Source organism: Tupaia chinensis, unplaced genomic scaffold (assembly GCF_000334495.1).
Source record: "Tupaia chinensis unplaced genomic scaffold, TupChi_1.0 Scaffold000318_1, whole genome shotgun sequence".
In the NCBI taxonomy this organism is placed as follows: Eukaryota; Metazoa; Chordata; class Mammalia; order Scandentia; family Tupaiidae; genus Tupaia; species Tupaia belangeri.
The window spans coordinates 4,299,089-4,364,631 of NW_006159811.1; the positions used below are offsets into that span (position 1 = coordinate 4,299,089).

Sequence of the window (65,543 nt, forward strand, 5' to 3'; positions counted from 1 at the left end):
AAAATTGAAGAGAAGAAAAAAAAAGGGGAGCTATTTTTTTTTTTTTTTTTTTTTTTACAGTGGTTACCTCTGAAAAAGCTGTGTGCACAGTCTATTGAGCTCTGTGGCCAGAACTCCCGGCTTCAAGGTCTCCATGTCACAGATGGTTTATCAGGAGAAAAATGATAACGGCTGAAAACTGCATGGGTTTTTATTGTTAATGGGGACAAGAAAAGGATCAGACTGATATACCAAGAATAATGAAAACGTTATTCTCATTGTTATACAGCACATACCGCCGATGAAACAAACTGCTAACTTTAGGTATAATGTTTGTTGAAACAAGTTTTACAATGTTAAGGACAAAGGAAGAAGGAGACCTGCCTCTTAGCATCACAACTCTGCATCTTTGATTTCTAAGGCTACTTGATTAATATCAGGAGTCATTATTCAGGGAAATAAAAGGGAAGAACAGTTTAGACATTTCCCTTAATGCCTCATGATACCCACACTCAGCCACCTTTCATCCTTATTTGCTGCTAGTAGAAAAATATCAGCTGAGGACATTCTGCAAGTGGACACATAAGTTCTTTGATGCCAAAAAGTACTTACAATGACCATGCTAAAATAAAAATTTAAGCATGGATATTTTGATATGGGATATTCAGGGTTCATTTTTTATTCAAAGCTGACCAGTCAATAATTCTAGAGGCACGATTTGTATCTAGAACAAAGTGGCAAAGTTTTCCAAGAGACTATGAGGACAATGTGACTTCTTAGACAACTGGAAAATGATTTGTCAGGGATTATGCACTTTGAGAAGAAAGCATGTTCCCTTTCAAGAAGGATCTATTTATATTATTTAATAGAAATAGAATAAATACATTTGTCTAAGTATTTCCTACATACTCAAGGAAAAAAAGACACTAAATCATTCCTTTTATACTTGATTTGCATTGAAGTAAAAGGTCCATTTCAGCTCTTTGGTCTGTCTGATTTCCTGGATACCTTCTGCCTTTATGTAAATGATCATACACATTATTTGCATGGTGATAATGTGATTTTCCCTTATTTAGAATTCACAGATGTTTTATACCATATTTGTTAATGTACTTCTTGATTTATGTCATACTTGATGTCTCAGAACTAAGGAAGCAACTGCTAAATGAGCTGATGCATCCAGTTGTAACTCACGGTAATTTCGCTCCTAAAGCAGCCTCTGGTTTTTACAGACAAACATTTTCATCGTGACTCTTATTTCTATGTAGCAATAGCCAGTAAATTGTAAGAAAAGGGAACCACAGCATCGAACCACCTTCATACGCCCTGCCTAAGACTTTAAATAATACTGTCCTCAGTGAGCCATGACACAGAGGTCTTCACATGGATTTTCAAGGATGTGGGCACTCGCAGAATGCATGAACAGTACTGGGAAACTGTTTCCTCTCTCACAACAAATACCTTAGCATCAGACACGTGCTGCACGCTAAGGAACAGGTAAACAAGTGCCAATATGCAGTTTCAGGCCCAGCCAAAGCACTACATGCTGGTTGATGTTGTTACTCGGTAGGCGAAGGCCACAGAGGAGGCTCAGGTTCAATTTCTGGTCCACCCTAAAAAGCCAAGCACAGTGGCACACACTTGATCTGTAGCTCCAGCTACTCAGAAAGCTGAAGCAGGAGGATTATCACCTAGCAAGATCCCTTCTAAAGAAAAAAGAAAGAGAAAAAAATACATATGTATGTATGTGTGCATGTGTTTGAGCATGTATATATGTGTATGTGAGTGTGTGTATATGTGTGTGTGTGTGTGTGTGTGTGTGTATATAAATATATATATATATATATGTATATAAACAGTCTCAGAATGTTTATTTTTCAGAGTAATTGCCCCAATTCTCCTTCTTCTTTGAAAATAGTTCAACTTATCTTCAAAATCTGATTTTTATCTCAAATTCATATCCCTATCTAATCTGCAGTGATTATCAGGGATTTCCTCAGTTTCTAAAGAATTTGTTCTTCATCCAAGCTTGCAGACTTTTGGCACCTAACCAAATGCTGAGAGGGGACCAGCAATGTCAAGAGGTGGGCAGCACCAGAGCGTGAAACTGAACAGACAGCCTTGTGAATGGGCAGTCTCCCTTCTCCTAGGCATCTGAGGCCTCCTTTACCCTCCTATCTCCTCTAACGGCTGTGGGCCTGGGAGACCAACTTTGGTATGGAAAAAGGCATCCCTGTCTTTACCAGGCCCCTAAACTTCAGTGGCTCTTTCTAACTACAGGGCCAGCACAGGCATCAAGGCCCTGTAAAATCTCAGTTAACCTTATAAATAACACATCTCATATTATCCCAAGTAAAAAGAAACTAAGTTAAACTTATCTTCTCTAGAACATGCCTCACTGATACCCACCACCTTGCCTTCGTCTCTGCTCCCCGCCCTCCAGAGCTCCACCACTTGAACATCTCATCCTCTTTACTGCTTTCTTGGTGGTCCCATTATTGACTCTCTCAAGCTTGCATTTTTCTGCCAAGTTTTCCCAAATTATTACAGCTTACGGTGACTGCTCTCTTTCAAAACTCCCGAAGACTTTATTTTCTGTTCTACTTATCTGAGTTCTTAATCATACATATGTGCCGTAACTTATTAGATAACTATTTAATGAACATTATGTAAGAACCAGACACTGTTCTGTCTGAGATGAACTGGTGAACAAAACAGACAAGAGTCTTGTGGAGTTTAATGACCTATCCAGTTTTAATATATCTCATATGTGCTTTTCCATCTTCCAGTGAGATTGCAAAATGTGATACTGGCCGAGGAGTCTCCATGACACTTTGTTAGCCCTATAGTGTTTAATTCCATGCATGGTTGATCGAATGGTTGGAGACTGACACAGCAACAGGTTAAGTACTGCCTGTAGCCCTCACATTTCTTGTCCCAGTTTTCCCACAACCCCTTTACCTTGTCTCTTCATTTAACTCTTAAGCTTGTATAATTAATTACGCTAACTGAAAATTTATTGTTTTGTCCCTTACTGAAAAAAAAATTACTTTCAAATACCTTTTTTTTTTCACTCCCCCCAAATCTGCCTTGGTTTGCTAAAGCTTCCTTATTGGTGATGTTTGTGCTATCTAATGTGAACTAAGAGAAAAGAGGTACAGCCTTGTGGAGATGAATGGAATGTGGAGGCAGGAGACAGGGCTCTGACTGAAGTCCTGCCAAACTTGAGTTATTTAAGCTCTCTCTGTCTCAGCATTCTTAACTGAAAAATCGGGGTTAAACAAAATCACCTTCAGTGTCCCTTCTACATCTGTGAGTTCTCTATGATTACTAAACTATTTCTCTACAATTATTATGCAACTGCCCAACTCATTCTGATTTATGGTTTTCATCTCAGAAATTAAGAGTGAGGTAGAAGCCCAGCCCCATAACACAGCATTTAGGCATGGTGTATAGGGAGCTGGATTCCTTAGTTTCATGACCATGGTTGATGGTTTGCACCCTGGTCTGGACAGCTTGAAAAAACTTGACAGCTGCATGCATGTAAGTGTGTGCCCAAAATTCTGATGGAAAGGAGGAATGGAGGAAAAAGGATTGTGGCACGACCAGGCCCAACTGGGGGGTGGGGGGTTAAGCTCTCTCCTTCTCTGTCTCCCCCCCTCCCCCACTCCCTCCCAGGGAGTGAGTGCATCCTCTGGTCAAAAAAAAAAAAAAAAAAAAAAAAAAAAAAAAAAAAAAAAAAAAAAAATCTAAGGGGGAGATTGTTTCATCTTCTTCCTAAATAATTAATTGAACAAACTCCCAATAAAAACTTAATAAAATCAGTGGTAATGAAGCTGATGCCTCTGTTTGCAAGTTCCTCTGATTGTATTCACCAATATGTAAAGATTTATTTGGTTTGAATGGGTGACATTAATTGATATCCTAACCTTGGTATCTGGAGCAAGAAACAGTTATCATAAGACTCTTCTCACAAGGAGTGCAAATACTGGACTTTCACTCTCCCTTCCACTTTTTTTTGGAGGGGACAAAAATGTGTCCCAAAAAAGTATTTGAAGATGTTTATCGGTACCAATCAAACCATTATGCATGAAGGCCAGCCAGGGAAAACCTGGGAGTCCTGCTGGATTCCTTTTCTTCTCTATGCCCCACGCACACACACAGCAATAATTATGTCCATTCAGCCTCTGATGATCATTTCGTAGTCTATGTGGCACCCGTGAAGTCTTGGAAAGCACCAGTTTCTCAATGTGTAAATGATAAAAACCACAGTTTTATCGTGAATCAGAATAAACCAATTTAAACTTAAGCCAAAATGTCTAGGTTCCTGATATTATACCTTTCTCTGCCAATTCTATGATCTTCTACCATTTGCAGTGTTCATATTTTCAATCTCCCAAGTTTCTGAACCTGATCAACTCTCTATAGCTATTAAGAAAAAATAATAGAAAGAAATAAAGAAACTAATAATTAATGCATACTTTAATTAGACTTTGTGCTAGGCAACTTTTCTATAGAAAATCTCCAAAAAGCATATCAACCAAATGTTACTGGGTTATGGGAAAAGTCATGATGCATTTTTGCACAGAAAAACAGAAAAATACATCATGACTTTTCTGATGACCCAATATTTGTATTACTCTCTATACATCATTTTGACTAATAGTATCTTATAGTATCTTATCTTTGTCCTTTTTTCACTTGTAATTTATCATTTACATATAATTATTGAATATCTTTGTGGGGTCGGTATGGCTTTTAAAAAGCACATATACACTGTGTAATACTCAAGTCAAGAATATACACATATTTGCCATCTTTGACATTTATTATTATATTATGCTGTAGATATTTGGAAATTCATTCTATTGGGGATTTTTGTAAGTATGTATGAAATAGTCAATGACATTTATACTCTACTGTGGTACACTGTTCCATGACTTATTTCACTTGTTTACATGCATTTTTTTAATATTAACCAATTTCCTCTCAACTGCCCCCTAACCACTGCAGCTTCAAGTATCTGCCATTACTTTCTCTATTTCTATGCCATCACGTCCTTTTGCTTCTGCTAATGAGTGAGGACACTCAGTATTTGTTAAATAAGGATGTGCTATACTTGTCTGTCATAGCCTGGCTTATTTCACTTAACATTATATTTTCTAAGTTCATCCACTTTGTCTCTAATGACAGAAGAGCATTGTTCTTTATGACTGAGTAGTATTCTATTGTGTATGTATGCCGCATTTTCTTTATTCAGTTAATGTTATTGGGATTCTGAACTGAATTTCCTTATAATAAGGGAAGTTAAACACTTTTTCATATGGTTTTAGCCATTTGAATGCTTTCCTTTTGAAAGTCATCTGTTCAGATGGATTGTCCATTTTTTTTTTCTAGGTTTTTGTCATAGAGCATGTGCACTCACCAGAGAAACAAAGTATTTAAAAGAACCAAATGTAAGAAACCCTTACAAGCCTATTTTGTGAGGCCACCATCACTTTGATACCAAAAACTGACCAGGACACAACAATGAAAGGAGACTGCAGACTAATGTTCCTGATGAATATATAGGCACAAAAATCATCAACAAAGTATTAGGAAATTGAGTCCAACAACACATCAAAAAAATTATACATCATGACCAAGTAGGGTTCATCCCAGAGATGCAAGGACTGTTTAACATAGAAGAAACAATACATGAGATACATCACATTAACAGGAGGAAATATAAAAATCATATGATTATATTAATCCACAGAAAAAACATTTGATACATTTGATACAAAAGCATTTGATACAACATCCCTTCATGATTAAGACTTCTATCAAAATATAGAGGATACCTTTCTTTCTTTTTTAAAAAAAAATTGCCAGAGGGCACATGTGCTTATTAGAAAGTGAAAGAAAGAGGGAACCAGCAGTTAGTGTAATGGCTATGTCGCTGGACTCCCACGCAGTCAACCGCAGTTCGCGTCCCGGACCCGGTGGCTTAAAATTCATGCCGGGCGCGTGTGCGTGCGTGCCCAAGATCCCGAGAGGAGAATGGAGGAGAAGGGACTGTGGCGTGACCATCCCCCCTGGGGGGGTGATTTCTCACTTTCTGTCTCTATGTCTCTCTTTGTCTGGCGAGCGCATGCACCCTATAGCGAAAATCTCTCCAAAAAAAAAAAAAAGAAAAAGAAAGAAAGAAAGAAAGAAAGAGAAAGTGAGAAAGTGTTTTCCCATGGAGCATGGACTGCAATTCCTAGTTCTCTTGTTCTCTCTCCTTTTGGGATTTTGGACACACATACACATACCTTTGCCATGTTTCTCAAGTTGCCAGGTTCAGGACTTGAACCACTCAGCTGGCCAGGTAGAACCTAGTTACCATAAGCTGGCCCAAAAGTACACTTCTTCACAATAAAGGTGATATATGACAAACCCACAGTTACCATCATACTGAATAGGGAAAAGTTTAAATCTTTTACTCCTAAAACTGGAACAAGACAAGAATGTCCAATTTCTCCACTCCTATTCAATACAGTACTAGAATGATATCCTAGCCAATGATATCAGGCAAGACAACCAAAAAATAATAATAATAATGGAAAGGAGGATGCAAATTGTCCCTATTCACAAATGATATGATTATATATATATCAAAAAATTAAAGAATCCACCAAAAAACCTCTTAGATATGATAAATGAATTCAGTAAAGAAGTAGGATATAAAATCAATATACGAAAACCTGTAGTGTGTTTGTACCACAATGAATGGAACTGAAACAGAAATGAAGAAAATAATCCCATTTATAATACACACACACACACCGATTTGTCCTTTGCTCAATATTCCTAAATATATATCCCAGAACCAGGAGAGAGACAATCTAAGATTAAACAGTGATCATAAACCACAAAGTAAATAATTCATAGTAATATTTTCACTGAAACGATAAGATTTATGTTACTATATCTAATGGTAAGCTATGTTCACATTAAAATCATCCCTATTGTATGCCAAATCCATATTAGATGCTTCAACACCTCTACCTCCATGTTCACAGCCTTTGCTACATAGTAAACTCGGACTTACTGTTTTACTTGCCCAAATTTGATCTAGTTTACATTCTAGACTGTAAACATCTCAAGAAGGCAAGGTGGTTCTTGTGCCAAGCACTAAGCTGACCAGCTAAAAGGAACATACTAGATGCATATTGACTTCTATATGAACCAACTCTAAAACATTAGTTCATAGCTTGGATATCCAAGTGCCATACTAATTAAATATTACTTTATAGAACCATCTTAATTAGTCAGCTATATGGTTTTTCTTATATTTTCTCAAAACAATGAAGTTTTATTTTATTCTCTAGTGTCTAGGATTACTTTTTTAAAACCAGAACTGACAATAAGAATAAAAACTTGGGGGGCTGGCAAGTGGCGTGGTGGTTGGGGACGCTGGACTCCCACATGGCTGACCACGATTCAAGTCGCGGGCCTTGTGGCTTGCTTTCTCACTTCCTCTCTCTCTCTCTCTCTCTCTGTCTCTCTCTGATCAAACTGGAACACAAATAATAATAATAATAATAAATAAAGTTAAATAAAATAATTCTTAAAAACAAAATTGGGGCCAGCCTCATAACCAATTAGTTAAAAAGAGTCAGATCTCACACGGCTAAAGGCAGTTCAAATCCTGGCTCTAGCAGCTTGAAAAACATGCTGGGCACCTATGCGTGAGTGCTCCAAATCATTAACAATTGGCTCAGTTTATTTCTGAGGCCAACTAAATACCCGAACTTGAAATTCTCACATGTCATTAGGATAATTCCCAAGTTTTGTTATTGTTAGCTTAAGTAATTCTCCATTATTTTCTATTAAAATAATATTAACACTTACATGTAAAGTAACAGTTTGCCTCAACTAATACAAAACAAATTTTAAGTAATAGTTAATGATCTTTCCAAATTAAAAAAAAATTGTAGCTTTTCAAGGACTTTTAAGTAATTACTAAAAATATGAAAGATTCTATGAATAAAGTTAGATGAAATAGATACCTCATGATCACTATTAAGAGGGGGAAAAAAGGGTGCAAGCAGGTGGCATAGTGGTTAAGGCACTGGACTCCCACATGGCTGACTATAGTTCAAGTCCTAGACCTGGTCGCTTGAAAATCATACTGGGCGATGCATGTGTGTCTGCCCAAAATCCCAAGAAGAGAACACAGAAGAAGGGATTGCAGCCTGGCCATCCCCCCAGGGGGTGATTTCTCTCTTACTTTCTCTCTCTTTCTCTCTCTCTCTCTCTCTCTCTCTCTCTCTCTCTCTCTCTCTCTCTCTCTCTCTCTCTCTCTCTCTCTCTCTTCCCAGTAAGCACATATGCCTTATAGCAAAAATTTATCATTTAGGAAAAAAAAAAAAAAGAGGGACCAAAAAAAAGCATATCCAAGTCAATCTAAGCTGTTTTAGTTGCCTTCAAGATTTTAAAGCAAAAATCCTTATATCTACAAAAGGAGATCTCTAGTTTCTCCAATACACTTAAAGGTAAAGTGAGAAAAATTAATTACATGTATTTTAAATTTCTCCCAGTTCTTGAAAAGAAGAACATTTGTTCCACCCTCCCCTAGCACAGTCACTTTGATTATGAATTCATTATCTAAGTCTACATATATTTCATGGTAGTTTTGGCATCACTGGAGACATTCCGCCACGTGTCAACATTGCTTCCTTCAGGTTCTGCGCAAAGGGAGAGTAATGGAAAAGCTGTACTTTTGTCTGAAGAGTCTTGCCCTCCTTTTCTCATGTTTCTTCACCTACCCCAGGCCTCTATCTTCTTCATTTGGGGATCCATTTCCCAAGCCTGCAATTTAGGGTAGAAGGGATGGGAGGAGGGGCTCGGATTGTGGTGAACAGCTGGGGCCCATCACTTCTCATTGCAGGTCTTGGGGAGATGTGGTTGACAGAGTGATGCACAGAGCCTGTCCCAGTTAATGACTTCACCATTCTCCATCATTATCCCCATCATTAGGAAATTAGGAGGACAGAAGGTATTTACTGTAAACCTGCCACCTCCCAAGGAGAGATAAATAGAAACTGATAAATGGGCTCTTCTGGTGCTGTTCGTCTATTAACCTTCTGCTTCCCAGCTCCGGCATATGCATGCCATCCTGCCATTAATATCCAGTAATTGGCATGGCAGCGGGCAATACAATCATACCTTTACTGTGAGCGTCCCCTCCGTGTGGTGTGCCTGTGCAAGCACACAATTATGTTCATAATGAAGCTTTGCTAAACAGTCCGGGTGAAAGACATTAGGCAGTTGTTCCCCAGCTATAATGCCAGCCTCCCATAGTCATTCAGGCCTTAACTCTTCAGTAGCCTGAGCACTGGCGGCCATTGCTAATCTTTCTGCCATCTTCACACACTTTCTGTCATCTTTGCAGACATTCCATACAGTCACCTGCTTTTTGGTTTTCCTCTTTTTTAAAAAACAAACAAACAAACAAAAAAACCCAACTCTTTCTTAACACGGTACTCCTTGGAAGCAAAGGCATAGCCAGCCTATGAATGATTTGGAACTGCCTTACCTGACTGACCGACTGCCTGGCATGAGGGTAGCTAAGAGTTTCATCCATTTTGCAGCCACCGGTGACCACCTGGGGCGATTTGTCACGTGAGAACCAAGCTGTTTTTCAGCATTTCCCAAGAAGATTTTGCATTCTTTAGCACATTCCTAAATGCATAAGGAGGAGAAAGGATGTATTTCTTTAAATTTATTCTGTACGATAACAGAACAGACAGGAGGCCAATGACCTTGGCTCTTTATATTAGGAAAGACACCATCCTCAATGTTCATTTGCTCAAAACACTTGGGGATTTTGAAGGAGCACGAATCCCAGGAGATCTTAAAAGAGCTCACAGAAAACCAAGACCTACAAAGAAAGCCACCTCATTCTGTTATCCATCTGCTCACACTGGCTGCAAAATGAACATTTGGTCTCTGCTTCCCTGACCTATTTATCCCCCAGTTAAATTCCAGTGTTTACTAGGAAGACTTTACAATAGTGACTGCAGTGGGCAGACTGTTTCACAGGATGAAACACAAAAAGCAAAGATGAGTAATTCCTTAAAAGCATAGGACAGGTTCTAAGAAATGAATCAAGCTGGTCCTAAACACGGCCCCCAAGGAAAACAACAACAAAAAAGGCAGCTGCAAGGGGGAGGTGAAGTTGGGGAGAGGTACTATCAGCAAAGAGATAAAAAGCAATAAAAAGACTGGGAAGAAAATGACATGACAACCTTATTACTGGTGTTCAGGAACCATAGCCTCTCTGTCAGAAAAATACCAGATCACCCATTTGAGAACTTCATAAAACTAAATGATCAATAGATTATGGCTCTGGCCCTCCTTCCACACAGCATAAAACAAATAATAATATCTCCAATAAATATAACAAATAGGGCAATCTTTCCCATCTCCTGCAGACCCCTGACAGAACATGCTACAAGATCTTTTCATTTCTTCTTCAGAAGGATACTAAGCAGCTTGCCAGACTCCCAGTCAAGCACGGCCTTTCCAGCTGTCTCCCAAGCATCCACCTTTAAATATAGAACCTGGATATAGCTGGGCAGCCTGGCACTCCTGGAGGCTTTCATTCAGCATAATACGGAGGGCAAACCCTCTGTCAGTCAGCATCCTGTTAACTAAAACTCCCCAGGCACTGACACCCAGCACACGTCTCTCGCATAATTATAAATAATGTTTGTAATGACTCAATGGCAGGCTAAGAGCCAGGTGGGAGGTCTGCCTCTCACCACTCCCTACTTCCACGCACTGTCGTTTACACAGCACTCTCATGATCTCTGCTGGTTCACAACAAAGTCGCACACAGGGGTTAAGGGATGATACTGGCTCCTATTGCACAACTGTGGAATGAAGACTCAAGAGAAAGTGACTCCCCTCTTTCCCCTAGCCAGGACCCAAGCCTTCTTTCCTCTTCAGGGCTGCTGCATTGCCAGCTGCAGCAGGCCCCATTCCCACTGTATTCTGTGAAGAGCATTCCTGGAGCTGGCAACACAGCCAGTCTTAGAAGCAGCACAATACAGTAAAAACAGGAAGGCTGCTGGGATCAGGTATCTGGTTTTACCACTGACTAGCTGCATTATCCTAGGTAAATTTTAAATTTCGTCTTATTTTTAGTTTCCTCATCTATGAGTTAGGGTGATAATAATCATCCTTACTTCATATGTATAATATCTATGTTGTTATATACTATTACTACACGCCAACTTATAAAAGATACTTCCTAGGACATTTCCTTCTCTTCCTCTTCTTACTTGTTATGGACACTTTACCAGCCTCTTTAATTCAGGAACAATTCATGAAAATATATCTTTCAACATTTCCGCTCTTAGAAATTGGTAGATGATGTAACATAATGGTGACTTCCCTTTTGATAACTAGATAATACTCTAGTATGTTTCCAAAAGCTTCTGGAAAAATATAGAATAAGATTTACTGGAGTGTTTTATTCCCATGACATATCGGATTAATTTTTTTATTATTTTAATTTATTTTATACATTTGATCACTGTACATCACTACAGCTTGTAAAATGAATTTACCAAACATGAGTAATATTTTTATCTGATGATCCCAGGTTGCCCAAAGAGGGAAAAAAAAAATCTCTTTTTCATTTTTTCCAATGTATTGTAGAACATACACAAAGTTGTTATAGGCTCTTACCATTGACTTAGTTATAGTCATGGGATATATGTGCACAACATAAATAAAAATACAGTGTAAAACACTTTTTTTTTTATTTTTTTTTGCTATAGGGCATGTACACTTGCCAGAAAGACAGAGAGAGACAGAGAGTCAGAAAGCGAGAAATCACCCTGGGGAGATGGCAATGCTGCAATCCCCTCCCCTCCATTCTCCTCTAGGGATTGTGGGCACACACACACATGCATCTGGCGTGAGTTTTTAAGCCACGGGGTCCGGGACTCAAACTGCGGTCGACTACATGGGAGTCCAGCGACATAACCATTACACCAACTGCTGGCCCCAGAAACCACCTTATAATTCTCCTGCCAACCTTGCCACAAGAAATTTCTCTGACTTTCCTTTACTTGGTACTGATTTACCACCATGTAGGTCCACTCTTTTGAGAGTATCCTTCTCATCCACCTTTCCTCTCTGAGTCAAGACGTTTACAGTCCCACTTTGCAACATTACAGTTGACAATGCCAAAATCCCCAGATTGTTTGTATTAGGCAGAATATTTAGTTCTCTGGGTTTCATCCCTCCCTTTTCAAACCATACTCAGGCTCTCCTTATTTAGAATTCCCATTTGAGCACAATACTAATTTTCTCTACCCAGAAGCTTTTAGAAATATATGAAAGTGGGACCAGCAGTTAGCATAATGGCTATGTCAACCGTGGTTTGAGTCCCGGACCCGGTGGCTTAAACTCATGCCAGGTGCATGTGCATGCGTGCCCAAGATCCCGAGAGGCGAATGGAGAAGGGATTGCAGTGTGGCCATCCTCCCTGGGGGGTGATTTCTTGCTTTCTGTCTCTCTGTCTCTCTCTGTCTGTCTGGCAAGTGCACATGACCAATAGCAAAAACCTCTCAAAAAAAAAAAAAAGAAATATATGAAAGCATTTTCTAGTTATCCAAATAAGAGCACCCAAGTTTGGCAGGATAGCAAGACTTATAATCCATATGCAAAAACTAACTGTATTTCAACACACTACTAATAACATTCTGATATATCCTCTTATTCAAAAATAGTAAAATACTTATCAATACACATATACCATGTACAATGCATGTGCTAATAACTATAAACATTGCTGAAGGAAATTAAAGAAGAATTAAGTAAGTGGGAATATATTTCATGTTCATGGATTTGAAGACTCAATATTGCTATGATAAAGTACTTTTCAATCTTATCTGTGGATTCAATGCAATCCCTATCACTATCCGATCTCCTTTTTGCAAATATCAACATAATCAAACCTAAAGTTAACATTTTAAGGAAATCAAAATAGTCTGAACAACCTTGAAAAAAAAAATTGGATGACTCATGCTTTTGAACTTCAACACTTATTACAAAGCTACATTAACCAAGACAGTTTGCTACTGGTATAAGGATAGTCATACAAATCAATGGGAAAAAAAATCATACCCAGAAATAAACAACTACATTTAAGACCAGTTTTTGACAAGGGTTCTAGGATCAGTTAATAGAAAAAAATAGTCTCTCAAAAAATGATTCTGGGAAAACTGAATATCCACATGCAAAATAATGAAATTGGGTCCCCAGAAAATTGAATACCTATGTTTACACAAAAGTTCTACACAACTGTTCATAGCAGCATTTTTCATAATAGCTAAGAAGTGGAAACTACCTAAATGTCATTACTGATGAGTGAATAAATAAAAATGTTACATATCCATATAATGGAATAGTATTTGGTAATTAGAAAAGAATGAAGTAGTGATACATGCTACAATATAATGAATCTTTAAAATCTTACGCTAAAATAAAGAAATCCAGTCACAAAGACTAAATAGTATACAGTTTCATTCAGACAAAATGTCCAGAAAAGGCAAATCTAGAGACAGAAGGTAGATTAGTGGTTTCCAGGGAACTGAGTTAGGAGTAAAAGGGAGTAAAGCTGCAATAAACATGGATGTGCAAGTGTTTTTCAACTGAGTGTTTTCCTATCCTTTGGGTAACTCCTGGAAGTAATAAATTAATACAGTAAAGTGGCAGTACATAAAATCAACATACAAAAATCTGTATCATTTTTACATACCAACAATGAAGAAACAGAGTCAGAATTGAAGAAAGCAATCTTATTTGCAATAGCCACATATACAAAAATAAGATACTAAGGAATGAACAAAACCAAGGAAGTGAAAGACCTCTACAAGGAAAACTATGAAAAACTAAGAAAAGAAATGGAAAATAATACACAAAAGTGAAAAGGCATCCCATATTTTTGGATTGAAAGAATTAATATAATCAAAATGTCAATCCTACCCAGATTAATCTACAAATTCCATGCACTTTCAATCAAATTACCAGAGCTATTTTTCACATAAATAGAAAAAAGAATCATACAATTTCTCTGGAACCATAAAAGGTACCACCAAGGGAATACTGTGCAAAAAGGAATAAACTAGGAGGCAACACTTTCTGACCTGAAATATATTGCAAAGCTATGATAATCAAAACAGTATGGTACCAGCACAAAAATAGGCATGTAGACCAATGGAAGAGAATATGGAACCCAGGAATAAACCCCACAACATACAGTAATAGGCTTTAAACAAAACACTACTGGTATTAATTTCTGAATTAATTATTACTCTCTTTTCTTCTTATTACCACGGTTGTGAAAAAACAAGAGTATTATAGTAGAAGAGGCACCAATTAAGAAATCAGATTTGGGTCAGTCTGAGTTTACCTACCAGACACTTGGGCAAGTTGTTTCCTTTCCTTGGGCCTTTTAATCATCTAACAGATGAAGAGAATGAGAGTTAATTTTTTTATTTGAAAGAGAGTTTTGCTATAAGGTGTATATGCTTGCCAGAGGAGACGGAAAGCAAGAAATCACCTCCCTATGGAGGATGCCACACCATACTCCCTTCTCCTCCATTCTCCTCTCAGGATCTTGGGCATGCACACACACACGCCAGTGTGAGTTTAAAGCCACCATGTTTGGGACTTGAACCGCTGCTATGTGGGAGTCCAGCTACATAACCATTACACCATCTGCTGGTCCCGAGAGTTCATTTTATTTGTCAAGGTTACTGATCTGCAGTGCTCAGATATGTGATCAAACATTATTCTGGGTGTTTGACGTATGACTGTGTTTCAGTATTCTGTATTCTGCATGAATGTGTTTTTGGATGAAATTTAACATTTAAATTTGTGAACTTTGAGAAAAGCAGACTACCCACAGTAATGTGGGTGGGCCTCATCCAATCAACTGAAGGCCCTAGTTAAACTAAAGACTGACCTTCCCCTGAGTAAAGGGTATTCTGCCAGCAGACAGCCTTTTGACTTGAACTATGGCATCAGCTCTTTCTGGGTCTCTAGTCTGCCAGCCTGTCCTGCAGATTTTGAATTTATCAGTTTCCATAGTAGTGTGAGGCAATTCCTTAAAATAAAACTCTTCATACCCACACTCATGCACACATCTTTTTTTTTTTTTTCTGAAGAAAAAGACTAATACAAAGACTATGCCTTTCAAAGCTCCAAAGTTTCTCCCATCACCACTACTTTCAGCATTCAAAACTATATAGGGGCCAGCCTCATGGCACAGTGGTTAAATGCTGTGCAGAGGAAGCTGGATACCTCATAGCTGACTGAAGTTCAATTCCTGGGGCCTCTGGCTTCATGCATGCCCAGGATACTGGTGGGATGGAGAATTGGAAAAGGAAGAATTGCAGAATGACTGAGTCCCTTTGTAGGGGATGCTGTCTCTCTCTTTCTCTCTCTCTTTCTGTCTTAACCATGCAGATGTGGTCTAATAAAAATTAATTAATTCAAAAAAACTATAAGGGTATTGAAAGCACTAGATGATTCCAGCATATTTTGAAAGTTCCAACTGACCTCATCAATTCCTCTGAGAATAAATAGCCATTTGATATGTCTACAGATATAATACTGTGTTGACTCACTTGCCTTATAACTATCCTCTCAACCTGAGAATGAAATATAATATTCTCCATATGTCAGTGTGATAAGAATGTAAAATAAGATGTTCATAGAATTTAAGGATATTCATATCTACATAGCACACCTAATACAATAATATGTATGCAATCTTTTACTTTGCCCATGAATAAAACAAGTTCTGATACCCTTAGCAGAAGACATGTCTTCTTCATTATCAATCATAAACACTAAGATTTTATTTTAAAAATATAATCAATTCAATGATATTCTGTGACTGAATCTCCAGATGTGTATAATTCAGAACTTTTCATTTTCTTTTATTTGGCAATAAGGGTTTTTGCCACTTCACAGCTCATTTGCACCTCCACCAGCTTTGCTACACTCATTACTACCGTTGGCAAAAGATCTGGTGACAGAGGAAGTTGATGCAAATGAGACTTTTAGATTATCCATGCTCTCCTTTTCTACCATGACCATGGATAATCAGGAATTGACTGTGCAAAGAGCATAAAAATGCAATTAGGCATTATATAAAGCTTTACATATAACATCACTAGGAATGCCTTAAAGGGAGTATCACATGGAGAGGAGCACCTTGGAAAACAAGACAATGTTTTCTTATTAATGTTACCTGATGCTTTCTAAAATGTCTCAAGAGAAATTATCAAAGAATATTATAAGAGTAACCCATTTCACATGGAGAAAATACTTTCATTGAGTTTCAATGCTTAAAGTATATATGGTGATTTAGTGTGCTGTCAGCAGTTACTCCATGTAAAAATGCGTAATTAAAGCCTGCTAAATTTCAGAGAGTGCCAAGTAAACTCTGCAGATATGAAGATAGTAAGACATAGTTCCTGCATATATTTTACTAGAGATGTAGATAAATAAATAAATTATGTCCTTTAGCAAGGCTAATTCTATCACAAGGGAATTCCCAAAGTGGTAGAAGACAAAGGGACATTTATCAAAATTTGACAACTCAGAAAAGCCTTTTTGGAGGAGGTAATACCTCAGTTAAGTAATGAGGGAAGATTAGGAAACGGCTTAAGAAAAAGGAAGATTTTTTTTTTTTTGAGAGATTTTCACTATAGGGCACGTGCGCTCACCAGACAGACAGAGAGATATTAGAGACAGAAAACGAGAAATCACCCCCAGGGGGGGTGGTCACGCAGCAATCCCTTCTCCTCCATTCTCCTTTCGGGATCTTGGGCACGCACGCACACGCGCCCGGCCTGAGATTCAAGCCACCGGGACCGGGACGTGAACTGCAGTCGACTACGTGGCAGTCCAGTGACATAGCCTTTACGCTAACTGCTGGTTCACAAGGAAGATAATTTTAGATGGAAATAAGAACATGAATGAAAACATTAAGAATTCAAACAACTTGGTGTTACATATCAAGTGATCCCATAACCACACTTGTAAAATGTGAATGATGTAGAATCAGATAATGAAACAAGAGACATAAACCAGTCAAGGAATTATATAAACTAGCTTTGCTAAGAAACTTGGACTTGATCCTGTAAATAATGACAAGCTATTGAAAAATTCTGACTGTAAATGATGTGGTTAAATTGGTATTTTAAACTGACCATTCCACAGAGATAGAGTGGATACGTTTTGGTAGTAGGAAAGGGGATTTGAACAAAAGAATTCTGTTGATCTATCAACAGATAGTTAGCTAAATGAGTAGGTGAACAGAAGAAAAAAGACTGAAAAAACATTTAGAAAGCAAAATGCCAGAATGTTGAATAACTGAATAGAATAGGAGTGGCAAAGGGAAGGAAAAGCTATAATTATTTCCAAGATTCCAGAAAGGAAACATAATACAGAATAAGTGGAGGAAGAAAAAAAAAAAAAGAATAAGTGGAGGAGATCTTGGTTGATAATGTTTTCACACTCAGGTCACTCAAAGAGAAATGACAACTATGTATTTGCATGTTCAAATGTGAATCTCTGGTAAAATTGGAGTTAATAATACATGTTTGAGAATTATAAGCAAAGTTGTTCAAATTATGAATAAATTAACTATTTGAGGAGACAGTGGAAAAATATTGGTTCTTAGGGCCAGTAGATTGCACAGAGGTTAAGGTAGCTAAATGCTACATGGCCAAAAGTATGGCTCGAGTTCTGGACTTGGTGACATGAAAATCAGCCTGGATCCATGTGTAGGCAGGCTCAAAATCTGGACAGAGAATGGAGAACAAAGGATTGTGGCATGGCCATCCCTCCCAGGTGTTAATTTATTACTTTCCATCTCCATTATTCTTTCTCTCTCTCTCTGTTTTCGGTGAGAGCATGCACCCTATAGGGAAAAAAAAAAAACAAAACACTGTGCATCGAGGTGCACATTAGAATAATTAAAAATGTACTTGTGACCAAGTATAGGCCCAAAACACTTCAGTCATAATTAAAGTGCAGCCCCAGTCTGAAATTACTGTGTAACATAAAAATAAATAGAAAAAAAATATGAAATTTGTATGGAATCCAAAAGCACTGCAAATGGCCAAAACATCCCTGAGCAAAAAAAGAAAAAGCTGAAAAACCACACTATCAGACTTCAAAATATACTACAAAACTATAGTAACCAAAATAATATGGTACCAGGATAAATGCAGACACATAGAGCAATGGAACAGAAGAGAAAACCCAGAAACAAATCCACGTATATACTGCCAACAGATTTTCAATAAAGAAACTAAGAATATCAACTGATAGTCTTTTCAACACATTGTACTGGGAAAATTAGATATCCATATTAGACATTTCATTCTCCTGAATGAAACTAGATCCGTATTTCTCAACATATACATAAAAAAATCAACTCAAATGGATAAAAGACTTAAACTTAAGACCTGAAACTATGAAGCTCCTAGAAGAAGACCTAGGAGAACTGTTTCAAGATATTGATTTGAGCAATTTTTTTTAAACAACACCTCAGAAGCACAGACAACAGAGGCAATAATAAGAGGGATGACATAAAATCAGAAAGCTTCTGCACATCTAAGGAAGCAATCAACCAAGTGAATAGAGAACCTACAGAATTAAACAGACTATCTGCAAAGTATTTATCTGACAAAGAAATACTCCTCAATATAGAAGATGAACTCATAAAACTCAGCAGCAAGAACCGAAGTAATGTTATTTTCAAAAAGATAATTAACCTGAATAGACATTTCTCAAAAGATATAGGAAGTGACCTCAAAGTTGTTGACAATGGAAGTAAAAGTACAAGTTTATTTTGGTGCTAAAAGAAAACCTCCTGAAATCTATGCAGTTTTAAATAATACATATCCTACAAGTTTATTTTGGTGCTAAAAGAAAACCTTTTGAAATCTATGCAGTTTTTAAATAATACATATCTTTCGTGAACTTTTTGAAGATTCTTCGTACACATGGCTAACAAAACATACAAAACACTCAACATCTCTAATAATGAAAGAAATATACATCAAAACCACAAGGAAGTGTCATCTCACTACGGTTAGAACGGTTATTATAAAATCACAATTAAAAAATAACAAATGCTGTTGAGGATGCATAAAAAAGGGAAACTCATACACTGTTAGTGGAAATGCAAATTAGAACACTCATTGTGGAAGACAATATAGAGGAGTGCTCAAAAAACTAAAAATAGAACAACCACATGACCCAGTCATCCCACTATTCAGGATATATCAAAAAGAAAAGAGGGTTGTCCCCATAGTGTAGTGGTCAAGGGAGCTGGTTCCCACATGGCTCACCAGGGTATGAGTCACCAGGCACGTATATATGTGCGCATGCACCCCAAATCCTGACAAGAGATGGAGAAATGGAGACGGGATTGTGACATGACTGTGCCCTGTTGGGAGGGAAGTGCTTTCTCCCTCTTTCTCTCTTTCTAGCTCTCTTTCTCTCTCTCTCTCTTTTTCATTTTGGTGGGCCCATGAACTTTCTAGCAATTAAAGAAAAAGGAAAGAAAATCAGTATGTCAAAGAGTTATCTGCACTCTCATGTTCATTATAGCACTATTTACAATGGCTAAGCTATGAATCAACTTAAGTGTCTAACAATGGCTAAATGGATAAAGATGATGTGATGACACAACACCATTCAGCCATAAAAAAGATGAAATCCTGTCATTCATGGCAACATGGATGAGTCTGGAAGACATTATAGTAAATGAAATAAGCCAGGCCCCAAAAGACAAATGCCACATGTTTTTACTCATTGTGGAAACTAAAAGAGTTGATATTACAGAAGTAGAGAATAAAAGATGCTGGGAAAGGCAGGGAGGAGTGATGAATAGGGAGATAATGATTAACACACAAGTTCAGTTAAATGGAGAATAAATTCTAGGATTCTACAGCATAGTGGTATGACTACAGTTAACAATAATATATTGCACAGGGGTCAGCAGGTGGTGTGGTGGTTAAGGCACTGGAAACTCCCACATGGTCGACCATGGTTCGAGTCCTGGACTTGGTGGCTTGCTTTCTCACTTTCCCTCTCTCTCACTTTCCCTCTCTCACTTTCCCTATCTCTGTGTCACTCTCTAATCAAATTAAAATAAATGAATAAATAAATAAAATAAAATAATTTTTTAAAAAATAATATATTGTATACTTTAAGATAGTTGGAAAAGGATATTTTATCATTTCAATACAAAGTAATGACAAATGTTTGAGGTGATGGACATGCTAATTTTTCTTGTTTCTTTATTACACATTTTATTTATGTACCAAAAATCATAATGTACTCCATATATACATACAATTATTATTATGTGCCAATAAAAAGAAGGAAAAATTACAATAAAGCTGAGTCCAAGATTCAAACTCAAGGAGAAAACCAAAAAGAAATAGTCAGATGTGTATGAAGAGCACTAAAATAAATGTTAAAATGGCACTACTTTCATACTACCAATTGCATTCACTAGAATAGAATGAATTAGACATAATTGTTATTTTCAAAGTACATATGTAATATACTGTCATTTCAGAAAGCTCTGACCACCAAGAAGTATTTCACTTCAAAAATTCAAGTTCTAGGGGACCAGCAATTAGCGTAATGGCTATGTCGCTGCACTCCCACATAGCCGACCACGGTTCGAGTCCCGGACCTGGTGGCTTAAAACTCACGCCGGGCGTGTGTGCATGTGTGCCCAAGATCCCAAGAGGAGAATGGAGGAGAAGGGACTGCGGCGTAGCCATCCCCAATGGGGGGTGATTTCTCGCTTTCTGTCTCTCTGTCTCTCTGGCTGTCTGGCGAGCACACGCACCCTATAGCAAAACAAACAAACAAACAAACAAAACCTCTCCAAAAAGAAAAAAAGTTCAAGTTCTATTTTATCAGACTATAATCAATTATCTGGTTATGACCTATTGTAAATGCATTCACAAAAATTTTACTTGCTTTATAACTTGGTGATACATATATTATTTTAACTAAACAGATACAGTCAGTCATCAAAAAACCTCCAAGGTAAAATAAGAAAACAAATACTTTATTCTTGAGAATTTTCTGTTTAGCAATTTTATTTTGTGTGTGTGTTTTTCTTAGTGGGCTACTTATTGGGGGATAGAATAGAACTTGAATATATTACAGGTTAAGATGTATTGTTATGATTATACCTTTTTAATAATATTTAACATCCGAGGTATTAAAAGCATCTTTGATCCCAAAAATGACCATTTTATATATTAGAACAATATAAATACCCTGCTTTGGGATGCCACTGAAAATGTGATTAATGGTAATTTAAGTATTAATTTCCATCCATCTCAACAACTGGCAGCGTCCATCAATTATACCATTAGCTGCCCAGTGATTGCAGCTGCAAAAAGCAGAATTAGCGTTTAAGCTACTGTCATTCACCTGAAATTTTACAGTTCTAATTAGTGAGCCAGGAAGGCTGTCAACAACTAAATGCCAAATGATTGGCTTACAAAGACAGCATTTCTCAATCCTTTCCCAGACTCACCCATCCAGAATTTTACTCATTGTGGAATTCAAAATGCCATAGAGAAAACTTTATTTTAGCTTTTGGCAACATTCCTCAACAAGTAAGAAGAACACCGAACAGGGATCCTCTGAGAATGTACAGTCTGTAGGAAAATTGTTTCCTAATCCCTTTTACTTTATCTCTATGCCACAAGCTTTTGCAAATACTGATACTGCTGTTACAAGTTTACTCGTGTATTATAACATTTTTTGAGACCTTTGCATGTACCAAAAGTAGGTATTGAGGCCATACAATTAGAAAGAGACTTTGTTCTCAGGGCAGTTCCATTCCAAATAGGGAAATAAATACATTGACAAACAGACAATAAATTAAAGAAAAAAAGTATCATGGCATTAGATTCTAAAAAAAGAATAGAACCCTGTGGTTGAGAATGAGTGTGACACTACTTTGCACTGGTCGGTAGGGAAGGCCACTCTTGTGATGTCTACACTCAGTCATGTAATGAGGATATAAAGTTAACATTCAAAGGCCAGAAGGAAGAGTATTCTAGAAAAAGGATACAAGAGACCTAGGGCAAGAATGAATGAAAATCTTTGAATATCTAGGTTAAAAAATAAAATAAAAGGCCACTGTGGAAGTTAGTAGCTAAGAATAAGATTAGTCCAAGATGAGTTCACAGATGTAGATATAGGCAGAGCATGGAGGGTTTGGTTAACCATGGTCAGGAGTTTGAATTTCCAGTAAGATGTCATTGAAGGTTTTTAATTGATTTATATTTTTCAAAAACCACTTATTCTGGTCACTGTATACAGAATGGATTATAATTCTTGAGAAATTCTTGCACATTTGCAGCAAGAATATAAATAAGAATGCTCATAATAATGTTGGCTGTAATAGCAAAAATTAGAAATAGACCGAATTTCATCAACAGTAGAATAATAAATCAGTTTGACAGCAGTCTTATAACAGACTACTATATAGCAATGGAAATTACAATATTTTTTAGTGAAACAAAAATAACTGAGTGGAAAAGCAAATTGAAAAATAATATATATGACACAATACCACTTACATAAAATTCTAAAGCATATGGCTTTTCTCTTTTGGTGTCTGGCTTATTTCACTTAACATAAAGGGAGAACTAACTAGTTTTCTTAACTATTTTTTTAAGAATTATTTTATTGAACTTTATTTTATTTAAATTTGACCAGAGAGGGACAGAATATGAGAGAGAAAGGAAAAGTGAGAAAGCAAACTATCAGGTCCAGGACTCAGACCACAGTGGACCATGTGGGAGTCCAGTGCCCTTAACCACCACGCCACCGGCCAGCCCCATAAATTACTATTAATATAGTAAATTAGCTAGAAAAGAAATCTGAATGTTTCCAATACAAGTAAAAAATGGTTAAGATGTATATACTAATTGCCTTGATTTAATCATCACATTCTGTATTTTTGTACTGAAAAATCACATTTTACTACAAATATAACTACTATATGTTAATTTTTTTAAAAGCAGGCCATGCCCTGGTGGTGTAGGGAGCCAGACCTCACCTGGATGCCTGACCAGTTTAAATTCCAGTCCTCATGGCTTGAAAATCATGCTCTGTGTGTGTGTGTGTGTGCGCGTGGTGTGTGCACACGTACACGCGCATTCAAAATTCAAAGTTAAATCAATGCAGTGTGGACATATCACATATCCTAAGGTGACCCCCAACAAGTCACACCATTATATAACTCTTGTGTACTGCGGGTTTCTAACAGATGACAAGTCACTCCTAACTACCTTGAATTATATAAGACTTATCTTAGCAGACAGAAGCACTGAGGAAAGCTGACAAGTTGTGAAAGTCTATGAAAAGGGCCACACGGCAAGAAGAATTCTCAAGAGCTGGAGTAGCTCCAAGACAAGTGCCAGTAAGAAAATAGGAGCCTCGGTTCTACAGCCCCAGAAAGTTGTGTTCTGCCAACAACCTGAGGCAGCTGAGCCTTCAGTGAGGCTGAGAATGCAGCCCTGCCCACACCCACACACCGTAACTGCCACGTTGTCAAGCTGTGAGCCTCGAGGACCCACCAAAGGTGTGTCTCTGCCTCTGGTAGGCACAAAGCGAAATAATAAGTCTCTTGTTTTACGATACTCCGTTTATGATCATCTATCACACAGAAATAGAAAACTAATTCAAAACTAATAAACACAAAATCAGAAGCATTGGATACCTCTCAAGGAGATAGGAAGAAAGGAGATTTAATCAATGAGTCCGCAGTGTGGACCTCAAAGCTATTGTTAATATGTTCTTTCTTCCCTTTATATCTTTATGCTACCGAGGTTTTATAGGTATGTACCTATCTGCTTTTAGCTTACTGTTACTGTTTTAAGTATATGCTTCTTAGTAAATCATATTTTGCTTTTAATTATATTTTTTTCTACTTTTGTTACTGTAGCTTTCCCTCAATTTTCCTGACCTCAACTCTTTACCCATGCTTTTATTTCCAACATTTCCTTGACATGGTTTGAAATTGGGTTTCATGTACAGAATATGTTATTATATATTTTAAATAAAATCTTAGAGTACCTGACCTCATTTGACCACATTAGTCCATTTATAATAATATCTATTATTTTACGACTTAATACACCATGTTTTTTTTTAAAGTTATCTTTCATCTTCTGTACTCTCTTTACATTTCTTTTCTCACTACTCTTTTCTATGGGCTAGATTGAACATTCTTATTCTGCTTATGTCATCTATTCTGCATCTGCTTTTATAATACATGGACTTAACTTAAGACCCATTTAAATGTTTTCTCTAATGAGCAAATGCTACAGCATGCTGGCATATTCCTTTGGTCTCCTCCAGCCCATTATGTTAATTTTGTCTGTAATTTTAGTTCTGAGTTCTGAAATTTTCTCAGAGCTGAGGGAGAAATCCAGCAGCCCATGTTTGTTTGCCATTCTGTTGGGTAAGAAACTTTTCACAGTAATGTTTAGTTTTTATTATTCCTTAAGTTATGTGGCAGGCACATTGTTGTTTTATTATTAGTCTTAAAGCTTTACATATATGTCATAGTATTTTGTACAATTCATTTATACCAATAGTTTTTAAAATAACAAATAAGAGTATCTGGCACAAGTGGATATTAATAAATGTCAGTAAATTAAGAAATAGAGACTAAAGAACTAAATGATTATTATTCTCTCTCTTTTTTTTTTTTTTTTTTTTGGAAAGATTTTTGCAAAATAGGGCACATGTGCTCACCAGAAAGAGAGAGACAGAGAGATAGAAAGTGAGAAATCACCCCCGGGGGATGTCCACCCTGCAATCCCTTCTCCTCCATTCTCTTCTCAGGATCTTGGGCACGCACGCACATGTGCCCAGCTTGAGTTTAAGCTACTGGGTCCGGGACTTGAACCATGGTCGGCTACATGGGAGTTCAGCAACATAGCCATTACACTAACTGCTGGTCCTAATGATTATTCTCTTGATCACCACTTCATAAGTGCTCTGGCAACACCACAAAGCTAAGAAATTATTCCAACAGATAAGAAAGATCTTGTCCAGCCTTCCCTTTTTATCTAGAACCAGTATGCTTTCGATCACATCTACTTATTTGAATCACTGATGCCACGTTGTTAGTCATGAAAACACCTGTCTGCTTATCTCAAGTACTTTCAGCCATTAAAAGCATATTGCTTTTAATTAAACACCTGTTTTATGCAAGCCACTGCATTATTAATATGCAGAATGTGGAAAATAATTTAGTAGAACCCACAAGAAGCTTATCTTTTAGTATTAGGAGATGGACTAGCTCACAGATAATCACAATAGAAGGTTGAATGTGATCAATGCAAAATTAGAGTATAAAAGGTGAATGCAAAGTACACAAAGAGGTTTTACACAATTATTATACAATTATTTCAGCTGAGCTTTGAGGAGGGACAGATTTTGAGCTTCATAAATAAACATGTTCTCTCTTATCTTTGGGTCTTCACAAACACTATTTTAGCTGCATATTCACTCTTAAGTATCGTCTTAGCCTAGCTAATTGTCACATACTCTTAGGTTCTCAGTTTTTTTGGGGAGAGGTTTTGGCTATAGGACGCGTGCGCTCGCCAGACAGAGAGAGAGAGAGACAGAGAGATAGAAAGCGAGAAATCACCCCCCAGAGGGGATGGCCATACTGCAATCCCTTCTCCTCCATTCTCCTCTTGGGATCTTGGGCATGCACACACACGCGCCCTGCATGAGTTTAAGCCACCGGGTCCGGGACTCGAACCGCGGTTGACTATGTGGGAGTCCAGCAACATAGTTGTTACACTAACTGCTGGTCCCAGGTTCTCAGTTTTATTGTCTTGTCTTTTAGAGAGCCTTCCAGCTCTCCACCCTCTCTTCCCTGAGTCTGGGTTCAGCAACCTCCCGTGTGTGGCCCTAAAAACCTGGTACATGAACTCTGCTCTAACTTTCATTATATCATACCATATAAATGCCTGTTACTTACAAGGTGGCATGTTTCTGTGTCCACTAAATTGTTTGCTAGAAGTTCACAGGCATCTATTGGTGAGAACTATTTGTGTTGGGTGAAGACCTGTACAGAGAAAAAAATTTTAACAGGGATAAGAAAGAGGAAAATGAAAAACAGAATATACATTTCTTCCCCTGCCTGAGCCCAGAGGTTGGATCTGACAGTACTTTGAGAGGCCTGAGGCATAACCAGCACTGATTGGGAGTCCAGGTGACAAAGCCTACCACAGAGAAAGGCATTTTTCACGTTCTGTTGGAAACAGCATGTTACAACAACCTAATGGCAATGTGACACCTTGAGAATTTTACAGGCCTGATAATATAGGACATTGAACACTGAGCAGGACAACATTAAAATAGAAGCACCACCAGCAGTGACTGCCTCGGGCACCTGCCAGAATGCCTTTGCAAGATCCCCAAGGAAGATACCAGGGGATTCCATGAGTACACATGAGAAACCCAGGAAATTCCTAGGTAACCCACGAGACTTACAAGGAAAACCAAGTTCCCCTAATTAGATAGGTTTGAGGCAACCAATCTCAGGCCAAATGCAAGATTAAAGGTTCTCACAAGACTGAACTGAACTTGATCTGCATCAAAAAGATAGTATTCTCTCTGTCTCCCGACTAAATTAATTAAAGTGTGACTTCTTCAGAGGCTCTGTGCCTTGCTCACTGTGGGGTTCCTAGAATTCAGCACTATCTGACACATATAGCATATGTTCATAACTAAATTATTGACTAAATATGCTGAAGATGGTATTTAAACTAAAAAGTGTCCCTTCTAATGCAGAACTCTTTATCACTATATGGAATTGACTCCTAATTTCCTTTCTAAAAGGTTTTTAACTGGATCTTAAAGAATTATAGCATTGTGCTTCTTAAATACATGTATACTCTCTCACCTTTAGGTCTTCGTAAACACCGTTTTACCCAGACACATACTCTTCTGCAACCTCTTAACCTAGCTAGTTCTCATTTATGCTAGAGGTTCACAAGCACGTAGCTGCATAAGTGATCTGCACTGAGAGAAAGAAACCTATTTCCTCTGAGTAACTCAGTTTCATATGATTGAAATAAAGCAAAATTTCATGCAGGTAAAAGATAGTAAATGAACTTTCAAACATTCTCCTCATTCTGTGTCAAACCATGCCCATTAAAATATAGTGTGACTGGGCAAGCACAGTTGGATTTTCAGACAGGGATGATTAGATTGATTAACACTGAATAATAAAGTTTTGGAATTATATAGAAAGGGTTTGCTCTGTAATTCTCCCCAAACAGTACTATTCACAACTCATATGCCCCTGCTGCAAAGTGGCCCATGGGATGTCTAGCCATATGTCTTCCCAAGGAGGCATTTAAAGATTTATGCAAAAAGCTTTGAGGCACCAATAACAAGTTAGAATCTTGCAACTCCACTGTCAAAAAAGAGCAATAAACGTGAACGTAACAATGAACATGTCGCCTGACTGTGAAAAAGGACATAATTGCCCCAACATAAAATTTTTAAAAAACTTTATCATTGACTAAAATATAATAACATTACCCATTACCAAAAAAATAAATAAATAAATAACCCGGGACCAGCAGTTAGCGTAATGGCTATGTCGCTAGACTCCCACGTAGTCGACTGCGGTTCGTGTCCCGGACACACTCCTTTAACCCTAATCCTCAATATAACCCTCACCCTAACCCTACCGAAACACTAAGAGTCAGCCTTAACCTATCGCCCCACCCTAACTCTGACCCATGAACCTAAACATATCCCTTCACCCTGACTTAAGCAAAGCCTGAACCCTAATACTAACCCTAAACTTCACCCCTACCCCTGACCCTAAACCTACATATAACCCTAACACTCAACCTCCTTAACCAGAACCCATACCCTAACCCTAGATCTACCCCCTAATCCTCATCCTAACTCTTGACCCTAACCGTAATGCTGACCAAAACCATCAAAATAACCCGAAAACTAATCCTAACCCTCACCCCGAAGCCTAGCCCTGACCATAAATCTAACCATAACACTCGTGCTACTGTAACCGTAACCGTAACCCTAACCCTAACCCGTGCTCCGTTAACCGTAACCGTAACCCTAACCCTAACCCTAGCCTCTAACCCTAAACATAACACCTAAGCCTGACCATAACCCTAACTGAAACCATAACCCAAACCTATACCCTGACTATAACACAGCACTCTAACCCTAACTCTCAATCTAACCCTCACCCTAAGCCTACAGAAACCCTAAGCCTAACAATAAGCCTGACCCTATTGCCCCACCCAAACCCAAACCCCTTAACTTAACCGTATTCTTTCACCCCGACTTAACCCTAGCTCGGACCCTAACCATAACCTACCCCTCACCCCAACTCCTGGCCCTAAACCTAAATTTAACCCTAACACTCACCCTCCTATAACCAGAGCCAGAGCCCGAACCCTAACCCTAGCCCTAACCCCTAACCCGCATACTAACTCCTGAACGTAACCAAAACACTAACCAAAACCGTCAACCTAACCTGAAAACTAACCCTAACCCTCACCCCTAACACAAATTCTGACCTTAAATCTAACCATGACACTCACCCTACCATAATCCTAACCGTAATACTAACCTTAAACCTACCTCCTATTCCTGACAGTAACCCTAACTGAAACCATAACCCAAACCCCAACACTGACTCTAACTATCCCTCCTAACCCTAACCCTCAATCTAATCCTCACCCTAATGCTTCTGCAACACTAACCCTTACTCTAAGCCTGACAATATCACTTCACCCGAAGGCTGACCCCTGAACCTAAATGTACTTTTTCACCCCAAAATTAAACCTAGCCCGGATCTTAACTCTAACCCTAAACTTCACACCTACCCTTGGCCCTAAACCTAAATTTAACTATAAAACTTAACCTCCTTAACCAGAACCTGAACCCTAACTCTAGCCAGAACCCCTAAGCCTCACCCTAACTCCAGACTCTAACAATAACGCTGAACAAAATCATCAACCTAACCCCAAAACTAACCGAAACCCTCAACCCAAAGCTTGGCCCTGACTGTAAATATAACCATAACATTCACCATACAGTAACCATAACCCTAACCCAAGCCTCTAACCCTAAACATAACCCCTAAGCCTGACCATAACCCTAACCGAAACCATAACCCAAAACACAACCCTGACCCTAACACAACACTCTAACCCAAACCCTCAATCTAACCCTCACACTAACCCTACTGAAACCCTAACCCTAATAATAAGCCTGATCCTATTGTCCCACCCTAACCCAGACCCCTGAACCTAACCGTATCCCTTCACCCAAACTTAAGCCTAGCTCGGGCCCTAACCATAACCATAACCCTCACCCCTACCCCTGGCCCTAAACCTAAATTTAACCATAACACTCAACCTCCTTAACCAGTACCCGAACCCGAACCCTAGCCCTAACGCCTAAACCTCATCCTAACTCCTGACACTAACCGTCACGCTAACCAAAATTGTCAACCTACCCTGAAAACTAACTCTAACCCTCACTCCTAGTATTAGCCCTGACCGTAAATCTAACCATAACTCTCACCCTACTGGAACTGGAACCGGAACCCTAACCGGAACCCTACCTCTAACCCTAAACATAACCCTTAAACCAGATCATAACTCTAACCGAAACCATAACCCAAACCCAAACCATGACCAAAACACACCTCTTTAACCCTAATCCCCAATCTAACGCTCAGCCTAACCCTACTGAAACGCTAAGCCTAAGAGTCAGCCTTAACTTATCCCCCAACACTAACCCTGACCCATGAACCTAACTGAATCCCTTCACCCCAACTTAAGCCTAGCCCGAACCCTAATACTAACCTTGACAGTCACCCCTACCCCTCGCCCTATGCCTAAATTTAACCCTACCACTCACCCTCCTGTAACAAGACCTCGAACACTAACCCTAGCTCTAACCCCTATGCCTCACCCTAACTACTGACCCTAACCGTAACATTGAACAAAACCGTCAACCTAAGCCGAAAACTGATCCTAAACCTCACCCCTAAGCCTAGCCCTGACTGTAAATCTCACCATAACACTCACCCTACCGTAACCCAAACCGTAACCCTAACCCTAGCCTCTCACCATAAACATAACCCCTAAGCCTGACCATAACCCTAACCGAAACCATGACCCAAACCCCAACTCTGACCCTAACACACCACTCTAACCCTAACTCTCAATATAACCCTCACCCTAACCCTACCGAAACCCTAAGCCTAACAGTAAGCCTGACCCTATAGCCCCACCCTAACCCAAGCACCTGTACCTAACCGTATTGCTTCACTCCGACTTAAGCCTAGCTCAGACCCTAACCATAACCTTAACCCTAACCCCTACCCTGGCCCTAAACCTAAATTTAACCCTAACACTCACCCTCCTGTAACCAGAACCCGAACCCTAACCCTAGCCCTAACCCCTAACCCACATACTAACTAACTCCTGACCCTGACCGAAACACTAACGAAAACAGTCAACCTAACCCGAAAACTAACCCTAACCCTCACCCCAACACTAGTTCTGACCCTAAATCTAACCATGACACTCACCCTACTGTAACCCTAACCATAACACTAACTCTAGCCCATAATCCTAAACCAACCTCCTATACCTGATAGTAACCCTAACCCAAACCATAACCCAAACCCCAGCACGGACTCTAACAACCCCCCCTAACTCTAACCCTCAATCTAACCCTCTCCCTAATCCTTCTGCAACACTAACCATTACTCTAAGCCTGACCCTATCACCACACCTGAGCCCTGACCCCTGAACCTAAACATACCCCTTCACCCCGATTTAACCTACCCCGGATCCTAATCCTAACCCTAACCCTCATACCTATCCCTGGCCCTAAACCTAAATTTAACCCTAACACTCAACCTCCTTAACCAGAACCCGAACCCTAACCCTAGCCCTAACCCATCACCCTCACCCTAATTCCCGACCCTATCCATAACGCTAAACAAAATCGTCAACCTAACCTGAAAACTAACTCTAACCCTCACTCCTAGGCCTAGACCTGACCATAAATCTAACCATAACATTCACCCTACCAGAAACAGAACCGGAACTCTAACCATAACCCTACCGCTAACCCTAAACATAACCCCTAACCCAGATCAAAACTCTAAACGAAACCATAACCCACACCAAAACCCTGACTGTAACACACCCCTTTTACCTTAAACCTCCATCTAAACCTCACCCTAACCCTACGGAAACACTAAGCCTAAGACTCAGCCTGAACCTATCGTCCCACCCTAACTCAGACCCATGAACCTAACCGTATCCCTTCACCCCGACTTAAGCCTAGCCCGGACCCTAATACTAACCCTGACCCTCATCCCTACCCCTGGCCCTAAACCTAAATTTAACCCTAACATTCAACCTCCTTAACCAGAACATGAACCCTAACCCTAGCCCTAACCCCTAAGCCTCACCCTAACTCCTTACCCTAACCATAATGCTGACCAAAACCATCAACCTAACCTGAAAACTAACCCTAACACTCACCCCTAAGCCTAGCCCAGACCATAAATCTAACCATCGCCCTACCGTAACTGTAACTGGAACCCTAACCCTAAACCTAGCCTCTAACCCTAAACATAACACCTAAGCCTGACCATATCCTAACTGAAACCATAACCCAAACCCCAATCCTGACCCTAAAACACCCCTCTCACACTAACCCTATATCTAACCCTCACCCAAACCCTAAGTAAACCCTAAGACTAACAGTAAGCCTACAACTATCCCACCACTCTCACTCTGACCGATGAACCTAACCATATTCCTTCATCCCGACTTAAGCCTAGTTCGGACCGTAATACTAACCCTAACCCTGACCCATACCCCTGGCCCTAAACCTAAATTTAACCCTAACACTCACCATCCTGTAACAAGAACCCAAACCTTAACCATAGCCCTATCCCCTAAACCTCACTACCTCCTGAACCTAAACTTGAAGCCAACCAAAACTGTCAACCTAACTCGAAAACTAACGCTACCCCTCACCCCTAAGCCTAGTCCTGACCGTAAACCTAACCATAACACTCATCCTACCGTAACCGAAACCTTAAACCCTAACCCTAGCCTCTAACCCTAAATATAACCCCTAAGCCTGACCATAAGTCTAACCAAAACCATAACCCAAACCTCTACCCTGAACCTAAAACACCCCTCTAACCCTAACCCTCAATCTAACCTTCACACTTACCCTACCGAAACCCTAAGCCTAACAGTAAGCCTGACCCTATTGCCCCACCATAACCCGGACCCCTGAACCTAACCATATCACTTCACCCCGATTTAAGCCTACCTCGGACCCTAATCATAACCTTAACCCTCACCCCCACCCCTGGCCCTAAACCTAAATTTAACTGGAACACTCACCCTGCTGTAACCAGAACTTGAACCCTAACCCTAGCCCTAACCCCTAACCCGCATACTAACTCCTGAACGTAACCGAAACACTAACCAAAACAGTCAACCTAACCTGAAAACTAGCCCTAACCCTCACCCCTAACACAAATTCTGACCCTAAATCTAACTATGACACTCACCCTACCGTAACCCTAACCGTAATACTAACCCTAGCCCCTAACCTTAAACCTACCTCCTATTCCTGACAGTAACCCTAAACCAAACCATAACTCAAACACCAACATTGACTCTAACACTCCCTCCTAACCCTAATCCTCACCCTAACCCTCACCCTAATCCTTCTGTGAAACTAACACTTATTCTAAGCCTGACACTATAACCCAACGTGAACCCTGACTCCTGAACCTAAACATAAACCTTCACCCCAACTTAAACCTACCCGGGATCCTAACCCTAACTCTAATCCTCACACCTACCTCTGGTCCTAAACCTGAATTAAACCCTAAAACTCAACTTACTTAACCAGAACCCGAAACCTAACCCTAGCCCTAACCCCTAACCCTCACCCTAACTCCTGACCCTAACCGTAACACAAACCAAAACCATCAACCTAACCTGAAAACTAGCCCTACCCCTCACCCCAAAGCCTAGCCCTGATCGTAAATCTAACCATAACACTCACCCTACCATAACCGAAACTGTAACCCTAACCCTAGCCTCTCACCTTAAACATAACCCCTAAGCCAGACCATAACCCTAACCGAAACCATAACCCAAACCCCAACTCTGACCCTAACACACCCCTCTAACACAAACCCTCAATCTAAACCTCACCCTAACCCTACCGAAACCCTGAGCCTAAGAGTAAGCCTGAACCTACTGCCCCACCATAACCCGGACCCCTGAACCTAACCGTATCCCTTCGGCCCGATGTAAGCCTAGCTCAGACCTTAATCATAACCTTAACCCTCACCCCTACCCCTGGCCACAAACCTAAATTCAACCCTAACACTCACCCTCCTGTAACCAGAACCCAAACCCTAACCCTAGCCCTAACCCCTACCCCTCACACTAACACTTGACCCTAACCGAGACACTAAACAAAACCGTCAAACTAACCCAAACACTCACCCTAACTCTCACACCTAACACTAGTTCTGACCCTAAATCTAACCATGACAGTCACCCGACCGCAAGGCTAACCGTAATACTAACCCTAGACCCTAACCCTAAATCAACCTCCTATACCTGACAGTAACCCTAAGCCAAACAATAATCCAAACCCCCAAATTGACTCTAACATGACCCCAACCCTAACGCTCAACCTAACCGTCACCCTAATGCTTCTGCAACACTAATCCTTACTCTAAGCCTGACCCTATCACCCCACCTGAACCCTGACGCCTGAACCTAACAGTACCCCGTCACCCCGACTTAAACCTAGCCCAGATCCCAAACCTAACCCTAACCCTCACATCTACCCATGGCCCTAAACCTAAATTTAACCCCAACACTCAACCTCCTTAACCAGAACCCGAACCCTAATGCTAGCCCTAACCCCTAAACCTCACCCTAACACCTGACCCTAAATGTAACACTAAACAAAATCAACCTAACCTGAAAACTAACTCTAACCCTCACTCCTAGGTCTAGCTCTGACCGTAAATCTAACCATAACACCTTCCATACCGGAAACGGAACCGAAACCCTAACCATAACCCTACCTCTAAGCCTAAACAGAACACATAACCCAGACCAAAACTCTAACCGAAACCATAACCCAAACCCAAACACTAACCGTAACACACACCTTTAATCCTAATCAGCAATCTAAACCTTACCCTAACCCTATGTAATCACTAAGCCTAAGATTCAGCCTGAACCTATCGCCCCACCCTTACTCTGATCCATGAACCCAATCGTATCCCTCACCCAGACTTAAGCCTAGCTCGGAGCCTAATACTAACACGAATCCTCACCCCTACCCGTGGCCCTAAACCTAAATTTAACCCTAACACTCAACCTCCTTAACCAGAACCCAAACCCTAACCCTAGCCCTAACCCCTAATCCTCATCCTAACTCCTGACCCTAATCATAACGCTAACCAGAATCATCAACCTAACCTGAAAATTAACCCTACCCTTCATCCCGAAGCCTAGCCCTGACTGTAAATCTAACCTAAGACTCACCCTACTGTAACCGAAACCGTAACCCTAAACCTAGCCTCTCATCCTAAACATTACCCCTAAGCCAGACAATAACCCTAACCGAAACCATAACCCAAAACCCAAATTCTGAACACTAACAAACCCCTCTAACACTAACCCTCAATCTAAACCTCACCCTAACCCTACCGAAACCTTAAGCCTAAGAGTAAGCCTGACCCTACTGCCCCAATCTAACCCGGACCCCCTGAACCTCAACGTATCCTTTCACCTCGACATAAGCCAAGCTCGGATCCTAAACCTAACCCTAACTCTCACACCTACCCCTGACCCTGAACCTAAATTTAACCCTAACCCTCAGGCTCTCTAACCAGAAACTGAACCCTAACCCTAGCTCTAACCCCTACCTCTCACACTAACTACTGACCCTAACCAAGACGCTAATCAAAATGGTCATCTTAACCCAAAAACTCATCCTAATTCTCACGCTTAAAACTACTTCTGACCCTAAATCTAACCATGACAGTCAACCGACTGCAACCCAAACTGTAATACTAACCCTAGTCCCTAACCCTAATCCAACCTCCTATTCCTGAAAGTAACCCTAAGACAAAAAATAACCCAAACCCCAAAACTGACTCTAAAACGCCCCCAACCCTAACCCTCAACATAACCCTCACACTAATGCTTCTGAAACACTAATCCTTACTCTAAGCCTGACCCTGTGACCCCACCCAAACCCTGACCCCTGACCCTAACAGTACCCCTTCACCCTGACATAAACCTAGCTCAGATCCTAAACCTAACCGTAACCCTCATACCTACCTCTGGCCCTAAACCTAAATTTAACCCTAACATTCAACCTCCTTAACCAGAACCCGAACCCTAACCCTAGGCCTAACCCCTAAGCCTCACACCAACTCCTGACCCTAACCCTAACCGTAACGCTAAACAAAATCGCCAACCTAACCTGGAAACTAACTCTAACCCTCACTCCTAGGCCTAGCCCTGACCGTAAATCTAACTATAACACTCACCATTCTGGAACCGGAACCGGAACCCTTACCATAACCCTACCTCTAACCCTAAACATAACCCCTAACCCAGATCAAAACTCTAACCAAAACCATAACCCAAACCCAAACTCTGACCGTAACACACACCTTTAAGCCTAATACGCAATCTAAAGCTTACCCTAACCCTATGGAATCACTAAGCCTAAGACTGAGCCTGACCATATCACCCGACTCTTACTCTGACCCATGAACCTAATCGTATCCCTCACCCCGACTTAAGCCTAGCTCAGACCCAAATACTAACCCAAACCCTCACCCCTACTCCTGGCCCTAAACATAAATTTAACCCTAACACTCAACCTCCTTAACCTGAAATCGAACCCTAACCCTAGCCCTAACCTCTAAGCCTCACCCTAACTCCTGATCCTAACCGTAATGCTAACCAAAACAGTCAACCTAACCCCAAGTCTAACCCTACCCCTTATCCCCATGCCTAGCCCTGACTGTAAATCTAACCTAAGACTCACCCTACCGTACCCACAACAGTAACCCTAACCCTAGCCTCTCACCCTAAACATAACCACTAAGCCTGACCATAACCCAAACCAAAACCATAACCCAAACCACAACTCTGACCCTAACACACCACTCTAACACTAACCCTCGATCTAAACTTCACCCTAAGCCTACCAAAACCCTAAGCCTAACAGTAAGGCTGACCCTGTGACCCCACCTGAACCCTGACCCATGAACCTAACAGTACCCCTTCACCCAGACTTAAACCTAGCCCAGATCCTAAACCTAACCATAACCCTCATACCTACCCCTGGCCTTAAACCTAAATTTAATCCTAACATTCAACCTCCTTAACCAGAACCAGAACCCTAACCCTAGCCATAACCCTTTAACCTCACCCTAACTCCTGTCCCTAACTGTAACGCTAAACAAAATCATCAACCTAACCCGAAAACTAACTCTAACCCTCACTCCTAGGCCTAGCCCTGACCGTAAATCTAACCATAACACCCTCCATTTCAGAACCGGAACTGGAACCCTTACTATAACACTAACTCTAACCCTAAACAGAACGCATAACCCAGATCAAAACTCTAATGAAACCATAACCCAAACCCAAACCCTGACCGTAAACCTCACGCTAACCCTATGGAATCACTAAGCCTAAGACTCAGCCTGAACCTATCGCCCCACCCTTATTCTGACCCATAAACCTAATCGTATCCCTCACCCCAACTTAAGCCTAGCTCGGACGCTAATACTAACCCTAACCCTCACCCCTACCCCTGGCCCTAAACCTAAATTTAACCCTAACACTCAAATTCCTTAACCAGAACCCAGACCCTAACCCTAGCCCTAACCCCTAAGCCTCATCCGAACTCCTGACCCTAATCATAACGCTAACCAGAACTGTCAACCTAACCCAAAAACTAACCCTACCCTTCACCCGAAGCTTAGCCCTGACCATAAATCTAACCTAAGACTCACCCTACTGTGACCGAAACCGTAACCCTAACCCTAGCCTCTCACCCTAAATATAACACCTAAGCCTGACCATAACCCTAACCGAAACTATAACCCAAACCACAACTCTGACTCTAACACACCACTGTAACACTAACACTTAGTATAAACCTCACCCTAAGCCTACTGAAACCCTAAGCCTAACAGTAAGCCTGACCCTATTGCCCCACCCAGACCTGGAACCCTGAACCAAAACGTATCCTTTCACCCGGATGTAAGCCAAGCTCATATCCTAAACCTAACCCTAACCCTCACACCTACCCCTGGCCCTAAACCTAAATTTAACTCTAACACTCAAGCTCCTTAACCAGAACCCAAACCCTAACCCTAACCCTAACCCCTAAACCTCACCCTAACTCCTGACCTAAACAGTAATGCTAAACAAAATCATCAACCTAACCTGAAAACTAACTCTAACCCTCACTCCAAGGCCTAGCCCTGACAGTAAATCTAACCATGACACTCACCCTACCGTAAACGAAACCGTAACCCTAACCCTAGCCTCTCATCCTAAACATTACCCCTAAGCCAGACAATAACCCTAACCGAAACCATAACCCAAAACCCAAATTCTGAACACTAACAAACCCCTCTAACACTAACCCTCAATCTAAACCTCACCCTAACCCTACCGAAACCTTAAGCCTAAGAGTAAGCCTGGCCCTATTGCCCCAACCTAACCCGGACCCCTGAACCTCAACGTATGCTTTCGCCCCGACGTAAGCCAAGCTCGGATCCTAAACCTAACCCTAACTCTCACACCTACCCCTGACCCTAAACCTAAATTAAACCCTAACCCTCAGGCTCTCTAACCAGAACCAGAACCCGAACCCTAACCCTAGCCCTAACCCCTACCCCTCACACTAACTCTTGAACCTAACCGAGACGCTACTCAAAATGGTCATCTTAACCTGAAAACTCACCCTAACTCTCACACCTAAAACTACTTCTGACCCTAAATCTAACCATGACAGTCACCGGACCGCAACCCAAAACGTAATACTAACCTTAGTCCCTAACCCTAAACCAACCTCCTATTCCTGAAAGTAACCCTAAGCCAAACAATAACTCAAACCCCAAAACTGACTCTAAAATGCACCCTAAGCCAAACAATAACTCAAACCCCAAACCTGACTCTAAAATGCCCCCCATCCCTAACCCTCAACATAACCCTCACACAAATGCTTCTGAAACACTAATCCTTTCTCTAAGCCTGACCCTGTGACCCCACCCGAAACATGACCCCTGAAGCTAAGAGTACCCCTTTACCCTGATATAAACCTAGCTCAGATCCTAAACCTAATGATAACCCTCATACCTACCCCTGGCCCTAATCCTAAATTTAACCCTAACATTCAACCTCCTTAATCAGAACCAGAAGCCTAACCTTAGCCCTAATCCCTACCCCTCACACTAACTCTAGACCCTAACCGGGACGCTAATCATAAAATGGTCATCTTAACCCAAAAACTCACCCTAACTCTCACGCCTAAAACTACTTCTGACCCTAAATCTAACCATGACAGTCACCCGATTGCAACCCAAACCGTAATACTAACCCTAGTCCCTAACCCTAATCCAACCTCCTATTCCTGAAAGTAACCCTAAGCCAAACAATAACCCAAACCCCAAAACTGACTCTAAAACGCCCCCAACCCTAACCCTCAACATAACCCTCACACTAATGCTTCTGAAACACTAATCCTTACTCTAAGCCTGACCCTGTGACCCCACCCAAACCCTGACCCCTGACCCTAACAGTACCCCTTCACCCTGACTTAAACCTAGCTCAGATCCTAAACCTAACCATAACCCTCATACCTACCCCTGACCCTAAACCTAAATTTAACCCTAACATTCAACTCCTTAACCAGAACCCAAACCCTAACCCTTTCCCTAACCCTTAAACCTCACCCTAACTCCTGACCCTAACCGTAACGCTAAACAAAATCGCCAACCTAACCTGGAAACTAACTCTAACCCTCACTCCTAGGCCTAGCCCTGACCGTAAATCTAACTATAACACTCACCATTCTGGAACCGGAACCGGAACCCTTACCATAACCCTACCTCTAACCCTAAACATAACCCCTAACCCAGATCAAAACTCTAACCGAAACCATAACCCAAACCCAAACTCTGACCGTAACACACCCCTTTAACCCTAATCCGCAATCTGAACCTCACCCTAACCCTATGGAATCACTATGCCTAAGACTCAGCCTGAATCTATCGCCCCACCCTTACTGTGACCCATAAACCTAATCGTATCCCTCACCCCGACTTAAGCCTAGCTCGGACCCTAATACTAACCCGAACCCTCACCCCTACCCCTGGCCCTAAACATAAATTTAACCCTAACACTCAACCTCCTTAACCTGAAATCGAACCCTAACCCTAGCCCTAACCTCTAAGCCTCACCCTAACTCCTGATCCTAACCGTAATGCTAACCAAAACAGTCAACCTAACCCCAAGTCTAACCCTACCCCTTATCCCCATGCCTAGCCCTGACCATAAATCTAACCTAAGACTCACCCTATTGTAACCGCAACAGTAACCCTAACCCTAGCCTCTCACCCTAAACATAACCCCTAAGCCACACCATAACCCTAACCTAAACCATAACGGAAATCCCAACTCTGACCCTAACACACCCCTCTAACACTAACCCTCAATCTAAACCTCATCCTAACCCTACTGAAACCCTAAGCCTAAGAGTAAGCCTGACTCTATTGCCCAACCCTAACCAGGACCCCTGATCCTCAACGTACCCCTTCACGCCGGCCTAAAGCCAAGCTTGGATCCTAAACCTAACCCTAACCCTCACCCCTACCCTGGCCCTAAATGTAAATTTAACCCTAACACTCACCCTCCTGTAACCAGAACCCGAACCCAAACCCTAGCCCTAACCCCTAAGCATCACCCTAACTCCTGACCCTAACCGTAATGCAAATCAAAACCGTCAACCTAACCCGAAAACTAACCCTACTCCTCACCCCTAAGCCTAGCCCTGACTGTAAATCTAACCATAACACTCACCCTACCATAACTGTAACCGTAACCCTACCCCTAACCCTAGCCTCTGACCCTAAACATAACCCCTAAGCCTGACCATAACCCTAACTGAAACCATAACTGAAACCCCAACCCTGACCCTAACAAACCCCTCTCTCATTAACCCTATATCTAACCCTCACCTAAACCATTAAGACTAACAGTAAGACTACCCCTATCGCCCCACCCTAACTCTGACCGATGAACCTAACCATATCCCTTCACCCCGACTTAAACCTAGCCCGGCCCCTAATACTAACCTTAACTCTCACACCTACCCCTGGCCCTAAACCAAAATTTAACCCTAACACTCACCATCCTGTAACAATCTCTCAAACCCTAATCCTTGCCCTATCCCCTAACCCTCACACTACCTCCTGATCCTAAATTTGACACTCACCAAAAGCATCAAACTAACCTGAAAACTAACCCTACCTCCCACCCCTAAGCCTAGCCCTGACCGTAAATCTAACCATAACACTCACCCTACCATAACCCTAACCGTAATACAAACCCTAGCCACTAACCCTAAACCTTCCTCCTATTCCTGACAGTAACCCTAAACTAAACCATAACCAAACCCCAACACTGACTCTAACACTCCCCCCTAGCCCTAACCCTCAATCTAAACCTCACCCTAATCCTTCTGCAACACTAACCCATACTCCAAGCCTGATCATATCACCCCACCTGAACCCTGACCCTGAACCTAAACGTACACCTTCATGCCGACTTAAACCTATCCCGGATCCTAACCATAACCATATCCATCACACCTACCCCTGGCCCTAAACCAAAATTTAACCCTAACACTCACACTCCTGTAACCAGAACCTGAACCCTAACCCTAGCCCTAACCCTCATACTAACTCCTGAACCTAACTGAAACGCTAAACAAAACCGTTAACCTAACCCTAAACCTAACCCTAACCTTCACTCCTAACACTAGTTCTGACCCTAAACCTAACCATGACACGCACCCTACCGTAACCCTAAGGGTAGTACTAACCCTAGCCCCTAACCCTAAACCAACCTCCTATTCCTGACAGTAACCCTAACCAAAACCATAACCCAAACCCCACACTGACTCTAACACTCCCCCCAACCCTAACCCTCAACCTAACCCTCACCCTAATCCTTCTACAACACTAACCCTTACTCTAAGCCTTACCCTATCACCCCACCCGAATCCTGATCCCTGAACCTAACAGTATCTCTTCACCCCAACTTAAAACTACCCCGGATCCTAACCCTATCCATCACACCTACCCCTGGCCGTAAACCTAAATTTAACCCTAACATTCAACCTCCTCAACCAGAACCCAAACCTTAACCCTAGCCCTAACCCCTCACTCTCACCCTAACTCCTGACCCTAAATGTAACGCTAACAAAAATCGTCAACCTAATGTGAAAACTAACTGTAACCCTCACTCCTAGGCCTAGCCCTGACCGTAAATCTAACCATAACACTCACCATACCAGAACGAGAACCAGAACCCTAACCGTAACCCTAGCCTCTAACCCTAAACATAACCCTTATCCCTGATCATATCTCTAACCAAAACCATAACCCAAACCCCAATCCTGACCGTAACATACCCTTTTAACCCTAATCCTCAATCTAGCCCTCACCCTAACCCTACCGAAACACTAAGAGTAAGAGTTAGCCTGAACGTATCACCCCACCCTAACTCTGACCCATGAACCTAACAGTATCCCTTCACCCTGACCTAAGCCTAGCCCGGACCCTAATCACTAACCCTCACACTAACAACTGACCTTAACCGTAACGCTAACCAAAACCGTGAACCTCACCTGAAAACTAAGACTAACATTCACCCCTAAGCCCAGCCCTGACCATGAAACCAACCATAACAATCATCCTACCATAAGTGTAACCATAACCATAACCCTAGCCCCAAACCCTAAACCTAATCCCTAACCCTGACCATAACCCTAACTGAAACCATAACCCAAGCCCCAACACTGACCCTAACACACCGCTCTAACTCTCTCACTCTAACCCTCACCCTAACCCAACCGAAACCCTAGCCTAACTGTAAGCCTGATCCTATCGCCCCACCCTAACCCTGACACCTGAACCTAACTGTATCCTTTTACCCCGAATTAAGCCTAGACCGGACCCTAACCCTAACCTTAACCCTCACCCCTACCAATGGCCCTAAACCAAAATTTCACCCTAGCACACACCCTCCTGTATCCAGAACTCAAACCCTAATCCTAGCCCCAACCACTAACCATCACCCTAACTCCTGACCCTAAACTTAATAATAACTGAAACCTTAGCCCTAACCGGAACCCTAAGCCTAATATTCACCCATGAGCCTCATCCTCAATCTAAATCTAAGCCTAACCATAACCCTGCCATAAGCCCAAGCCAAACCCTAAACCAAATGCTGAAACTGAACCCTAGCACCTAAACCTAACCGTAAGGTTAACCAAAACCATCAACCTAACCTGAAAACTAACCCTAACCCTCACCCCTAACACTAGTTCTGACCCTAAATTGAACCATAACATTCACCTTATCATAACCATAACCGTAATCCTAACCCTAACCTCTAACCCTAAACCTAACTCCTATCCCTGACAATAACCCTAACTCAAACCATAACCCATCTAACACTCCCCCCTAACCCTAACCCTCATTCTAACTCTCAACCTAACCCAAACAAAACCGTAGCCTAACTGTAAGCCTGACCCAATAGCCCCACCCTAACCCTGACACCTGAATCTAAATGTATTCCTTCACCCCGACTTAAGCCTAGTCTGGACCCAAACTCTAACGATAACCCTCATCCCTACCCCTGGACCAAAACCTAATTTTAACCCTAATACTCACCCTCCTGTAACCAGAAACTGAACCCTAACCCTAGCCCTAACCCATAACCCTCACACTAACTCCTGACCCTAACTGTAACGCTAACCAAAACCGTCAACCTAACCTGAAAACTAACCCTAACTCTCACCCCTAAGCCTAGCCCAGACCCTAAACCTAACCATAAAAACTAACCTACCGTAACCGTAACCATAACCGTAACCATAACCTTAGCCCCTAACCCTAAACATAACCCCTAAGCCTGACCATAACCCAAACAGAAACCATAACCCAAACCCCTACCCTGACCCCTCTAACCCTAACCCTCAATATAACCCTCACCCAAATCCTACCAAAACCCTAAACCTAACAGTAAGCCTGATGCTATCACCCCTCCCTAACACTGACCCCTGAACCTAACCATATCCTTTCACCCCAACTTAAGCCTAGCCCAGACCCTAACACTAACCTTATCCCTCTCCCCAACCCTGGCCCTAAACCTAAATTTAACCCTAACACTCACCCTCCTGTAACCAGAACCCGAACCCTAACCTTTGCGCAAACCCCTAACCCTCATCCTAACTCTAACACTAACCAAAACTGTCAACCTAACCTGAAAACTAACCCTAACCCTCACTCCTAAGCCCAGCCCTGACCCTAAAACTAACCATAACACTTACCCTACTGTAACCGTAACTGTAACCCTAATCTTAGCCCCAAACGCTAAACCTACCACTAACCCTGACCATAACCATAACTGAAACCATAACCCAAACCTCAACACTGACCCTAACACACCCCTCTAACCCTCACCCTCAATCTAACCCTCAACCTAACCCAACCAAAACCCTAGCCTAACTGTAAGCCTGACCCTATTGTACCACCCTAACCCTGACACCTGAACCTAACCGTATCCCATCACCCAGACTTAAGCCTAGACGGGACCATGACTCTAAGAATAACCATCATCCCTACCCATGGCCCTAAACCTAAATTTACCCTACCACTCACCCTCCTATATCCAGAACCCAAACCCTAACCCTAGCCCCAAGCACTAACCATCATTCTAACTCCTGACCATAAACATAACACTAACTGAAACCTTAGCCCAAACCCGAACCCTAAGCCTAATCCTCATCCCTGACCCTAATCCTCAACCTCAACCTAACCCTAACTGTAACCCTGCTATAAGCTGAAGCCTAACCCTAAACCTAATGCCAAAACCAAACCCTTACACCTAACCATAACCATAACGTTTACCATAACTGTCAACCAAATCCAAAAACTAACCATAACCCTCAACCCTAACACTAGCCGTGACCATAAATCTAACCATAACAACCACCCTACCCTAACCCTAACCGTAACCCTAACCCAAGCCCCTAATTCTAAGCCTAACTCCTAACCGTGACCATAATCCTAACTCAAACTATAACCCAAACCCAAACCTGACTCTAACACCCCCCTAACCCTAACCATCAATCTAACCCTTACCCTAACCCATCTGTAACTTTAAGCATAACCCTAAGACTGACCCTATCGCCCCACCCTAACTCTGACCCCTGAACCTAACTGTACCCCATCATCCCTACTTAAGTCTACCTCAGACCATTACTCTAACCCTAACCTTTACCTGTAACCCTCGCCCTAAACCTAAATTTAATACTAACACTCACCCCCCTTTAACCAGAACCCGAACCATAACCCTAGCCCCCAACCCTAACCCTCACCATAACTCCTGATCCTAACCGTAACACTAACCAAAACCATAGCACAAACCCGAACCCTAACCCCAGTCCTCAATCCTGACCCTAATCCTCAACCTAAATCTAACCCTAACAGCAACCCTGCCGTAAACCAAAGCCTAACCCTAACCCTAATGCCAAAACTGAACCCTACCTCAACCCTGAACGTAACGCTAACCAAAACGGTCAACCTAACCCGAAAACTAACACTAACCTTAACCCTCACCCTGATCCTAGATATGACCCTAAATCTAACCATAACACTCACCCTACCGCAACCCTAACCGTAACCATAACCCTAGCCCCTAATCCTAAACCTAACTCCTATCCCTGACCATAACCCTAACCCAAACCATACATCAAACCCCAACCCTGACTCTAACACTACCCCCAACCCTAACCCTCAATCTAACCCTCACCCTAATCCTACCGAAACCCTAACCCTAACTCTAAGCCTGACCCTATCACCACACCCTAACCCTGACCCCTGAATCTAACTGTACCCCTCACCCCAATTTAAGCCTAGCCCGGACCCTAACTCTAACCCTAACCTTCACCACTACGCCTGGCCATAAATCTAAATTTAACCCTAACACTCGCCCCCCTGTAACCAGAACACAAACCCTAACCCTAGGGCAAACCCCTAACCCTCAACCTAACTCCTGAACCTAACTGTAACACTAACCAAAACCATCACCTAACCCGAAAACTAACCCTAACTCTCACCCCTAAGCCTAGCCCTGACCCTAAATCTAACCTTAACATTCACCCGATCGTAACAGTAACCATAACCCTAACCCTAGCCCCAAACCCTAAACCTAACCCCTAACCCTGACCATAACCCTAACCGAAACCACAACCCAGACCCCAATGCTGACCCTAACACACCCCTCTAACCCTAAACCTCAATCTAACCCTCACCCTAACCCTACTGAAACCTAAGCCTAACCATAAGCCTGACACTATCACCCCACCCTAAACCTGACCCCTTAATCTAACCGTATCACTTCACCCCGACTTAAGCCTAGCCCGGACCCTAACCCTAACCCTAACCCCCACCCCTACTCCTGGCCCTAAACCTCAATTTAACCTTAATACTTACCCTCCTCTAACCAGAACTCAAACCCTAATAACCCTAGCCCCATCCACTAACCGTAACCCTAACTCCTGACCTAAACATAACACTAACTGAAACCGTAGCCCAAACCCAAACCCTAGGTCCAATCCTCTCCCCTGACCCTAATCCTCAATCTAAATCTAACCCTAACCATAACCCTGCTATAAGCCGAAGCCTAACCATAACCCTAATGCCAAAACTGAACCCTAACCCCTAACCCTAACCGTAACGCAAACCAAAACCGTCAACCTAACCCGAAAACTAACCCTAACCCTCACCCCAAATCCTAGCCCAGACCCTAAATCTAACCATAACACTCACCCTACTGTAACCCTAACTGTAACCCTAACCCTAACTCCTATCCCTGACCATAACCCTAATCCAAACTATAACTGAAAGCATAACCCAAACCCCAAACCTGACTCTAACACTCCCCACTAAACCTAACCCTCAATCTAACCCTCACCATAACCCTTCTGTAACCCTAACTCTAACCCAAAGCCTAACCCTATCGCCCCACCTGAACCCTGACCCCTGAACCTAACTGTACCCCTTCACCCTAACTTAAGCTTAGTCTGGACCCTAAACTTAACCCTAACCCTCACCACTACCCCTCGCTCTAAACCTAAATTTAACCCTAACACTCAGGCTCATGTAACCAAAACCCAAACCCTAACCTTAGCCCTATCCCCTAACCCTCACCCTAACTCCTGACCCTAACCATAACACTAACCCAAACCATAGCCCAAACCCGAACCCTAAGCCTAATCCTAATGCCTGACCCTAATCCTCAACATAAATCTAACATGAACCGTAACTACCATAAACCGAAGCCTAACCGTAACACTAATGCCGAAACCAAACCCTAACAGTGAACCCTAACCGTCAACCTAACCCAAAAACTATCCCTAACCATGACTCCTATCCCTAGCCCTGACCCTAAATCTAACCATTTCATTCACCCTACCATATCCCTAACCCTAGCCCCTAACCTGAAACCTAACTCTTAAGCCTGACCATAACCCTAATCCAAACCATAACACAAACACCAACCCTGACCTTAACACTCTCCCCTAACCCTCAATCTAACCATCACACTAACCCTACCGGAACCCTAACCCTAATCCTAATCCTGACCCTATCGCCCCACCGTAACCCTGACCCCTAAACCTAACCATACCTCATCACCCCGATTTAAGCCTAGCCCGGACCCTAACCCTAATCCTAAAACTCACCCATACCCCTGGACCTAAACGTAAATTTAACTCACCACTCACCCTCCTGTAACCAGAAACCAAACCCTAACCTTAGCCCCAACCACTAATCCTCTCTCTAACTCCTGACCCTAGTTGTAACACTAACTGAAAGAGTAGCCCAAACCCGAAGCCTAAGCCCTATCCTCTCCCCTGACCAATATTCTCAAGCTAAATCTAACCCTAACAGTAACACTGCTGTAAGCCGAAGCCTAAACTTAACCCTAAGGCCGAAACCAAACTCTAACACCTAAACTTAACCGTAACGCTAACCAAAACCGTAAACCTAACCCGAAAACTAACCCTAACTCTCACTAACCCTAGTCCTAACCCTAAATCTAACCAAAACACTCACCCTACCATAACCCTAACCGTAACCCTGACCCTAGCCCCTAACCCTAAACTTAACCCCTAACCCTGACCATAACCCTAATCCAAACCATAACCCAAACCTCAACCCTTACCCTAACACTCCCCACTAACGCTAACCCTCAATCTAACCCTCACCCCAACGCTACCGGAACCCTAACCCTAACCCTACGCCTGACCCTATATCCCCACCCTAACCCTGACCCCTGAACCAAACATTCTGCTTTATCCCAACTGAAGCCTAGCCCAGACCCTAACCCTAACCTTAACCCTCACCCCTACTCCTGGCCCTAAATCTAAATTTAACCCTAACACTCACCCTCTTGTAACGAGAACCTGAACCCTAACCCTAGCCCCAACCACTATCCCTCACCCGAACTCCTGATCCTAACCATAACACTAACCAAAACTGTAGCCTAAACCCAAACCGTAAGCCTAATCCTCACCCCTGACCCTAATCCTCAACCTAAATCGAACCCTAACTGTAACCATGCCATCAGCCGAAACCTAACTTGTCTCCTCGGGTATAGCAGGAATAGTTGTACTAGAATTCTGAATGTTAAGAAAATACACATAAATATGGACTACAGTTTTGCGGGCAAAGTACTTGAGTCTTATGTTGTCTCTCCTTAATTATTCTCTTGACCATGAATCTTATGTCATTATGGATTATTTATATTAAGAAGGATATTTAAGATTCAAGATGCTTCAGCATGATGCAAGAGAAAAAAACACTTCCATATTTCAGTGGGTTATTTTCATATTAACAAGTGTCTTTAAAGAAACAATAGTGGGGTCGGCAGGTGGTATGGTGGTTGGGGATGCTGGCCTCCCATATGGCTGACCGTGGTCCAAGTCTTGGACCTGGCGGTTTGCTTTCTCACTTTCTCTCTCTCTGTCCCTCTCTGGTCAAATTAAAATAAATAAATAAAGTTAAGTAAAATAATTCTTAAAAAAAAAAAGGGACTTAGTTCATTGCTTAATCAGTGAATTAAAATGAAAGATGTAAAGAATTCTTAATTCTGTTTTCCCCAAAAAATACCCTTGACAAGGGTAAATCCATTTGCTGTTTCCTCAGTTAAAAAAAGATATTTTGACGCCTTTTCCCTGAGAAAGCATTGAGAAATTTATTCTACTAAGAAAAGGGTCAACAGAGTAAAATAATTCTTACAGAGTTGCAAAGGGTCAACAGAGTTGCAAAGGGTAAGGTGCCAGGTAGCTGTGAGGGCCCAAAGAGTGGAATCCAGAAACCATACTCATAGCATTTTGGTTCAAGAATAGGAATCCAGAAATCATACTCATAGATTTTTGGTTCAAGAATAGTTTCAAGTTGAGTTAAGTGTTATATAAAATAATGATTACAATAGTTTAAAATTCCATTCTAAATAAATCATATTCTAAAAAATAAGAGTTTTAAATAGTCATGCTACTATTGATAATTGATGTGTATCAACATTAGTAAAAAATTATTTATTTTTAAAAAATAACTATTTTTAAAATAAGAAATTATATCTTGATGTCTGCATTAGTAAAGATGCAGTGTGGTATTGGAGGGGAAATACCATAAAATACTTTGAAATAATAATATCAGGAAATTTGTAGAACTTATAGAAAGAAAGAGAAGCATACAAGATAATGTTTCTAATTGAAGATAACTTAATAATTCATAAATAGAAAGACCAAGGCTATAAAGTGATTAATTCTACCCAAAGAAATTCATGCAACTAATGTACTCTTGGTCAAAATACCAATGGGATTTATGTATTTTTTTAAGATGACAAAATTGTGTTAAAGGTTAATTTTAGGGATCAGCAGATGGAGTAATGATTACATCGCTGAACTCCCACATAGTCGACTATGGTTTGAGTCCCAGACCTAGTGTCTCAAAAAAAAAAACCTCATGCTGGGCACATGCGCATGCATGCCCAAGATCCCAAGAGGAGAATAGAGGAAAAGGGATTCTGTGAGGCCATTCCCCCTTGGGGGTGATTTCTCACTTTCTGTCTTTCTGGCGAGATCACATGTTCTATAGCAGCAAATCTCTTTAAAAAAAATAAAAGATGAAATTTTAAAAGTAGTAGTGAGGGATCAGCCGGTGGCATAATGGTTAGGTTGCTGGACTCCCATGTACTTGACCGCAGTTCACGTCCTGGGCTCTGTGGTTTCAAACTCATGCCAGGCATGTGTGCATGTATGCCCAAAATCCCTACAGATGAATGGAGGAGAAGAGACTGCGGTGCGGCCATCCCCCTGGGGATTAATTTCTCACTTTCTATCACTCTCTCTGCTGAGCATATGCACCATGTAACAGAAATCTCTCAAAAATTAAAAAAAAAAAGTAGTAGTGAAAAGTGGTTGCTCCAGCAGCACATATACTAAAACTGAAATGATACAGAGAAGACTAGCACAGCCCCTTGCAAGGAAAATATGCAAATCTATAAACTGTTCCATATTTTACACAGTCGCCAGAGGTCACTGGACTATTTGTTGACTAGATCTAGTAAACTAGTGTGAGTCAAAACAAAATGGGTGGTGCACACAATATTGAAAATGTGACTTTCATTACAAAAAAATAAAAATTTGAAAGATAAGCCAAGGAAGAATTAAGAAGCTGAGTTGCTTTAGCCCTACTTCAGAAGAATCAAAATTGATACTAATTTTTGACAATTTGTCACAGAACACTTGATTTCTAGGACTAGATCAGCAAACCAGAGTTCTACATAAGCAGCTGCATGACCCTTGAAATACAAATAAAAGAGGGCTATAGTGTTAAGAGTTCTTCCTTTTAATATTAAGAGAGGGTAAGGAAACATATAAATAATACCTAGAAATAGAGCCTTCATATATAATATAACCTTAATAATGGTTGAAAATTATATCAGTCATTATTGGTAGAACATATTCATTGAATGCTTTAGTGTTGCAGCATTGTTTTTGACTGGTACAGGAAAACATTCAACATGCAGGTTTTATCTACTTTTTAAAAATAATCTTTGATTCAGTTGGTGAATTTATAAATTTTGCCATATAAAGCAAACTATTTATGTCATTATTTCAGCTCTATAAATCAACACAGTAATGACAGAAGAAAATCTTTGATAAAGAATTATATAATAACTTTTCTTTCAAGTTCAACGTAAATGATGTTGAACTGTGTGAATTGCTAAAAAATCAGATTTGCCCCTAGGTTTTCAAAGTCCACAAGGCTTCTTAGTTAATAGCAAGTCATGGTTTTTGAATTTAAAGAAAAAAAAATTTAGTAAGCTTTTGGGTTTTTTTTTGGAATTGCTAGAGGACACATATGCTCACCAGAGAAAGAGAGACAGAAAAAAAGAAAGCACTTCCCAGTGGGACACAGTCATGCCAAACCCCTCCTCCTCCATTTCTTCATCTTCTCAGGATTCTGAGCACACACACTCAGGCAACTGATGGGGCTGGGATTCAAACTGCAGTCAGTCAGGTGGGATCTGTCTCCCTCAACCACTAGGCTATAGGACCAGCCCAAAACTTAGTAAGCTTTTTATTTTTTAACTTGCCAAGTGGGTATATACACTCACTGGGGAGTGGGGAGTAAAGAAAGAGAGAAAGGGAGACAGAAAGAGAGAAAACAAAAAACCATAGGGGGAATGGTCACACCACAATCCCTCTTCCATTTCTCCCTCAACCGTTCAGCTGGTGATACAGGATCCAGCCACTTCAACCAACAGACAACAGACTGGGCCCAGTAAGCTTTTAATTTGTTGTATTTCAGTCAGTATCAAGTGCCCCTAGCCAAACTGACAGTTCTTTTCAGTCCTGTTGCTTACAATTGTGATAGTTCTTTGCTTTCCGTATTTTTCAACTTCATTACTGGCATCTTGATTCTATAAAACTTTGATGGAAAAGCCCCCACCCTTAAATAATTTCATCCATTTGAAATGACTGAAAGGCATCACTCCCTCAGTTGGACTTTTTAACTCTAAAACATCTTCCTTCAAAAATTCTAATAAATAGCTAAAACCCTTAATCTGATTGTTGCCACTTGGCTGAGGTTTAATCAATTCGGTGACTCAAAAACCTCTCAGTTTTCTGTTTTATAAGCTGGAGCTGAGAAACAGTTGCCTCTTTGATCTTGGACCACCTCAAATTCATGTACTCTATTTCTATTCATTTCTACTTGTAAGCTGACTTAATTTTTCCTGACCTTGTTTATTTCATATAATTCCCAACCAAATGCAGCCAATATCAAATAATGCATACTACTAAAGCTGTGGGGCTTTTTTTTTTAAGAATTATTTTTTTTATTTTAACTTTACTTATTATCATTATCATTATTATTTTTCCGTTTGATCAGAGAGAGACAGAGAGAAAGAGAGAGAGGAAGTGAGAAAGCAAGCCACCAGGTCTGAGATTTGAACCGTGTGGTCAGCCATGTGGGAGTCCAGCGCCTTTAACCACCATGCCACTTGCCGGCCCCAGTTTTGTTTTGTTTTTTTTTAATTTGCTATAAGGCATGTACACTTCTGAGAGAGAGAGAGACGGAGAGAGAGCCAGCACCCCTCATCAGGGATGGCCGGCCACAACCCCTTCTCCTCCACTCTCCCATTGGTATTTTGGGCATGTATGCACATGTACTCAGTATGTTCATCAAGCTGCCAGGTCCAGGACTCAACCATGCAGCTGGCCATATGAGATCCTACCACCTTAACCATCATGCCACTAGCTGGCCCAAACTGTATTGTGTTTATTATTATTATTATTACTATTATTACTATTTTCCATTAAAGAGAGAAAGGCAACTACTGAAAATGAAGACTGATGAAGAATTAATTATCTAGTTTACATTATAATTGCTCTCTTTATCTCAGTCCTCCAAAGATCCAGAATTATAGAAATGTAACCCTACCATATACTTTCAAGAGTCCTGAAGTGGGAGAGAAGTAATATGGAAAGTCTTGCACAAGTTCTTAGAGGTTTCAAGAAGAATTTACACCAATCGCTTGGCTAAAGCAAGTTACACAACCATAATAACAGGGAAGCTTACTATGGATATAGAAGAAAGAGAGCTACAAGTATTTGGACTACAAAAATAAGGTATTCAAAACGGGGCAGTATTAAATAATTGTTTCATTCTTTGATTATAACTACAATTTTGCTAATGCAATATTTGTAATCAATGCGAACATAAAAGAGATGAAATGGCAAAAACAATACTGAATTCCTCAATAAAGATATGCACATTCAGTGACAGAGTCTCAAGTTATTAACGTGTACTGTCTGATCAAATCACAAATTCGGAACAATAAACAAAAACTTAATCTCAAGGTCTTTTTAAATTATTAATATGCTCCTATATTCCTGTCTAAAACATAATGACAGTCAACGATAAGAAAGAATAAAATGTATCAAATAATTTTCTAAACAAAGATGAAGTAGGATTATTTCTATATAATTCTTTCAAATACTCGTCATTTCGAAAACCTTCAGATAATATATTACTATTTACACAGCATTCAATCAGTAACTTAATTACAAATATATAGCCATATTCTTTAGTGTTTCATAAATACTGCACAGGGTAATTAATTGCTTGTATGTATCTCTTATCTATGTCTATGAAGGTCATAATTCATAAACAAAGCAAAGTGTCCAACTAACTAATCTCAAATTTTTGAGGGGTCCTCATTTTGTTATCTTTATAGGTAATAGTGGCAATAAATTATTTTCTTACTTGAACTACTAGACTGAAAAGCTATAAACAGTAAATAAATACTTGAAATTTTTAAATAAATCTTACATGATCAAATCTTGTTTGAAAAATATTTTGAAATTCTACAAAATTACAATAAATAGTAGGAGCTCTGTATTTTATATTTAAAAGCATATATGTTTAAGAAGATGTTTTTTAAGGAAAGGGGAAATTTTCAAGGAATAGTGCTTATTTTATTTTTAGCAACAAACATAAAGTATGGACATTATATACCTAGGCAGATAATGGGAAAAATAAAATATCTGTACCTTTTTAGATTGTCTTCTGAGTAAAATTTATAGGAACCAGCAGATGGTGTAATGGTCACATCACTGGATTCTCATATAGTTGACCATGTAAAGTCCTGGCCCTGGTGGATTAAAACTCACACCAGATGCATGTGCATGGGTGCCCAAGATCCTGAAAGGAGAATGGAGAAAGGATTTCAGTGTGGCCATCCTCCCGGAGGGTGATTTCTTGCTTTCTATCTCTCTGTCTCTCTCTGTCTCTCTGACGTGCAAACACACTCTATAGAAAAAAAATAATCTCTCTTAAAAAGAAAAAGGAAGGGGTCAACAGGTGGCGTGGTGGTTTAAGAGTGCTGGACTCCCATATGGCCAACCGCAGTTCAAGTCCTGGACCTGGTGACTTGCTTATTCACCTTCCTCTCTCTCACTCTGTCCTTCTCTGGTCAAATTTAAATAAATAAAGTTAAATAAAATAATTCTTTAGAAAAAAGAAAACTTACATCAAGTTGAAGTGCTAAGGTTTAGACATCTCAAGTGTATGAGTCTGTCTTCATCTACAGCAATTAGAGCAAATTGAAGAAAAGTAAAATAAATGTAGACTTTCAGTCAACATTATAAAAATCTTGGTATTGTTTCTCTGGGTATGCAATGTCCAGGTCCTCAAGAAGTTTGTATCCAGATTGGAAAATGTCCCCTGAAAGTAAAACCAAAGATAAAAATAATAAAAATGGCATCTAACGGATGTATTTGAAATAAAAAGTAGAAAAAAGCAAATATTCTAGAAAAAATTTTAGAGAAGGATCAAAGTTAATTTGACTACATATATATTTAAGAAAAGAAAGTGTAAAGCAAGCCAGTTATTAGGAACTTTGTCTTGCATAACTAAGTTTAATAAGATTTTAATTACAAATTTTTTACTCTAACTTACTTTTTTTTTTGGAGAGGTTTTTACCATAGGGCATGTGTGCTCGCCAGACAGAGAGAGACAGAGAGACAGAAAGCGAGAAATCACCCCCCAGGGGGGATGGTCACGCCGCAATCCCTTCTCATCCATTCTCCTCTCGGGATCTTGGGCACGCACGCACGTGTGCCCGGCGTGAGTTTTAAGCCACCGAGTCTGGGACGCGAACCACGGTCAACTACGTGGGAGTCCAGCGACATAGCCATTACGCTAACTGCTGGTTCCCAAAATATTCTTGATGGTATAGTATAATGAACTGAAAATTCAGAATATTTATTGATCTCCACTTTCATTCCAAATCTGCCAATATGACAGACGAAAAATAATAAATGAAAAATAACTCTAGAAACAAGAAATGATACCAAAAAGGTAATAAATATTGCATATTTTAGAAGATAGAAGGCAGAGAGCTCTGTGGCCACTACTGCATAATACAATGCAGAAGAGAAATGACTGAGGAGTGATGTAGTTACACAATACTCCACAGATAATATTTCTAAGAATTGGATAAGCTAAATTGTTTTTAAAATTATTAAATATGTATAAAGTATTACAAAGGAAATAGATGCAAGAAAGGAGCTTAATCTTTAAAAGGGTATATCTGAAAAGAGTATAAACTTTGATTTTGTGAAAATTTTCTGTCCTGCAGGCACTGCCCAACCCCTACAGCTAAAGAAAATGATGTAGGGGGAAACCACAGGCAGACTCAGTTAAAGAGCCAGGTACCAGAGTTCAATGCAGGAACGGCAGCTGTAAATTCAAAGGGAAACTCCTGACAGTAAGAGAACTATGAGAAGAAATAGATCAAAATTCAGAGCATGAGTTGTCCAAAAATACCAGGCTGAAAGTAGAGTGCAAAGCACAAGAAGGGACCAAAGACAGGGCTACTCTCGAAAGATAAAGCTATCAAAAAAAAAAAAAAAAAAAAAAGATAAAGCCATCCAGAATCTGACCTAATGCTTTTCTTTTTTGAGTACATTTGCAGCTGTGCACAACTTGGCCACAGAAAGCTTCAAGTATCTAAGTACAGAGTCCAAAATTGTAGAACAGCTGGAAATTAAGGAGGAACCCATTTAATAGCTAGATAATGAAATGGCTAAGAAAAGAATCAGTAAACTTAAAGCACTAGAAAGTCTCCAATCCAAGAACAGAGAGTGAAAAACAAGAGTAGAATCTCTAAATTGGCCTAACATATACAGCATTGGAAAACCAGAAAGAAAGGAGAATGACAAAGAGGTAGAAAAAGTATTTGAAACATATTAAATAAAAATGTACAAATTTGATAAATACATTAATTTTCAGTTTCAGGAAGGTGAACAAATCCCAAACAAAATAAATAAAAAGAAATCCACTCATTGCCACATCAGAGACAAACTCCTATAAAACAAAAATAGAGAGATAGTCTTAAAAGAAGCCAAAATATTTCTAGAGGCTGGATAAAAGAGGATCTCATTAATTTTAATGCCTGTCTTATTAGAAATCATAGACGCCACAAGATATTATGTTAAAAACACTAAAGGATAAAAAAATACATGGACATTTTCAGATTAACAAAAAATGGCAGAAACTGTCAGGAACAGATATGCAATGTTAGAGATGCTAAAGGAGTTCTTCAATCTGATAACTCAGATCTGTAAGAAAGAATAAAACACATCAGAGATGGTAAAATTATGGATCAATATAAAGACAATATCAATATAATTTTTTCTCTCTTGATTTTTATAAATTATAGAACTTTATAAACAAAAATTATTTCATTTAATGTAATCACTGATATAGTTAAAATTTCAATCTCTTGTTTTCCTATTAGATTTTAATTTGTTCTCTTATTTTTTTATTCTTTGTTATATAGTGTGTCCACTCACCAGAGAGAGACAGAGAGAGAGAAAGAGAGAGAGAGAGAGAAAGAGAGAGAGAAAGAAAGAAATCACCCTCCAGGGAGAATGGCTACACTGTTAATACCTTCTCCTCTATTCTCTTCTTGGGATCTCGAGCATACACACACACCTGGTGTGATTTTCAGCCACTGGGCCCAGGACTCCAACCACTCAGTCACCTATGTGAGGTCCAGAGCCTTAACCTCCATTCCACCTGCAGGCCCTATTTTTTTTCTTTCCTTTTATCTTTTTTATTTTTTTTTTTGCCTTTTTGTGTGTATTAATCAATTACATTACATTTCAAAATGCTATTGAAATGCTTCAGTTTACTTTTTATCTCTGCATATTTTATTGGTTGCTCTAAAGATTACAATATGTATCCCTATACCTATCCAGTTTATTTACAGATAACTTTAAATTACTTCTAGTAAGTATAAGAGCCTCATAGCCATACACGCTTCCACTTCCTTCCCTTTCTCATGGTTATTTTTTCCTATAAAGCAATAAATAACATGTAATAGATTTACTTATATGGTTATAAAATTTACAAAGCAAGCAGCACTGTAATACCAAAGCCAAGCAAGGATGCTATGAAAAGAGAAAATTACAGACCAATATTCCTAATGAACATAGGTGTAAAAATTCTTAACAAAATACTATAAATCCAATTCGACAAAACATTAAAAGAATCACACAGGCTGGCCTGGAGCCTGGTGGTTAAAGGTAGTTGGTTCCCACATGGTCAACCACTGTCAAGACCTGGCCCAGGTGCTTAAGAAATACGCCAGGCACTATGTGTGTGTATGCCTCAAATCTCAACAGGATAAAGAAATGGAGAAGAGGGACCAGCAGTTAGCGTAATGGTTATGTGGCTGGACTACCTTGTAGTCGATCACGGTTCAAGTCCCGGACCCGGTGGCTTAAACTCATGGTGGGCACATGTGGGTGCATGCTGAGGATCCCAAGAGGAGAATGGAGGAGAAGGGATTGTGGTGTGGCCATTCTCCCTGGGGGGGGGTGATTTCTCGCTTTCTATCTGTCTTTCTTGCGAGCGCACGTGCCCTATAGCAAAAAACTCTCAAAAAAAAAAAAAAAAAAGAAAAAAAGAAAGAAAGAAACAAAGAAATGGAGAAGAGATTGCACTTTCTTTGTGACTAGGCCCCACTGGAGGCTACTTTCTCCATCTTCCTGTCTCATCTCTCTCTAAAGAGCACATGTGGTCCTCTGGCAATCAAAAAAAAATCACATACTTTGATTAAGTGGGATTAATCCTAGGATGTGAGAATGGTCCATTATATGCACATCAATAAATATACTAATTAACAGATTAAAAACAAATATTATATGATCATCTTAATAGGTACAGAAAAATGTTTCAACAAAATTCAAAATATGAAGAGAAAATATTTGTAAATTATATACCCAATAAAGGGTTAATATCCAAAATAAATAAGCAACTCATACAACTCTACAGCAAAAGAAGCAAATTACAAAGTTAAAAAATGGGCAAAGGGCCAGAATAAAATATCTCTCCAAAGAAGAAATACAAATATCAAAGAGATATGTGAAACTATAATGAGCTACCACTTCATACCTGTTAGGATGGCTATGATCAGAAAGATAAGGGGCGGTGAGGACATACCGAAAGGGAAATTTAGACACTATTGGTGGAAATGTAAGTTGGTACAGCATTATGGAAAATATTTTGAAGTTCTAAAAATAGTACTACCAATCGGACTTCTGATTATGTATTCCGAATCATTGAAATCAGGATCTCAATGTGACATTAGCACTCCTATGTTCACTATAGCACCATTCACAATAGCCAAGATGTGGAAACAACCTATGTGAACTGACAATGAATGAATAAAGAAAATGTGGTATATACATTCAGCAGAATACTATTCAACCATTTACAGGTTGAATACTATTCAACCTGTTGTGGTAATGTGCCACAACATAGATAAATCTTGAAGTCTTTATGCTAATCAAAGAATAACAAATACTGGATGATTCCATTTATATGAGGTATCCAAAAGAGTCAAATCCATAAAATCAAACAATAGAGTGGTAGTTTCCAGGGGCTGGGAGGAGGAAATCAGGAGTTGTAATCAGTGGGTATAAAGTTTTAGTCAAGATGAATAAAACTCAAGAGATCTACTGTAGAACATTGTACTTACAGTTAGCAAGAATGTATTGTATGCTTAGAAAACTGTTAAGAGGACAGATCCAGATTAATTATTCTTATTACAATGAAATGAGATAAAATGAGAAAGAAATGAAATGCACATAATAAAATTACTACATCTTAAAAGTATTAGGTTAAGTGAAAAAAAAAAGCAAACAAAAGGACTCCATACTGTATAATCCCATTCACATAAACTCCTTGAAAAATCAAAACTATAGTACAGAAAATATTTAAGTATTGTCAGGTGCAGGTTGTAGGTAAAGGTAACTGACTGCAAAGGGACACAAGGAAATCTCAAGGGAGATGAAACGACCTCATATAATGACTGTGGTGGTGATTACATAACTGTACACATTTATAAAAACTCATTAAATTGTACGTTTTAACTAGTACATTTTATTTTATATAAATTAAACCTCAATAGAAAAAAAGAGAAGGAAGACAAAGAGAGAATCTATAACTTTTTAAATGCCACAAAAATTTTAAGTGCTAAAATAAAGTATGGAAGACCAGAACGTGATAGTATGTGAAGACATAGATTCAAAACTGGGATAAGGCTACCTAGCAAGGATCTATTGGATCGTGGGAAAAGCCATGACACATTTTTGCATAAAAAAACATAGAAAAATACGTCATGACTTTTCCCATGACCCAACAGATTAAATTAAAATTCCATTTAATCAGGACCAGCACTTAGCGTAAAGGCTATGTCACTGGACTCCCATGTAGTCAACCGTGGTACGAGTCCCAGACCCAGTGGCTTAAAACTTATGCCGGGCACATGTGCATGCGTGCCCAAGATCCCGAGAGGAGAATGGAGAAGGGATTGTGGCATGACCATCCCCCTGGGGGGTGATTTCTCGCTTTCTGTCTCTCTGTCTCTCTCTGTCTTTCTGGCAAGCGCACACGCCCTATAGCAAAAACACTCCAAAAAAAAAAAAATCCATTTAATCTAATCAATTAAATGGAAATAGAGAAAAGCAAACTGAAGGATACAGAATAATTTTTTTCTTTCCCATCCCTGGTCAGGATGAAACTTGACGGTCATGTTCAAGTTATTAATATATTTATAATGTATATATTTATTTAGAGATTGACTTGATGAGAGGTTGTAGAAGTAATATACCCCACAACAACGAACACACACAGTGCCTAGGTCATGGTCTATAAATACCACTCTCCACTAAAAAGGACTAGGACTCTTAAAAAGCTAACGAATTTCAAGGCTACAGCAGGTGATCCTAGAACACCCTGATTTGTCAGCGAGTAAAAAAGTGCTAGAAAAAGGAAAGAGAAGAAGTCAAGAAGACTGATGTGTCTTTGAAAGGCTTTTCACTAGTTCAAACAGGGGACAATTAGTGCATCAAAAAAATAATAAAGATATGGAAAAATAATTAAGTGAATTAAATTAATATCCTTGAGTTAATATCGATATATTAGATAATTATTAAATAAATAAATGGGAGACATTGGAAAGGATTTTCTTATAGCCAAATGTCTAATAAAAAAGAAGGAATAACGCATAATAGCTACTTGGCAACTATAAAAAAATATCAGAGAAGCATCACCAATAGATGCCAATATCAATTAGTCGATGTTTGATGAAGAAAGGGCTATTTACATGATCTCAAAAATCTCTCCACAAATACTTAGTAATTACTTATTGCATAATAAGTACAAAATAGTTTTACAGTGAAGAAGCCTGGCAGATAACCCCATAATCAATTGACCAAAGTGTACGTCATCAAAAGTGGGACAGGCACGTGCCCTATAGCAAAAAACTCTCAAAAAAAAAAAAAAAAAAGAAAAAAAGAAAGAAAGAAACAAAGAAATGGAGAAGAGATTGCACTTTCTTTGTGACTAGGCCCCACTGGAGGCTACTTTCTCCATCTTCCTGTCTCATCTCTCTCTAAAGAGCACATGTGGTCCTCTGGCAATCAAAAAAAAATCACATACTTTGATTAAGTGGGATTAATCCTAGGATGTGAGAATGGTCCATTATATGCACATCAATAAATATACTAATTAACAGATTAAAAACAAATATTATATGATCATCTTAATAGGTACAGAAAAATGTTTCAACAAAATTCAAAATATGAAGAGAAAATATTTGTAAATTATATACCCAATAAAGGGTTAATATCCAAAATAAATAAGCAACTCATACAACTCTACAGCAAAAGAAGCAAATTACAAAGTTAAAAAATGGGCAAAGGGCCAGAATAAAATATCTCTCCAAAGAAGAAATACAAATATCAAAGAGATATGTGAAACTATAATGAGCTACCACTTCATACCTGTTAGGATGGCTATGATCAGAAAGATAAGGGGCGGTGAGGACATACCGAAAGGGAAATTTAGACACTATTGGTGGAAATGTAAGTTGGTACAGCATTATGGAAAATATTTTGAAGTTCTAAAAATAGTACTACCAATCGGACTTCTGATTATGTATTCCGAATCATTGAAATCAGGATCTCAATGTGACATTAGCACTCCTATGTTCACTATAGCACCATTCACAATAGCCAAGATGTGGAAACAACCTATGTGAACTGACAATGAATGAATAAAGAAAATGTGGTATATACATTCAGCAGAATACTATTCAACCATTTACAGGTTGAATACTATTCAACCTGTTGTGGTAATGTGCCACAACATAGATAAATCTTGAAGTCTTTATGCTAATCAAAGAATAACAAATACTGGATGATTCCATTTATATGAGGTATCCAAAAGAGTCAAATCCATAAAATCAAACAATAGAGTGGTAGTTTCCAGGGGCTGGGAGGAGGAAATCAGGAGTTGTAATCAGTGGGTATAAAGTTTTAGTCAAGATGAATAAAACTCAAGAGATCTACTGTAGAACATTGTACTTACAGTTAGCAAGAATGTATTGTATGCTTAGAAAACTGTTAAGAGGACAGATCCAGATTAATTATTCTTATTACAATGAAATGAGATAAAATGAGAAAGAAATGAAATGCACATAATAAAATTACTACATCTTAAAAGTATTAGGTTAAGTGAAAAAAAAAAGCAAACAAAAGGACTCCATACTGTATAATCCCATTCACATAAACTCCTTGAAAAATCAAAACTATAGTACAGAAAATATTTAAGTATTGTCAGGTGCAGGTTGTAGGTAAAGGTAACTGACTGCAAAGGGACACAAGGAAATCTCAAGGGAGATGAAACGACCTCATATAATGACTGTGGTGGTGATTACATAACTGTACACATTTATAAAAACTCATTAAATTGTACGTTTTAACTAGTACATTTTATTTTATATAAATTAAACCTCAATAGAAAAAAAGAGAAGGAAGACAAAGAGAGAATCTATAACTTTTTAAATGCCACAAAAATTTTAAGTGCTAAAATAAAGTATGGAAGACCAGAACGTGATAGTATGTGAAGACATAGATTCAAAACTGGGATAAGGCTACCTAGCAAGGATCTATTGGATCGTGGGAAAAGCCATGACACATTTTTGCATAAAAAAACATAGAAAAATACGTCATGACTTTTCCCATGACCCAACAGATTAAATTAAAATTCCATTTAATCAGGACCAGCACTTAGCGTAAAGGCTATGTCACTGGACTCCCATGTAGTCAACCGTGGTACGAGTCCCAGACCCAGTGGCTTAAAACTTATGCCGGGCACATGTGCATGCGTGCCCAAGATCCCGAGAGGAGAATGGAGAAGGGATTGTGGCATGACCATCCCCCTGGGGGGTGATTTCTCGCTTTCTGTCTCTCTGTCTCTCTCTGTCTTTCTGGCAAGCGCACACGCCCTATAGCAAAAACACTCCAAAAAAAAAAAAATCCATTTAATCTAATCAATTAAATGGAAATAGAGAAAAGCAAACTGAAGGATACAGAATAATTTTTTTCTTTCCCATCCCTGGTCAGGATGAAACTTGACGGTCATGTTCAAGTTATTAATATATTTATAATGTATATATTTATTTAGAGATTGACTTGATGAGAGGTTGTAGAAGTAATATACCCCACAACAACGAACACACACAGTGCCTAGGTCATGGTCTATAAATACCACTCTCCACTAAAAAGGACTAGGACTCCTAAAAAGCTAACGAATTTCAAGGCTACAGCAGGTGATCCTAGAACACCCTGATTTGTCAGCGAGTAAAAAAGTGCTAGAAAAAGGAAAGAGAAGAAGTCAAGAAGACTGATGTGTCTTTGAAAGGCTTTTCACTAGTTCAAACAGGGGACAATTAGTGCATCAAAAAAATAATAAAGATATGGAAAAATAATTAAGTGAATTAAATTAATATCCTTGAGTTAATATCGATATATTAGATAATTATTAAATAAATAAATGGGAGACATTGGAAAGGATTTTCTTATAGCCAAATGTCTAATAAAAAAGAAGGAATAACGCATAATAGCTACTTGGCAACTATAAAAAAATATCAGAGAAGCATCACCAATAGATGCCAATATCAATTAGTCGATGTTTGATGAAGAAAGGGCTATTTACATGATCTCAAAAATCTCTCCACAAATACTTAGTAATTACTTATTGCATAATAAGTACAAAATAGTTTTACAGTGAAGAAGCCTGGCAGATAACCCCATAATCAATTGACCAAAGTGTACGTCATCAAAAGTGGGACAGATTGACAGAGTGCATCCTCAATGTCTGTCACACGCTAAAAATAATGCAGCATCAATTCTGTTGCATTCTTACCAAATATGCATCATCTAAATATATCCCTGAGGAACCGTTGCAACCCCCAACTAAGGGACATTCTACAAAGTAACTGAATCACACTCTTTAGATGTATCGAAGTCATGAAGGGCTAAAGAAAACTGAGAAATTTTCCAGACTGAAGGAGACATAAGAGATACATATCTAAGTGCAGCACATGATTCTCAGTTGGATACTGGACCTAAAAAGATATAACTGGAATAAAAGGTGAAATTTCAATGGCATCTGTGGAATTCTATTAATGTAAATTTCCTGATTTTGATGATTATACTGTTGTTAGCTAGGAAAATGCCTTTGTTTTAAGGACAAACACACTGAAATACCAAATGACAATACTTGTAGTGATTTCAAATGATTAAGAAATAAATAATAATAAATGCGTATAACAGAATAAGGATGAGATAAATATAATAAAATCTTTATATAAGATAATCTATTACAGGTACAAAGAATGAGGAAATTTGTTGTGCTGTTTTTGCAGCTTTTCTGAGTATGTGATAATATCAAGTAGAATATTTTTAAAAGGGATAGTTTGTATTAAATGCATCAAAGAATGTGAAAGACATATTTTAAAAGCTTACTACTAGCCAAGCCAGCCCTGTAGCTGGGTCCCACATGGCTGATGGCAATTCAAATCCTGGCCCCAGCAGCTTATAAAATACATCAGGCAGGATGTGTGTGTGTGTGCTCAAACCCCTGACAAGACAGAGACATGGAGAAGGGATGTTTTCTTTTTTTAGGTTATTGCCACAGGGTGCATGCACTCACCAGAGAGAGACAGTGAGAGAGAGTCAGAAACTACCCCCGGGGGTTGGGGGAGGGATGGCCATGCCGCAATCCCTTCTTAGTTCTCCTTTCGGCATTTTGGGCATGCATGTATACACACCCAGCTTGATTTTCAAGCCACCACATCCAGGACTTGAACCACAGTAAACGATGTGGGAGTCCAGCGCCTTAACTACCACACTATCTACTAGTCTGAGAAGGGACTGTTGTGGCATTACTATGTCCCATTAAGGGATGCTTTCTCCCTCTCCTCTCTCTCTTTCTATCTCTGGTTAGCACATGTGCCTTCTGGCAACTTAAAAACAAGAAAAAAGAAAAAAAAAGAAAAGAAAAAAGGTTACTAATAAAACAAATGTAAAGACATATAAAGAGAATAGGAGTCTCATAAAATTATCATGGTTACCAGAATGGTTATATTTCTCACAATGTTTTGGCATCAGAAATGCATACATGTGTGTGCAAACTAAAAGTTGCAAATTATCACAAGCTGAAGGTAAAGAACACTGAGCTATAAATTAGGAGCCCCAAGACGTAAGCCTCAGCCTCTGGAGGAGTTGCCTCAGGACAGTCATTCAATTTTCCCAAGTTTCAGGATTATTTAGTTATGGAAGAAGATTCCTCATGGCTCCTGTGAACTAGGTATTTCAGGGTACAAGAGAAATGAAGATTTTCTACTGATAATTCAGCCTCCTTTCTTTGTTTTCTTCTCTTTTTCCGTGTTTCTTGGTTGTTGTTGTTGTCGCTGTTGTTTCTCTCTCTCTGTTTCCTCTTCTGCATGCTCCTGGACATTCAGATTGAACTTCAAGTTTGGGAAGAAACACATCATCCATCAGATGACTAGAAATCACCACAGGGCCACAAGAAATATGGGAAAGCAAGAGAATACTTCTCATCCAAAGGAAGGAATAGCTCTTCAATGGAAATCATGGAAATGTCTGATAAAGAATTTAGAACATTCATAATGGCGAAGCTAAGAGAGATGGAAGAGAAGAGAGACAATGAACTGCTAAAGAGAAAGGAGAAAGAAGTTGACGAGTTCCAGGAGGTGAGGAAATTCTTGCAAGAACTAAAAGAGGAATTACATACTTTAAAAAGAATCTAAGGAACCTGTTAGAGATGAAGCCTGTAATACAGGAAGTCAAAATCTCCCCTGAAAGTATTAAAAGCAGACTAGGTCATACAGAAAATATAATCTCAGATGTAGAAAATTGCTGGCCTAGAAAAATCCACCACAAAGACTGAGACAATGGTCCAAAAATTTGAGAATAATATACAAGAAGTACTAGATACCATCAAACGTCCAAACATCCAGATAACTGGCATTCCAGAAGGTGAAGAGACCCATAAGGGCATTGATAAT

At 39.9% G+C, this 65,543-nt stretch overlaps 1 long non-coding RNA gene and 1 other non-coding gene across 2 annotated transcripts; one reads left to right on the forward strand and one right to left on the reverse strand.

Annotated features, from left to right (window-relative positions):
• Nucleotides 1-9,565: 9,565 nt before the first annotated feature.
• Nucleotides 9,566-53,720, reverse strand: LOC102496267 (uncharacterized). The gene is made up of 3 exons (XR_335001.1): nucleotides 53,647-53,720; nucleotides 26,099-26,185; nucleotides 9,566-9,690 (listed from the first exon to the last, which is right to left on the reverse strand). It is a non-coding gene; the product is annotated as an uncharacterized LOC102496267 (long non-coding RNA).
• Nucleotides 50,001-50,106, forward strand: LOC114008314 (U6 spliceosomal RNA). The gene has a single exon (XR_003549873.1). It is a non-coding gene; the product is annotated as a U6 spliceosomal RNA (small nuclear RNA).
• Nucleotides 53,721-65,543: the final 11,823 nt, after the last annotated feature.